This window comes from Halichoeres trimaculatus, unplaced genomic scaffold (assembly GCF_033239565.1).
Source record: "Halichoeres trimaculatus isolate MK-OKI-2021-1 unplaced genomic scaffold, fHalTri1.1 fHalTri1_scaffold_19, whole genome shotgun sequence".
Classification (NCBI taxonomy): Eukaryota; Metazoa; Chordata; class Actinopteri; order Labriformes; family Labridae; genus Halichoeres; species Halichoeres trimaculatus.
Genome location: NW_027437197.1, coordinates 17,355,946 through 17,427,364, shown reverse-complemented (window position 1 = coordinate 17,427,364; position 71,419 = coordinate 17,355,946). Strand labels below are relative to the sequence as shown.

Genomic DNA, 71,419 nt, shown 5'->3' with positions numbered 1-71,419 from the left:
TATAAAATGTCACAACACAGGCACACAAACACTAATACCTAGCAAGCAATTAGACTTCTTGGATGAAAAATAGATTTCTGAAAAGGACTGAGACTCTATGTGAACACTGAATGAGCTGCTTTTTTTTCTTTTTAAGGGGTAAACGGAGAAAAATTGAAGGTCAGGATGATCCGTGCCTGCCCTGAGGCGAAGTCTGCCTCCGCTGTAAGAGTTACCTTGGTGAGAAACTCCTCAAGGTTCCCCACAAAGATCTGAGTCTGCTGCTGGATGAACTGCTCACAGCTGAACTTCAGGTGCCGGTCCACATCCTTTTTTGAGTCGATGTAGTGCTCCTTTATCTCTGGAGTCCCCTGAGGGACACACACACACACACACACACACACACACACACACACACACACACACACACACACACACACACACACACACACACACACACACACACACACACACACACACACACACACACACACACACACACACACACACATAAAGGCTTTGACACTATCAAGTGGCATTTCCCTGAAGGCAGGGTGCTATCAAAGTGCACAAAGTGTTTAGTATGTTTTAAAAAAAACGAACAGTACCTCCAACAGGAACTCAAGTATGGCATTGTGGCTGTTAAGTCGGAAGAATTTGGGAACAGCCTTGGGGTTGAGGATTTTGAAGGCAGCATCTAAACACAAAGACGAGATTTAATCTGGCTTGATGTAGAATTACAGTGCCCCCTAGTGATACAAATTTAATATGACCTTGACTGAGATGAGGGTGATAGGAGGAGCCGAGCCTGCCCTGTGAGCCATCAGTTAATGTACATTATGGTGTTGGATTACACTGTAATTTCCACATTAATTGTTGCCACTGGTGCATGTGATAGGCACAAGTTGCTTAATGAGCATGAGAATGTAATGACTGGCTTTATGGAGCCGAACACCAATGTTCCCTCCACCTTTAATTATCTTACCTCGCGTTTTCTTCAGGTCCAGTGAGATTTCCTTGATGGCAAAGTCGGTGTGAAATGGGGCAATCTGTTCGCGCATTATCAGCAGGTGCTTGATCAGGAAAAGTTGCCCATCTATTTGCGTCTACGGAAAGTGATAGCAAACTGTTAAATCCACACTGCAGGCTGCCAGCACAAAAGGGCATCTGCTGACTATCCAAGCTTCACAGAACATAAAAGCACCAGCTTTAGAGAAGATAAGGGAATATGTCTAATTAATAACTGCTGATTAACCACGGCTGGGAAGGGACGCATTACTGTGACAGGGGGGGAAAAAAAAAAGCAGCAGAAACCATTTATTGCTCAGCTAGCGACTAAAACATTGGAAAAAGACATCATCAACACAGGGAGGGAAGACGTCCTCGGAGATTGATGCTGCTGCTTTAATTTGAAGTGTTGGGTTGAAACGGGCCAGTTAGCACAGATAGACAGCAAATTTGAAGGTGAGAGAAGCCCATAAATAAAGGATGGTCTGCTGAACACTCTGTAGAGCATAATAAAGCGCTCATTAAAATAAACTCGCAATGACATCCCAGCTGCTTTAGTTAAAGATCCAGCAGCCGCAAGGAATTTAAATAACAGATCACATTTTATCTAAGAGGGAACTAATCTTGTTTACTACGTCAAAGGACAGGCGTGTTTCCAGCCCCCCTTTGAAAACAATAAGTCTGAAAAGTTCAGAAACAATGGAGAACAAAACTCTTCTCCACAACATGTGTGCCAACCTTGTTTTTAAGGATGATATCAGAGGCTTTAAGCAGGGACTGGATGCAGGCAGATAAGGCTTCTTGAGATAAACCCTGGAAGACGGCTCTCTGGAAGGAGACCAAAGCACAGCGAGACACATCGAAATATGACATCCAGTATAAAGAGGAATCATACACCATGCATCAGAGCGTGCGTTTTGAAAAGGAGACTGCAAATTAGCAAAATCAAGATAGGGAGCTCACATCTATACATCTGTAGAGTTTAGACAGACAAACCAGCGTTCGTCTCACAGTGGGGTACCACATGCCGTGCAGATCAGCAGGAGAGATAGATGTTTGAAGGCTTGATGCTTCTACGTTCCCTGTATTCATGGTACAAAGAGGAAAAGCTATCAGGCTAATGATGAAAGCATCAAACTTGTCAAAATAGGAGTCTGACACAACAATTTGGAAGCACTCACCTGCATTACTGTTTCTTCTAGCATCAGGATCTTCAAGCTGAACATCGGAGAACATGGACTCCTGTGACATCTGCTTCATCTGCTCCTCCTTCAAGCTCTGAGCTATTCTCTGATGAAGCAAGTGATGGATCGGAAAAGGGTTAATACAAAAAAAGAAGATTGTCCATGAGTCCCAAAGCTTGAGTCTTAAGTGTCAAAGTCAGGTCTGAAGTCATGTTTTTAGTACATTTGAGTATTCGAGAGTTAAGAGACGACAAGCAAGCAAAACAGATCCTGAGCATGAGGAAAATTTCATGTGAGAAAAAGTTGAGATCCAAGAAATCTGATTCACTCCTCTGATAAATATCAAGTTTTTAACCTCATATCCATTTTTTTTCCCGTCATCTTCAACGAGAAGTATCAGGAGCCAAATAAGCCGTCAACAGTCTCGGCTTTACTGCTGCTTTCTAACAGCTATGTACCAACAGCAGCCTTAAAACGCACGTCTGCAGATCGCTGGATGGTATTTACTCTAATATACGTTATGAAGACAGTGTGAAGAGGCCTGACTCCCTCTGCATGAAGGCCAGTGATGCGATCACTAATGAAGCATTCACACCTCTCATTAGGTTTAAATGACAACATACAGATCACAATTACACTCCAGGTGCTAATTGAGTCTGAGAGGTAGGAAGCGCATGCATATTCATTTAACCAGATATTTCACCCATACTGTAAAAGGGCAAAGGTGTGGAGAGATACCCATGCCGTTTAAAGACATTAAGGGATTTATTCATGGAAATTATTCAAATGATGTTGTTTTGATGGACAGCGATGAGTTTCCAGAAATTTAATTAATCCTAGGAGAACTTTGAAGTGGAATAATTTAACTTAAAGCATTAAAATTGTTCATAGATTAGCAAATGGGAACTTGGAAAAGTCAGTTTCTATCTCCTTTCTCACGATTTGAGGAGGGACAGATTTGTGCAACTTCATATATGAAAAGTAAACTCACTAAAAGAACTTGAGAGAAAGAGAGAAAGCAATCTAAGCAATCAGTTTTGGTACAGAGGAAATCCAACATGTGTAAGCACAGGAAGCCACATGTCACATTCCCGGCCTTTACAATTCTTAAATTTACAAACTATTGGAGATAAGACTTCCAGGATATGCAGGCTGATGTGCTAAATCTGTCATAAAAATGTACTAATTTGCGACTCAGGGCTCTGTGAACTTTTGATTGGCACAAAAAAAAATCAGTAATTGCAGAAGTAATTACTGCCAAGTTATTCAAAGTTCTTAAGTAGAAGCAATACGAGCAAGAGTTAGAGGAAAATTGGCTCCTGGAAATACTAAAAAAGCAATAAAGAAGTACACCCAGTACTATCTAATACATCCGCCTCAGCACATAAGACCTACTTCCATCATCTCCAACTTCTCCGGATAGGCCAGATCCCCTGGAGCCGGTTTGTAGCCTGTGATATCCGTCTGGATGTAAATGTGAGTCCTGTAGACCAGCCTCTCCTGGACATCCTCCAGCATCTGCTTCACGACAGCATCAAAGGCCCCCAACTGAGAAGCTGCACAAAAAACCCACAAGAGGTCAGTTTACATTCATAGACACCCTGATGATGATTCAACTTCTTTTCTCAGATTTTGCTCCTCCGAGTTCAACTCCAGTCTCCACTCCCACATGAGTGTTGATTAGTTTAAAGAGAGAGGTTGAAATCAGGAGAGCTCAGTCAGCTTATCATAAATCTAAAAACACATGGAGACGTACATCTGCTCAAGATAACAAAACGGCCAATTAACACATCTGATTCACACGATGAAACTTAGTCAGACCATCTGCACCCCGACTAAGCAGGAGCCCAGGTCATAAGTCAGCTCAGTGCTTTTTGTTTACCCACATTTTCTTCCCATTTATGATTCAGCTACATTCAAAAGGAGAAACAGACTCTGACTTACCGTTGTTGTGAACATGATCTTCCAGCATCTCGTTCTTGAGGATGCTGCAGAGCTCAGACAGCGTTTCCAGATGGATGATGTGGATGATGAGAGGCCGGAGGACGTCGTACAGGGACAAACACAACTTCTCTAGCAGCTCACTGTCAGAGATTAAACACCGTTTAATTGCTTTGTAGTCTAAAATTACACATCTGATGATATGAGAGGTTTGCTTCAGCGTAGGGAACAAAGCAATAACTAAAAATATGAATGCATTAAGTTTTTCAAGTTAAGATCTTTAAGATTACGATTTTTCTTCCTGCCAAGCAAAAAGAAAAAGTTGTTAACGGATTTTGAAGCATGGGTGCTGGCTTCCAGCTGCTACTCACTCTAGTTTGGGCGTAGACTTAGAGAAGAACTCGTTGTACAGTTGGTGCTCATCCTGGCACACATGAACCATAAAGGCGCAGCCGCTGCGAACCTGCACAAAATCACACAATAATCATAGTTGTACTTTACTTTGGCTCTATTTAAAACAAGCAAACATCCTCCTGCATAAATAATACAGGCACTCATTACAGCAATCATTAACGAGATGCATAACCTTTATTAAAAGTAAAACCTCTGATGGGGGGTGCAGCTTTTACGACATGAGTATGAAAGCCTGACCTTTAATTACAGTATCCCCTTCAAGCCAATTAGTGAAGTATTTTTAAATACCACAGAAGCATCAAAAACAAAGTCCATCCAGGGTTCCAAATTTAGACCAGATATTTCTAAAGCATCACATTAGATTAAGAATATTTTACATAAATTACAGCATCAACCTTTAGGTCAGTTACATTTTTATACACAAGAGAAACATGCCAAAATGTTCACACTTTGTACAAAAATTCACCTGAGAATGAGAATCAAAAGTAAGTGTTAGGAGCCTGCAGCACACACGCTCAGGTAAGACTCATTTATCATGTGAATAGCTTTGTGTCTGATCCACACACACTCATACAAAAATATCCCAGAGGACAAAAATGTGAACTCTACCCAAGCTTAAATGTCACCTCAAAATATCTAAAGGGATGTTTCGCTTTCAGAACCTCACCAGAGCGCAGTGGTCTTTGCTGTTTTGGTTGGTGAGGTCAGTGATGGTGGAGGTGATGCTGGGACTGAGGAGCTGCTCTCTCTGATCAAGGTAGCACAGATGGATTTCATCAAGCAGCTGATGATATCTGTGGACAGAAAGAGAAGAGAGGAAGAGTTAAATAAGCTGAAGAAGGATAAAAAGAGTGAAACTCAGGAGAAATTCTTAAACTCACTCTGGAATTTTCTCTGCTCGTTGCTCTATCTGCTCAATCAGTGACTGGAAGAAAAAAAAAAGAGTTCATGTGATGCCATTTTATTACAGTTTGCAGGGTTTTAGAATGAAATAGGGTTTGATTCTTACTCTGACTTTGGGTGCAGCCGCTCTAAACTTGACGTAGTAAAGTGTAAAAGCGTTGTCTGCGTTTGCCAAACCCATAGGATCCTGCAAGAGATGGAACATTATCATCCAGTTAAGCTTTAACACTGGAACAATATCATCACTGGTTATTCAGGGGGAGGTGTTCGGTTTCTTACCCTTTTTGTTAACTGGTTTGTGAGGTTCTGCATAGTGTTCACGATGTAGATCTTCATGAAGTGCATAGCTTTGGACAGACATTGTTTAAACTTGGCTAAATAAACCGGATAGTCTTTGAAATTAGGCTGCAATCAAGAGAGAAGAGCAAATATTAGTCTGTTTGAAATGTTAACAGACACAATAGAAAGTAAACCATAAGCTCTATGTAACTTGATTCATTTTTATTTCTATTTAATCAAACACATCAAATATGTGTCAGTTTTTAGGAATACTTTAGGGGATCTGACTCCTTAACTATTTTCAACCCAGCTTAAAAAATGACTAAAAGGAAAGACTTAAATTAAAAAAAATAAATAAAAATTTTTTTTTGTTTGTTTGTTTTTTTTTTTTACAAAAAAATCACAATTTAAAACCGTCAAACAAAAACCCCTGATACTACAATACAACGATTGCTTGGAAGCAATCCAAGGGAGGCAACAACTAACAAACATGATGTAACGTCTGATTCTCTTTCTGAGATCTGCACAGACAGACTAACAGAATCAGAAGTGTGAACACTTACATGTGAAGAGACATATTCAATGCAGTCATCCAGTTTGGACAGCATCGGTATAAAACCTTCACTATTTACAGACAAGGCTGGTGAGTTCAGTTTCTGCAATGACAAATAAAAAAAAACTTGAAATACTTCCAAGAATTATAATCCTCCAGCTCCCAATCTCTAAAGTCAGGAAGTTATTTAAATTTTAAATTAGCCAAGAGATTTTTTTTTTTCACTCTGAAGCCAGACTAAAGAAAATAAAACTTCACAGCCAGATTTTCAGATTCCACTTTGAAACTTTTTGGAAGTGAGTCAAGATGTTATGAATACTTTCTATCACACTTTTTCAGAGACAACTCCGTCACTAACAGCCAAAAACTTCAGAATAATGTTTTTAATCTAGGAAAGTACTTTAAGTTATCTATGATTTACATGTTAAATCAAGTGAAAAATCTACATGTATAATGCATAGATTTATAATCAAATTTATAAGATGTTAACAACCAACAAAAGCAGCCTACCGTGTTTATGTTTTCTAACTCATTAAAATACGACAGCTTCTGTTGGATACTCTCTGCCAGGTCAACCAGCTCTGACTGCAAAGAGGGAAAAAACAACAACCAACAGTTGACACAAAATGTCATGATAGTTTAACGTTGGACCAGGTCAAATTCAGTTCAGCCGAAGTTCTCTCAAATGGCCCAGTCTACATTCAGTGTGTTTGTGAGCTATCTGCCAAGAGAGGGAATACAAATGCTGCATCAATAAGATATTAAACACTCTACTTGAATTAAATTTGGAGCAGTGGGATTTTTCTGACCTGCAAAATGTTCTGTCAACTTTTTATTCACTTTCAGCTTTTTTATGTTGCAGTGTTCTGAACCAGATATTGTATTTCAAGTTTTCAAGCATGGCTCCTTTTTGGGAGTTAGAGTAGTTGTTGCTGAAGAATAAAAGTGCTTCACAATTATTATTTACACTGCATGACTTAAAATAAATTTTAATACAGGCGGTGACATTTTAAATTTATGATCCTCCATCGATCAAGTCTCAATCTGTATGTGCTGAGGCTAAAGTAAATAAATTGATGCAACAGGAGGCAGCTTACCTGCTCTTTCAGGAGCTTCTCACATGCATTATGCAGGTTACCGGTCTTATTAGACACAAACAGGTACTGTTTCTGAAGCGACTCCAAGTGCTCCAGAGCAACACAACAATCTTTCAGGATGGCATCACATTGTTCCTGGTAGCAGTTTAGATCATCTCTGGTTTTCCTGGAGGGAGAATAAACATATTAGTGTGCTAATAGAGGAAAAGGGTGAAGCAATAAAGCTAGCTGATAGTTTGATGTTATGAAACAACACAACGTAAAACTTGATACACGGCTCTTGGGAAAAAAAACTGATAAAACAACAGCTGTGATATCATACATTGGGTAAATACAAAGGTGCAATGAGGAAGCAGCAGATCCTGCTTTGATCCTATTTGTTCCAACCCTGGGAAAGGTGTAACCTGGTGACATTAGATCCAGCATATTTGTGGCAACCTTTCAACACAGCACTGCTGACTTATGACTAGTGTGTATGCTGTTGTGACAGCATGTTCGCACAACACAAAGTTTTCCCATCTTGGAGGATGTGTGTTCAGGGAGCATTTCAATGAGTGAGCTAGGTCGTGCTGCTAAACTCTAAGCTAAACATACAAACTTTGAAATAATCCAGCATGAAGTAAAGCATTGAAGAATGTATTCACCTGTATTTTTCACTCTCCTCCTGGTCCATGTTTGCTTGTAACTTTGCAAACCAGGCAAAAAACTGCAACATAAATAAGCAGTGTGTTAAAACCATGCAATCTGGCTGAATCTGGCTGGTAGTTTCTAGTGCCAAACACACTGTCTGTCACCTGTTGTGCTGTTTCTATCCTGTCATTTTCCATGCCGAGCGATTGGAAACCTTTCAGCAGGACGTCCTCTGTTGAAGCGGGGACAGTGGCTGTGAAAGGGGACTGTAGGGACCGGGACGAAAGGCTGCACAAGTCCTCAATGGGCAACTGCAAAACAAAGCAGGACTCGAGCTGTCATTTGAAGCTAGCTGGACGCTTTGACGTGGCGGCTAGTTAGCATGCAAGCTAACACTCAGTGATAGAATAACTTTAACATCATGCTAAGAGAACAGAGAGGCAAGAGAGTTCAAGAAAGAGTAAAGACATTATTTAGTTAACCTCAGTGACGTTAAAAAAGTAAGTTAGCTACCCTGTTAGCCTGTTAGCTTAGTCTGGAGTAACACCTCACCTCTGCCGGGATAGAGAGCGTCTCAGCCGCGGCTCGGATCTCCAGGACAGAGTCCATCTGTTTCTCCGTGAGAGGGGCCATGGCATCAGTGCGACGATCCCATAACGACAGTTTCTCCCGGGTTTCTTTATCTGTAAGGTCCAGGAGGGACTGATCTGTGAACGCCATCGTCACTTTGTAACGTCAGCAGCAGCAGGAGCGTACGGACACTTCCTGTTCCGGGAGTGTGGGCGGGGCTTGGTGAGGAGGCTGGTCCTGGTCCAGATCATCAAGTGTAAACAGACGAGCTCCTGTGCTGAGGAAGGGCCTGTCTTACATTTATATTATATTATTTAGCTCGAAACATTTTCAGAGTGATCCTCCCAACAACATAATGTGTGATATACACTATTTATTTATGTACTTTCTCTGGCCTCAATTTGTGTGGCTTATAAAAACTATATCCATGATACAAGCCAAGCATTCATACATGTACTAATTTACTCAATATTCAGATGAGACAACTTTAGTATTTATGCCAGATCTTAACTTGGCATCAGATGGTTTTGTACCAAGGTTCCCCAGAGCTGCAAAAGCAAAGCACAAATTTTGGAAAAAGGCTTACTTTACATTTGTCTCGAAATAAAAAAAAGGAATAAAGGCTGAGATCTCAAGACAAGCCAACATTTACTTGCTATCATGAGGGTGAAAACGTAAAATTATATAAAATGAGTAAGTACATGTCTACTGTAAGCTTATGTACATTTTGATGTTTTGGTTTCATTTTAAACTTTATTTGTTTTCATTATTTTGTGTCCAAGCCTTGTGTTTGGTCTGTTTTTGTGCAGGTTTTTTTGGCTGTATCTTTTTACAAACATGCAAACCTGACCTTTATTTATTAATTTATTTTTTTCTTATTACTCTTGCAAATATACAGTGTTTCCCATAAAGCTGAAATAAAATATGCAACTGTTCCCATAAAATGATCTTCTGCAATTAACTGCAAAGGTTAATTACGGTTTTATTTCATGGTGATGTTAGGAAAAAATAAAGTCTACAATAGATGATGCAAACTCTATAAAGAATAAATCCCATTGGCACAATAATTTAATGAAAAGAGGTAGAAAATATTTAACTCTAATTTATGGGCAGCAGTTAGAATTCAGCAGACCAAATTTCTAATAGATAAAGTGCAGAAGCAAAGTTTTTAATGTTTTTCATGCATCTTATCATAACATCCCACAGTGGATCCTAATCTGGCACTCAACTCATGTAAGTCCTCTTATTGCACTTGTTCCAGCCAAAATGTAATTTATTGCGCATATGCCTGTACTTCAGCTGCCTCATGGAGCACCTGGTTGGCAGCTGTTCCCATAGTATAATAAATACAAAGCCAACACCTCAAGACAAATACATTATCCTGATGGATGAAATTTATGGGTGGGACAGATATGGCCTCAGGCAACTTAATCATTTATCACAGAAATATAAATCCAGCAGGTGGAGCCCAGGGGCGTATTGTTAATAGTTCAAACCAAGATTTTCTTTTCTTTTTCATTACGCCCTCAGTTTTCCTTCATCTTTTCTAAGCACCCACTTGAAGTATAAAAGCATTTGATCAGAATTATTGTGAGTGTTGCATTCACATCTAAAACTGTCTGCCAACTCAATTATAACTGTTCTTGTGTTTTTTTAGACAAAACAGATCTTTTTTTTTTTTTTTTCAAAAGTGTTTTCTACCAAGACAAAGGAAAAAAAAATTGTTTGTTTTCATCATGGATGAAAATAATTGCAAGCAACTCACGGTAAAATGTGTTAAGTCTTCAGAAAAACAATGGTTTTCTAATTTTTTAAGCATGTTTTTCCATCATATTCAGTGTGGAACGGATCAAAAAAACAGCATTAATCTTTGCTAATTTGTGTTTTGTAGACTTTTATCAATCTTTGTTTATAAAAACTGATGCACTCAAAATAATCCTAATATTTACAAAGTGATTACTCGATTATTCAGAAAAAATTGCTTTCAACCTAAGAAAAAAAAAGTAAAAAATACTTCTGAACTGTTCCGTTAAAATGGCACAAGCAGCCTCCATCCTTTCCTCCCCACATCTCAAAATCTTCAAAAGACCTGGTGACAGTGCACAGAAAGGTAAGGTTCACGAATTACAGCTTTTCCTGCAGGGTGTCTCGTGGGGAAGGTCACACAGAGTTCAGATTTTTTTTTGGTTTTGCTCCTGTCTACTTTAGTTGAAAGGAGATGCTGCAGAATTCAAGCCACGTTACTCCCGAACAAAAAGAGATGTCAGAGCAAATCTTGTCAGGAGTTGTATTTTGGCTCTGAGTGGGTCAGAGTCTGTCCTGTAAAGCAGGACTGACACTTCTTTCTATGGAGGTCATGTTTTCTTTTCACTGGTGTGTTGTGAAAGCTTGTTCAAGCTTTAATTAGACATCAAGTATAAATGAGTGTAAACAAGTCCACATTGTACCAAATTATTATTACACCAAAACACATGCCTTCAATGTAGTGTCTTCACAACTGAGAAAAATCACACAAATCATCAAAGGATGTCACTTTTATTTGTCAGACAGAAACTAAGATGTGGAAACTTTTATGAGCTGGATTGATGCTACGATTATGAAGAGCTATAATGAAACATGTACAGAAAATAAATATGTAAAACTGCTGGATCGATTGAATTCACATCACAAGTGAAGCTGCTGTTAACTACTGTTATCTGACCTATTTAGGTGTTTCCCTTTGTACAAAATGACAAAAGATGCATTACTGGACATGGTGCGTGGCTTAGTGCACTTTTTTATAGTGACAACTCTCCAAAGTGCATTCACTTAAAAAAATCTTCCCAAAACCTTACACTGAAACTAACTTAAAACTCAACCATCCAAAAGCAAACAGTCAACGATAATGCTTTCAACTCACAACCTGAAAAACATGGGAATGGAAACAAACTGAGCCTTTTTTCAAAAAATATTTTCCTTTTGTGTAAAATGTAAGCAAACCCTCAAAACCACCCAGCAGTGTTATGTACATAAATGTGCAAAGCAAAGAAAAACATCTTTAGATGCTTGAAAATAATTTCTTAAATAATTCATTTCAAGAAAAGGCTTGATTAGGAATGTAATCCTGGGTTATTAAGTGCATCTCGTTTGGTTACTGTTTCTATTTTATCGAACAGTAAGTAGGCATCACAGTTAAACAGGTGCAGGCAGTCAGGTCTCTTTTTGGGTGCTCAAAGAAAATCCAGTCAGGCAGGCTTGCTCAGTTGTTGAAGTCTGTCCCCTCTAAGTGGTCTGGGATTGGCAGCCCCGTGAGGACTGTTAAACACCTGTTCCACACATTAAACACGGGGCACACGGGCTGAGCAAAGGCGATGTCAAACGTGTACAAGTGCTGGGAGCCGACGGCGTCGTAGAAAGACAGAGATCCAGTGTCGTAGTCCAACAACACCCCAAGCCGCCGCAGGTGGGGTGACGGCTCGATGGGCATCTCCTTACAGTTGTGACGCACAACCCACGAGTTGTTGCACCGAGACAGTACCCAGGAGGCAGAGTTTTTGCCGACCCACTCGTGTTTTGGTGCTGATTTGTATGCAATGCCGACTGCAAACCTGGATACCAAAAGAAAACAAAGATGATTAATACCAGCACGTTTTGAGCGAAGTGAATTAAAAGGTGTCACTAAGAATACAAACAAGCCTGCAACAGCATGCTAGAGTGCACAAAACATGAGGCTGCATCTTAATTTATTCACATGTGAGCAAAACAAAACCACAGAGATGTCTCAGTCAAAGGACTGGTCTGAACAACGGCTTCCCAACAGCTCCTCCTCTATCATGGCTGCAATCAGGTCAATGCTTTTACCATGTGCTTCCTCCAATCAGAGCCTCCCAGTAATGGCGTCCACTGTCGATGTAAACATTTCCTGTGACACCGTAGCTGCTGTGGCTGGTGAAGCGATCCTGGCTATGGCTCTTCTTAGACGACGTCTCGTCCCTCTCCACTGTCAGGTTGTCATGTGACACCCTCAGCTTCCTGTGAGCTGACTTTGGGTCCAGTTTGAAGGGTTGACCTTCGAGAAAAAAAATGTAAAATGCATCAGATTTCTCATGGACGATCAAAATCAATTCAGTACAGTTTCATTAACTTCACTTACTGTTGGTTTTGAGCTTCCCTGGTTCGCTGCTGCGGTTTCCAGCCTGGTTGATGGCCTTGACTATGAATATGTACTTTGTGCCACACTGAAGGCCGTGCACAGTGTAGTGATTTTGCTTGATGTTTGGTACAATCATCCAGCTATCAGCAGAGTTACACAAACCTGCAGCCCAGATGGAGAGAGCATAAATGAAACGTGAAAAATTAGATGTTTAAAAAACTCAAGATTTTAAAGACAGAGCAAAAAGTGAGAACTCCTCAAACATCGCTGCATTTCCACCCATCCCAGTGTGCTTCAGCACTGAGACAGACGAGCATAAACTGCCTGATTGAGCATGTTGTGACCTTGTTAGCACAATCAATTCCAGCAGTCTGCTGCTCATTTCAACCAAAAGACAATATCGAGCTCACAATGATTCTGCAAATCAGACTAGATCTGCATCTGGATGTAAATCTAGTCTGACTGAGCTGTTATTTTTCCCTTATCCCCTCTCCTAGACGCTGCAGAAATTGCGGCATATTTTTGTAACATCTCATTACCCACAAGAGCCAGGACAAAGCCCCCCTCTCTTGCTGCTACAACATAATATTTTGTTTGGATATTGTAACACAGCCCCAAACAATTTTAAGTCCTTCAGTGAAATCCCTCCGAAATCCCCCTGTCATTGTCATGTTTCCCACCACAAACAATTTGCCGCCAGAGAGCTGCATATAGACTTACTGACAACGTTGGAGTGGCTGGTGAAGATGGCGTACTGAAGTTCATATGATACCACGGAGAATTCATCATCTGATGTCCAGTGGACTGTGATTGTGTCATACGAAGCTGTACATAATTCCTCACGGATTACTGGTGGATTCGGTGCTGCAATTGGAAAACAAAAGAGAAATGTTGTTCCAAGCCAGTAATGAAAAGATAAGTGTGCTCTATTCTGCACAAAACAACAAAAAACAGAACCACAACCAAAATGTGCAATATGTTGCAGAGACCACAAAAAAAAAAAAAACAGACAGGATGATGGCAGAAAGCATCATGCTTTTGTGTTTCTATTCTGACTGGTGTAATTAAAGTGGGGAGCAGTTCCTCCAGCTATTAGAGCTACAGCCCACATGCAGGGTTTAATTCACACTGCACAACAGGCGCTGAGAATAAACAATCAAACCTGTTTCACTTAGAGGAAAATAAAGCTCCACTGTAGTGAAACATTTGTGAGATTTGAGTTTTCAGTCACCGGCAAGTTAATACAAAAAATCTTTGCTTTTATTCACACCACAGCCTGTGGATAGACTTTATAATTAAAGGATAAATTGAGGATAACTCTCAAAGTGCTGTGAAGCTTAAGAACCCAATAAATCATTAAAAATCAGCTTTAACAAATAAGGATGTGAGTAAAAAAAAAAAGCCAATTATTGTTGTGTACCTGGACTCATCTGGGAGTTAATACTGAGCAAGGAATGAATCATTTTAATTAACTGGCTTCATGCCTTGAAATAAAACAAGACCTCGCTCACCTGTGAGGTAATCCAAGCTTTCTAGCATTTTCTTCTCCCGTGAGAAGTCCAAAGCAAAAGTATCGAAGGTGTCATTCAGGTTAATTTCTGGTAAGAGGATTTGAGAGGATGCTGTTGCCATTGAAACTCTGAAACAGAGAACATTAGAGGACATTATCAGCCTGCTGAAAGATTTCTAGTCCAGAGCCTTCCTTTCCTTATTATTCAATCACCTCTCGCAGATGCTTTTAGCCGTCTGCAGGAAGCGAGTGTGATCGGTCTCTTTGAGAGTGTGGTCGGCCTGAGTGATGAGTGACGAGGACCTCTCAATGCACTGTTTGCAGCTGCTGATCTGCTGGGCCAGTTTCCTCAGCCGCACAGTCTGGACAGGGAGAAAACAGGGACATGTTGATAGATGAAAAGCTGGTAAATAACCTGCCTACTGAATGGGGCACCGACCGGCCAGATGTTAAATTTCATTCTGCCTCTCTGATTTAATAATCCTGCTGCAGAAAATTTGATTTCCACCTTTGACAATAAGATTTTTCAGTTGTGTAATAAACACAAAGTGTGAGCTTGAGCCTGTTTCATAAACTATGCTGGCTTCAGGAGAGTGTTTATGTGTGCCATAGAAACACAAGCCTCTGATTGGATGTCAGTGACTTATTGGCTGAGATCAGAGCCTGACACAAGGCACAAGGTGAGGAAGGAAATAGTCCTTCTGCTCAGAGGGACATCACAGGAAGCAGATCTGGTCTCATTGCTCAGCATGTCACTGCCTCTCTAACAGGACGGGAAGAGAAGAATGGACTGGAGTAAGAGGGTAACTAAGTTTCAGTGCTTATAGTTGCATAAAGTTTTCTTTAAGCTTTTATTTTCTAAGATACAGGTTTTCATTTCACTTGTTCCTCCTGCATCCCAACAGGACCAGCATGCTCTGGTGCTGAGATGTAAGCCGGCGTGTCAGCGAAGCCAGGAGGCGAGGCTATCAACATGCACAAGGTGATAAACATACAAACAAAGGTTATCGAGACACAGGAGGTGATAAACGATACCTTCCCCTCCTTTATCTTGGTAGCTATGATCTGTCTCCTCTGCTGTATGATATTAATCAGCAGGTCGCACTCCTCCAGCAGCTTGTTTTCTTGTCGCGATGCATTAACCTAGACAGGACAGAGGAAGGAGTGTAGATAAGAGGGAGTCAATCAGGGGGAGTGTTTTGTGATTTATTTACAGCATGATTAATATTATGCAGAGGCCATGTAGCAGGAAAACAACATTGGGAGATAAATCTGCTGCCTCATGTTGGGAAGGATGGAGGAGCAGAGGAAGAGGTGGGCTGAAAATTTATACTGCGTGATATTGTGATACCTTGAATGGAAATATTGTATCAAGTGTCAATCAGTGATGAAATGACCTCGGTAATAAGGCAAATACATTTTTTTAAGGGAACTAGAGTCTCCTAAACAGGGCTTTCACCTGATTAAGCTAGCAGAGGTCAGGGGTCACAGCCAAGCAGCAAAAAACTGAGCCTCATTGTTTTTAAACTGTTTGCATGGCTTATTTTTGTGGATGCACCTCATACAGCCTCACTTCAGTGGAAAATGAATGATCCCACAATATCTACTCCATATAGTATGCTTATTTTCAAGTTAATGCATTTCCTTTAGCGTCCGAAATTTGCTCTGAAATGTGTTTTTAACAGCAAAGTCAATGCACATTACTGCAAAGATTGATCTATGGACTAATGAGCACTTAATCTTGTTGACATGATGAAAAGTCACCCTCAGATACTGTAATATATCACCAGGTTAATAATTCAGTGAGTTGTTGTCCATGAAAAGCAACAGCAGCCGGCAGCCGGCACCTGAAAGCAGACAGATAAACAACCTCACCTCCACATGTTGGCAGGTTTGGATAAGTTTGCCCATCAGACTTTCCAACTCACTGGTCCTCTTGATTAGACTGCTGAGGTTGGAATCCAAGGCTTGCTGTGGAGAGGAGGGAAAAAAACAGAAAATGAGTATACCATTACACACAGAAACCCCCCTGACAACAAAGTGTAAACAGCTGAATGAATCTTGGAGGAGAGTCAGGTGAATACGAACTTGAGGATCATATCGAGCTCCAGTGTAACGGGCACAGGAGAGGACACACCAGGCTGCCTCTGGACATGACTGTCCACATTTTGGGCTCTGATCTGTGCAGAGCCCCCTCCAGTCCTCCCTGTGAGCCAGAGATCCCATCATACAGCCTGCTGAGGCCGCAGAGCTTAGCAGAGCATCTGCCAACGATTTGGACGACTAAACCCCGACTGTGTTAATCACTGAGTCAGATCAAAGGCTTATGTTTCAAACTTAATCTCACGCTGTAATTGGGTAGGAAGATGATTGTGTACGATCATTGCACAAAATATCTTCTGATATAACCTTTTATTCTTCTTAAAGGCTATAAATGAGTAATTACATCTGAGCATGCTATCAGTAATCTAAACTGAAACAAAAGTGCCGTCACACCAAAATTTAAACTCAATTCAAGAGGAAATGGATGTTAATAAATGAACGCCTGAGATGTTCATATTTGGCGTCGCATACAAGACGTTTCTCCCATTAGCTAAAAGCACCAAAGTTACAAAACTTCAACTTCTGTGAAATATATAATTGTTTGCACCTTTAGCATTTCTCTCGATCAAAAAGGAAACTCTGAAAATAATCCAAAGAAGAAAACAGAAAACAGAGGCTCCATAAAGATCCAAGCCAGTATCACAAAGCTGGTGGAGATATTCCAGACATTCTTTTTAAGATGTTTCACATTATGGTTTTATAAGGTGGTTGCGTCATCACCGTGCACTAAAATAACACAGGCTTTATGATACGGCTCTCACAAGGATGAATTATTCACATAAGGAGAGAATGTGGTGAAAGCCTTTTCAGATACCGAGCTGCAGGTAAAGGTGAGGAGCCAAGCTCTGAAGTTTTAAAAATGGACCCATGAAATATAACATATTAATCAAAGTGATGTTGAATAAAGTCAAGATGCATGATCTAAAAGTTTTCCCATCAGTTTGAAGTGTCACACAAAGAGGATGGACGAACTGAGAAGATGGAAAATGTGAGAGACAAACAGATTCATCTGTGAGGATATTTTGGCGTTCTGTATTTCTCATGGTGTCTGAAGTTTGGCTCGTCCTGCAGCAGCAACACTCTGTGTGTTTGGACAGCTCTGTCTAACAGAGGTCTCTTTCCTAGATTCATTTTGAGCTGATGAGAGGAAGAGAAGCAGCTTCCTTTTTGCATGTGAATGCTTCTGGTTCCACACCTTTGCTTTGGCCAGTCTCTCTTCCTTCCTCTCATAGTCCTGACAGGTCACTGTCAGGACTCTGGAGTTTATCCTGTGTCAACATTACAAGTTTTATCCTTTGTCAGAGTTTGTAACTTGAATATCACGGGCTCTAGCATGCATCTTTGCCTGCTGCTGGGCTGACTGAGCTCTCCCTGAATCAGGAACACATCCTGTATGATTGTGTGGTTTCCTGGTGTACAGAGATTCTCAAACATCCACTTTCACTCTCTAATGAGCGACCGTATGTTGACTTGCTGTCAGAAGAGTAAATAGAGCAGAGCCTCTTTAATGCTGATATTAATAACACACGCTCTTCTCCTGTGCTGACAACTCAAAATGTCAGCTGAAGAGGAGACCTTTTCTAAGACTTGCCAGTCAAGGTGGGAGTGGAAACAGGTTTCAAACCTGTTTTTAAACACTGATTTAGAGATGAAAGATAAGCCACACACTAAACCTTACATTAAGATCTTAACTTGTTTTAATATCTTTGAAGATTAAAGACAGTTTATCATGACAATCCTCAGATCACACACACTACAGGACTCAATGAGATCAAATGCTTAATGTTTGAGGCAACAGTTTCCAAAGAAGTGAGATCACACAGCTGCTCACATGGTCAAACATGACTTCAGAAAGCGTAATATCGCAGCAATAAGGAAAAGACTATTAATAAATAGCGCCACAAGCTGCTCCTCTTTAATTCCCCTCTCGGCTCTGGGTACAGGTTTGTCTACATTCTCTACCTCGTTCAGTGAAGCTTCCCAGTCCTCTCCTCAGATTCAATCTGACCAGAAATTGTGAATGCGTGTTTTTGTTTTCTATGCTGCACAGTCCTTGTCTTGCATATGTTTTGTTGTGTTTCTGAAAAATGTCAATTTGCTTTGTCATTTTTCAGACAAAGGGGAAGATTTATAGATCAACTGAGCCCTTAAGTACAATCTTGAAGTTAGCGTGTCCTGCAGTGAAAATGTGCAGGTCAGAAGGTCTCTGCTGCATCTACAGGATATAAGTACAACAAAACAAGTCCACAATAAAGAGTTCAATAAAGGGAAGGCCATCCAGTGGGTTATGAAGCCTGAAAGCATTACATTTATGGAAGTTTACTGATGGACAAGGACAAGTTAGTTACACACAATACTTAGTTTGATTTTCTACAGGGGAATTTTGAGGCCATTGAAGTTGTTTCAGGTTCCGATTACAGATTTCAACTTTAAGCCTTTGAGGCTAGAAAAGAAGGGTTCTCTCTCTGAACTGTATTGTGCGTTTCCTTTGTTAAGGTCTGTGACGATTCTGGCGCCCCCTGAACAAAGAAATGCCTTCTGTCCCTTCATTGGTTTGACCTGTATGTGTCCTCGGTATTTTTACAAGCTGTTTTAAGACAGAGTTTTTCATATAATGCACTGCCTGCTAAAGAATCGGCAGTATGCAGCACTTTCGTTAGAAATAAGATACAATAAATAGTCAGCCTTCACACTGATGATCGTGTTTGCCTCTGTGGGTCACAAAGAGGCGTCAGTATTAACTTAGGTCTGCTTCATAAACATTTCTCTCTATGAGAATTTTCCTCAGAGCTTTCACTGAATTCAGTTGAGTTAACAGACTGAGTCAACAGATTGAGAAACTGGAAACCTCTTGAACACACAGATTTCTCTTTTTTTCAGCTACAACTACTTGCCTCTTCTTTGGCCCTAAATATGAACATATAGAAAACTATGGTGGATTGAAAACGATGGACTCACTATTGGATCTGGATCATGCCACACATCGGTACCGCTGCATTAAACATCCTCACACTCACACACACACTTCCAATTGCACCATGTCACAAGTATTCCTTTGTGTGGGAATGTCTGCGAAAAGCGAGGCGCTGTAAACACGTGTTTGGAGAATACAGCAACCATGAACAAGCTCAGCTGCATGCCACCTGGGTCCTGTCCTGCGTGCCATGAGAAGCAAACAATCCCTCTCTGAGATGGGAACCGCTGTTTCCTATGAGGCTGCTAACAATGTAGCTCAGCGTGTGTAATGCGTGGTCGACAAGATCCGAAAAACAAATAAAAACATGAACGGGTGAAATGTGGCCCATTGTTGAATCACAGGCAGCTGAAGATGTAATACAGCAGAGAAAACAGGTCATTGTTAGTGCAGCTTAAAGGAGATAAAGGATCAAGGACTCTATTCAAACAACCGTCTGTCTATTACCGTTATGATAATGTGTGCATTTAAAGAGGAAGGACGATGAACTACACTGAGTAATGACAATATAATGCAGTATTCTACCAAGGCTAAGATGCTCTGTCTGCATGTTTGCACAAAAAGACTCATTCTGTCTCTCGATGAAGGATAAAAACCGTGAACAGAGACATGTAGATCTATGTTTTTCTATACCATAAGTCTGTCCCTGAATGTGTAGTTTAAAGAAATGTTTCTGATCACCTGGTCGGCCTCCTGGTGTGAACGATCACGCCCCACACAGAGAAAGCGGCCAGGAGATTTCTGCACAATGACAGAATAATCAAACAAAGGGAGACAGGTTAAGACTGGTCCTCTGACCCTTCTTTCCAGAATGATGCATCCCAGCTCCTCTGTGAGCAAGCGTTGTTAAAAGAAAGGCAGCGAGCACAAAAAGGGTTTCTAGTGTTTCTTGTGATGCTTTAACCGTCCCACGACCTCGCTTTTGTGAGTCATGCATGGACACTGTGAGTGGAAACAAAGAGGAGCTTCATTTTTATTTCATGCAGAAGATGGCATGCTATTGTTAGGGTACACTTAGGGATAAACTGAGACTTATGCGTTAAAAAAAAAAGCCTCAAATTGACTCCATGAGGTTGTTGGAGAAACATCTATATCAGCCAAAGTCAAAATCTCAGAGTTATGTAAGAATCTGTGATGGCCAGGATGCAGAGCCACCTCTCTATTCAGGATCTCCTCATGCTTTATTCATGTCAGCCCCATCTGCTGAACATGAGCCGCTCCTTTCCACCTAAAACTGTGAAAGAAGTCACTTTAAAAAACAGCGACTACGGTTGAAACTGGCCAAGACGGAGACAGGCTCCAACTCATTGCATTCATGTTCATCTAGTTCTCATTGGTGATGCATTTGGTTTGAGGGGATGCAGGAAGGTGGAGGATTCACTTTTGTTTACATAACTCAGAGTCAAGCACACAGGAAGAATATTTCAGCATTTTTTTTAAAGAGATACTTTCACTGGTACGTTTTCTTGGTCTAGGAATATTTTCCTCTGCAAGTCTGGTTTGTTAGCCACTAATAGATGGAGGAGGGTAGCTCTCTGATGTGTTTTTAAGCTGAGGTCCAAAGAACAGAAGAATAAGTGACATCAATCAGACTGTGGCGACACAGAATTCCTGCTTTCTGTTCTTTTTTCTCCAGGATTTTCTGTCAGTATAAAAATGTAAACAAGATGAAAACTAGATTTGAACGGAAGTCATTTTGGAGGGAAAGTTGTTTCAGGTTTCTTATTGCAGGAAGAGAACGGTAGACTTTGAGATTCTCTTACAGATTGCACAAGCTTTACATTAGATTCGCAACAAAAGAGACTGATACATAACACATAGCAGGGCTTTTATTTTGGCGGGGAACACTAATGTTATTCTAAAGGAAATTAAAGGGTTAATGTCTGACAGTGTGTTATGGATTCAGTATTAAACAGGAATATGTGTCGCAAATTAGCGCTTATTGTTACGATACCCAGTCTGTGTGTATTGTGTTTGTCCCTCGTGAATTAACCACAAATTAATAAATAGCAGCATGTTAAATACATACAGTAGTCTACGATCTACAATCCTGTTGAGTTTAAAGACAGAAACACAGCAGGTTTTGTTTCTATCCTTCTTTTAACTCTATTTTTTGAATGTTGCTGATTAAGAGTCGCTGGTTTCCAAAACATTTATGATATGACGCATTTCACACTTTCTAGAAGTCACTGTAGAGCGCTGTCTTTTCTTATTGTCTGCACACTCCTCTATAACAGAGATCAAGCTCATGTTTTTCTTCTCTGTTTGGTCTACAAAGGTTAACTTTAAGTCTTGTATTAACAGATCCTCAGTCTGTGTTTTTGTGTAAGACAAAAAGAGGTGAGTACTGCAGAAATCAGCTTTCAGTGAGCTAAAATCAGCAGGCAGAGTTTTGTGCAGTGCATCATAAATCTCAAACATTTCTCTCACTACTACAGATCGTTTCTTACCTTAAGTTTGTCAAACCGGTCACCGAGGGCTGCCACTTGGTGGTCCCGGTGTCGGCCAACCAGCTTACACAAAGCACAGATCAACTGTTCGTCTGTCACACAGTACATGTTGACCTTCTCCTCCTCGTGCTCCAGACACATGAGCCCTCGCAGATGGGAGTCCAGCAGCGGCTCGATTAGTCGGTGGCCCGTGAAAGGCTTCTTGTTGGGGTGGGTGGCCTTGAGACACTCGTCGCAGTATGACACCTCGCAGGTGACGCAGGTTTTCACGGCGTCCTGCGGAGGGTCCTGCTCACAGAACTGACACTGCACCCGGTCAGTGGGGCTTGTCATGGCTCTGCTGTCGGGGGCGGCTCGCTCTCGACGGGTCTCGTTAGGAGAGTTAGGTCCGCTCAGAGAAGCCTTCTGATAGCGGTCAATGATGTTCTGTAATGTCACGTTGCGTTTCAGTCCCTCTAGGCCCCTCTGGTTCAGAGAGATGACATAGCGACAGGTCGGGCACTGGAAGGCGCTGATGGACTGAATTGGCTCGGTGGGGGTGCAGTGTGAGACCAGGATGCGATGGGCACAGTTGAAACAAAGGCTGTGAGCGCAGGGCAAGAGCAGCGGGTCCTCAAAGAGCTCCAGGCAGATTGGGCAGGTCAGTTCCGACTCCAGTGTTTCCATTTTCAGGCGAAACAAAGAGGGGTCGTCTGCGAAATCCAGGGAAGCTGATCAGCTATCTACAGAGACGAGAAAGAGAGGGATTAAGGATGGTGATAACAACAGAAAGATAACTGCAAGAGGCTGAAAACAAAGAGTTTAAGAGTTCAATCACGTATCATCCAGACAAATTTAGAGAGTCTTTTTCTAAATCTGTGACTTTAATCTCCCTTTTTGTCTGTAAACTGCATTTAGCTTTATCTTAAGTGTACAATCCCAAATCTCTTTGCATCTGGACTGCTTCCAGCCGGCAGAAGGCATTTTGATACCTCAGTTTTAATTCATAATAGATGATAATCGAACAAAGCAGCTCTCAAGTCCATGTGGAGACATGAGGTGTAAAATAGTGGTGATTAATACAGATATCATGCATATTCCGTCCCCATTATCAAGAATTTATGGTAATGAAAGCAGAATTATTCATCCTCATCTTGAATTTCATTTGATTCCCACTGCACTTTGAACACAACAACATAAATGTTCATCATGTCAATATTTTTATGTCTGATTATGTAAACAAAGCAAACTGCAAACACGTCATCATACTCATATCAGACTTTAGTAAATCATTTCTGCTGGGTTTACAACTCGGAGAATGCAGCAGCAGCAGCTCATTTTAATTTGGCACAGGACAAGTCTAGCCTGTCCCCATGTGTTCAGCTCTGTAATGTAGTCCGCAGGCCGACGGGCCCGGCGAGGACTGACAGCTCAGCCATGCAGAAGTCTATTGGCCTGCTTGCTGATGGCTGGGGCTCCACACTATCACAGACACTGAGTCTTTGTTCCCGGCCAGTAGGACACCCCAGCTGCGAGTGGACACACTGTGCTTCACAGCGTCTCTCGATGTGAACTCTCTACCTCCACTCATTATGTGTGAAGAAGGCAAAAGCTCATTATCAGGACAGTCGGGGCCACAAGTAGCTCTTTTTGAAGTCGTGAGGATACAGCAATTACCTCTGAGCTACAGACCTGGGTTTGTTCTTTTCTATTCTATTCAAATCTTCACAGACACTTGTTTGTCCCACTGCACTGTTCGAGACAACAGGCGATTGTTGCACTTATCTCCAGTGACCCTGATGCAGTTGTAGACCTTTGCTTCTTTAGGTATTTTGCTATTTAAAGACAAAACAGAGAACGCAGGTGACTAATAATTACTACAGTGGGTTAAAGATGGTCCCCTGGGTATATTCTGAAAGTGGGAATGTCATCATTCAGTCACATGTTGTGTAAATTACATGGAAAAGTCAGATTCTGTTGATTCTACTCGCTCAGTCAATGATTTGTTACTTAGAAACAAACATTTAATGAGTCTAAAGCCACACTAGTCTTAACAAATTAGCCAAACAATGGCACAAAAATAACTAAATTACTCACTGACTGTAGTGACACAACATTACACCATTCCTGCAAGGCTCACAGCTACAACACAGCGCTTACTGAACACACACAAGTCTGGTTGAACAGGTTATGTTCTCAAATGAAAGAATATCTTTGCGCGAGAAAACATTACACAGACGCTAATCTCCTGATGTCATCCTCTTTGGTTTAAGTTACAGAAAGTGTGTAAAACAGCACCAAAGCAAAGAGCTCCTGCAGTCTGCTGCTAAAGTCCCAAGTACAGTACGCACTCCTTTAAGCTCTCCCATTCATGCACAGTTTACTTTACCCACCGATGGATTTCGCCCCACTTTGCTCTGCCGAGACATTTCTGCTGAAGGTTTAAAAAAAAAATCTGACCTAAATCATGGACAAACCATTTTTATGACAACAAAAGCACCAGCCTGCCATTAAACCCAGGCTTTGCCGTAGAGATGGGCATCCAGATGGCACAAGTCTTCACAGCCCCAGTAATCCTGCAGCAGAGCTGTCATTAAGCAAAAGATTGAGCAAGAGGTAGCAAGCACAACAGGAAAAGTTGCCCGACAATTCCAGGAAAGCCAGCTCCACCTACAGCTGGAGCGCTGGCCAGTAACCGGGAGAAGAGAGTGAAAAGAGTGTGTATGTGTGTGAGAGAGGGAGAGAAAGAAAACAAGCGGAGGCAGAGGAATTGTGCAGAGCCCCAGCCCATGCCCTTACAGGCAGGTTAGTGTCCTCTCGGCCCTGCCCATTCACAAATTCAAAGCATCGGGATCAGGTTCAGGTTTCCTTGTGTGGCCATCCCTCCACACAAAGCTTTGAATTGGAACTTTTCGTAGCAGTGCCACCGGGGGATTCGAAGAGAAAAGCTGAAGACAGAGCAGAGAGGCCGCCTGAGAGGCTGCAGGACTCATCTTCAGCCTAGGACGGGGTTGCGGTTACCTCTGTGCCAAAAGAATAACAAAGTGACGTGGAAAAAGTGAGCAACATCACAGGCTCGAGCAGCTTGTGATGCCTAATATCTCTCATGGGTGCCACAACTCAAAAACGACACTAATACTATTTCTACCTTATGAAATCCCCGCTCTTCTTCCTGACAGCAGACACCGAAAGACACTTAAGCTTCCTCTCTGACAGACACGACTACAAATGAAGACAGACACTTCCACAACATCACCTGCTACATTCAAGCTCATCCCGGTTGGACCTCATGAGGGAATCACCGAGGTACCATCTGCTAAGCATGTGGCTCTACCTCCAGACACACCCCTGCTGTGCTCCATTTCAATTCTCCTGTCAGTCACAAGAGTCCCTGGAGTGGCTATCCTCACCGAGAGGAAGACACGCACTGTAAATATTAAAGGCGAGCTAAAGTTTAGACAAAGCAGTGGGTGTGGGCTTCAGTGCTCGGAAGATGCACACAGGAATGTGACAAGAATTCCCCAGGTTTCCTCAATAGAGTCGCTCTCCAGCTGGGATGGAATTTATAGTCATGAGGTTTGCAGGAGGACTTCCAGGAACAGAGATAACAAGGGAAGAAAAAGGAGTGAAAATGCTTGCTCTGTTTCTTTGTGAATGCAGCAGAAGTTTATGCAAACAGAGCTGCAACAATAACTAAGTTATCATCAACTTTAAGATCATTTTCCAGGAAAGTGTCATTTTGAAGAGGGCAGAACTAGTCGATTTCATCTGTTTCAGAGTGAATATTTTCCACTCTATGTCCAAACTGAATCATCACTGGCTTTGGTCACCATATCATGACATTCTGTTAAAGACAAACCATTGTCTGTTTTTAGCGAAACATAACATGTGACAACCAGAAAGATCCTTTCTTCCTTTGCTCAGTTAAGACTCTGACAATAAAACCAGACAAGTTACATCATGAAACCCCCCATCTCCTGCCTAGCCTATTAAAAAAGTTGTTATGTTTTGCTCAGTGATGGCGGCAGATGCTAAGTGTTGAGGATAACGGGGAATAAGAACATGCACCCACTATTTGCAGCCTTGTCAAATGATAAACTAAACCACCAATATAACATTTGGAGCTTTAGTAGTGGAGTAATGGGTCATTAACAGATGAAACAATTACACTGTCTCACATAGGAAGATAATTACCTGCTCTAGCACTGTTCTAATCCTTTTGGTTATGGTCTTTTATCACCTTTAATGGTGCTTCTTTCCCCATGTATTCAGCCACTGAGAGAGTGTGATTGCTCTTGTCTTGTTTCCTGGGGCAGACACCTAACATATTTATCTGTAATCCTGTCTCCACAGCGTGGCTGTGACCAATGCCTGGCCTGTTGCTGCTCCCTAAAGCAGCCTGCTCAGCAGCAGCCCACTCAGGCCCAATGTGATTTACAGCTGGAGGAGCACGAGCCAGCTGATTACACTGACAAATCTACCTGACCTGCAGCTGCACACATTACTGAGATTAGCTGCACGAGGCCTGGCCCTGACCACCAGCCATTATTAGTCTTATTTAACTGATAGTGGAGGGAAAGTTAATTACAAATCTAAACATTTAGGCTACTGAATTGATATCTCATCTGTCCAGTAGGATTAGCGTGAAAAGTTATGCTTTTTTTTGCAGTGCACTCTGATGCTAACAGTAAAATATGACTTTCAATTAAGAGATTCCCGCCTCCTCTCAGAGTGAGCAGGATGTCTCATAATGAGGAAATAGCCCAAAAATCGATAATGCACCTAATGTTTTTGTCTAATGAGTTTCTTACAGACTAAGAAGTGGAAATAGAGATTTTAATGCCAGCTACAGGCCCACTTTTCTTTCCTTCTTTTCACACAGCTTACTGTCTGGACTGTAAAGGTCATCGGGGTCAACATCAGAAGGCGCAACGAACTCTCATTTCCTCCCAGCGCGCGCGGCTTGGCAGGTGGCATCCGCGGGAAAACACCGTATCCTTTCCACAACCACAGGAACTTGTGACTTTCCAGGCATGTAGCCTGCTGCTGCTTAGAGGTCCACATGGAAAAATGAAATCCCACTGAGCACAAAAGTATCGCGAAGAAGCCCTCCTTTCGTTCACATTACCACAAACATCCGGTTCTAAATGTGTTTTCCGTCTCACCTGGAGCGTTCAAACACTTTGTAACCCTCACATCAAAACATGCCATTTACAGGTAGAGCAGTCACTGAGCGACACCGTGTGGTTGGTACAAGAAGTGCAGCCAAATCAAATCATACAATTTATCCCATGCAATCACTCAGTGATATTACACAGCTATTAGTAAAATAAATCAATATGATTTAAAGACTTTAGAAAAGCTACTGATTCAACTCCAGTAATAATAATTTATTCATTTACTAAAATATCTACACATGTGAGCAAACCTGTCCATACAGTGTTCTTAGTATGTACACATAAACTAATAATCGCTCATCATCTTATCTTATTGTTTAACCCTCTATGGTACGCATTATGATGTCAGTTGGGAAAAAAATGTTTGGAGTTTTTTTTTTGTGTGTGTGTGTGTGTGTGTGTGTGTGTGTGTGTGTGTGTGTGTGTGTGTAACAAAACCATCCAAATAAATGTAATTCAAACATAACAGTGCAGCACATTGAAGCAACACTGTTCTATAATGCTCAGTAATGGGGGGAAAAAGAGTAATTAATTTATATTTCAATGCATTTTTTTCAAAAACACATAGATAATACTTGATGACAATCATATCATGTGTAAGTTATTTTATTTATTCTGTATTGCTTTCTAATTAATTTTGTTTTTGTCTTTATTTAATATTTTGGACTCGTATCTAAGTAAAAGTAGCTGAAGGCAACATTTCTACAGTCTAATTACCAATAACTTTTTTTCTAACTCTTTTAACTACCGTACATACACAAAAAAGGCTTAAAACTACTTTTCTCTCTTCGCTTGAACCCGATGTAATGATGTCTTTATAAAGACTTCCATCTGTGTTGCCATAGCGACAGCTTGATATCTATTTGTCACACCGGCGATCAAAGGCAGCCCACTCTGGTGGGGAGATGTCTAACATTCTTCCTCACAGGAACCAGATAAGTTACTAATTAATAAGGGGAAACTGCAGGCCCAACTGCCTTGTCCCAGTTTTACCCTTCATTAGCTTCCTGTGTGTATGCAGGAGTGTCAAAAAATGTGGCCAGATGTATTGCCCAAGCATATATGGATGTGACAAGGGAGGGAAGTGTGTGTGTGCTTTATCTTATCAGAGGGGTAAATGGTATTTTGTAGGTCACAAGGCTACCAGATTATGGATGAAAGGCTGGGTTTATCTCCCTCTGGGCAACAGAGGCTCTCTCTGTTTGAGTCAAGGTAATAAAACACGTTTATGATGTTTGGGAAAAGATGACACTGAGAGAAAGAAAAGAAAGTCAACCTACATAAATCTGGTTGGAATTCAAATATTCATTTAAAAGTGAATAAGACTGCATGTATTCATTGCAGGTATTCAGTGAATAGCTGATGTGACTCAGGAAATCTACTCCGACTGTCTTGACACTTCTTAATCACTAAATTCCCCTTGGCCTTCTAACTTAGTCATCCTAACACTCTGGTATTATCCACGGATCAAAACATGAAGGCATCTGTGAGCGCAACAAGGCCAAACAACCCCAACACTTGCACAGATTCCCGCCTGCAGGCTTGGAAACATAATCATGACTCAATGTTTTGGTACAAAAACGCAGAGGCGCAGTAACAGAAAAATTCAGGCTGAGTTAGGAGTGACCTTCTGACTTACCCGCCACATGATTACATCCATAAACAGGCGAGAGAGGGAAAAAAGCCACCTTTACAGTCAGCCAGCGTTGATTTCTGGGCTGTGCCAAAGCTGATCCTGTGCAGTGATCTGAACTTTGAGAGGAGTGACTCGTCTCTATTGCTCTCTGTGAGTTTCTGACCCTCTAACCCTGTCCTCTAAGCCTATTGAAAACCAGTAGGAGGATCGAAACTTTCCACCCTTTTCTCCCGTCTCACAGAGGACTCTACCTATCCCACATAGACTTAGCTGGCTTGCAATTTGTTGCATTGCCCAATCACATTCAAGGGGAAGGACTTGTGCTGGTTTGCTCTATCACTCAGGGCTATCAGAGCATGGAGTGCTGCCATAACTCCCAACAAAGCTTTTTTTGTCATCCTCAAACAAACATCATCCACATAGCTGGGCTGCACACCACCAAAAAAACCCATCCTGGTGCTTTTATTTCACATTCTTTCTTCTTTTTTTGCATCCATCCAACGATGACATTTACAAGTTACATCAATCACATTCAGAGATCATCTGAACCTGTTATGAATTCCTTCATGTGGTCTGGTTTTTCGCAGCTTGAAATGTGATTCATGCCTGACATTTAATACAGTGCATTCAATACAGCTGGGGGAAATAGTGCATAAGCAAACACAGAAATCAATGATGAGCAAATGCTGCAGAAAGGACAGTGAGCAACTGATTCTTTATGTCCGAGTCAATGGCTCAGCACTAATTCTAACACGGACAAATGAAGATCTATTTAAAGGTTTGTTCTGCTGCCAGTCACTCAGACACACCTCATACAGCCGGGTTGATATACGCTTATTTCCAAAAGTGTGAACACCCTTTTGTTCCTCCATGTGAACACACTGAAATGGAAACACACAGGAATGCTCTGTGGTTGTAAGAGTCGACTTAGATGGTGTTGAAAGTTGTTGGCATCTGCTCGCCACTCTTTGGCTACGCTGAAAATGTCTCCAACACAAACATATGCTGCCTGACTCAACTGGCATCCGATGGAAACCTGATTCTGATCTAATAAAGTTTGATCAGTTTCTCTGCTCTGAATTCAAGCCTGCATTCACTGTTTGAGGTTGGAGGTATTTAGTCAGAGGCCTTCACCTCAGACGGCCTTGTCAGCAACAGCGATTGAGAGTGTGTGAGATACGCATCTCGGAGTTAAACAAATGTTTAGGTTGTGTGGTGAAACCGCAGCACATAAGGCATGGACTGATGGGATTAGAGGGAGCCCAAGAGCCCCTGCCAGGTCTTAGTGTGTTTCAGCAGAGTCCAGAAGAAGTGTGAAAAGGAAATGTGAGACCAATGAAAACAAATAGGATTTAAAGGTGTGTTAAAGCTTGAGGAGACTTTGCTTTGAAATTAGAAATACATGTAAAACCAACATCTTTGTACTTCAAAAACAGCTCAATTTGCTGTGTAAGCTTTTTCTTAGGCATGTCACGGCATGTTCAAACTAACATCTGTCTGTACTCAATGTGCATGTGACAGCAGAATTCAGAAGAAATGTACACATTTCACATTGTCAACTTACAAAACATCCATAAATCTATCTATGTAGTTCCCAGCAGTTAGCATACACGTGCAATGTTAGCAGCAGGTTGTTTTCAAAGCTACATATGCTAGCTGTTAGCTTTTTATTACAGGGCCTGTATATTTAAATGGAAACCATAGGTGTTCATTTGCTGTAAAGACTGCAGCGCAAGTTATAAACCCCACCTCCTCCATTCTTACAGATGGGACAAGTCTCAAACTGTAGAGTTAAAATACTTAACATACACATTTTTATAAAACATGGTTTCTCTCCTTATAGTAACTATTTATCATGCTGATATATGTCAGTGTCCATTTTTTTCCAGAGAAGCTTAGTTTTAATAAGTTATTTGAGTCAAGAAAAGGGGATTTGACATCATGGCCAGTAGTTTTTCACTGACTTTATTGAGATTTTTACATGCATGTGACATGACTCCTGCAAACTGCGAAAGCCAGGTTGCTTCTGTGCACGACTTGGTCGCACCAGCACAATAAGTCAGCGCCCATATGAAGCAATTATTTGGCTTCATATCTCACAATTAGGGTAAAGAAGGCAGGCTATATATAGAGAATGCTGTAAACTCTGTAAAGCAACACTTATTGGTTTGAAAAACAGATGTGAGGTCCAGCTTTGAGCTTTCTCGGCAGAAGTTGGTTCTTAGCATCTACGAATCAGAATCAATACTTAGTTTAAGATTTAAGCTAACAGGACATAAGAAGCTGAACAGCTGATTTGAAACTTAAGAGTGTAGTTTTGTTGCTTTTTTTTTTTTTTAATTTCAAACCTAAACAAAACCACAACTCATTAAATCTGGACAGTTTCAGAAAGTATACAAAGATGAATGATAACTTTTCTTTTAGAAAGTTTTCTGTACATACATCACACATGAGACCAGGCATCTCTTCATTACAAGGAGTATTTCAGGTTATAAGTGGCTCAAAGTAATTAAGGCTAAATATATCCCCATCTTAGTTATTATATGAGGCTGAATGGTGAAGCAAAAGTGGTTACTAACAGTGATGAAACTTGTGCAAATTAAGCCACAGTAATATCTGTGTAATCTATTTGTAAAGGAATTTAATTGGACCAGAAATATTTGCTAAATTCTGTTTTCTTCTCCCTGTGATCTTCATTTTTCTCAGAGTCAGACAATCCTCTGCTTGATATGTCAAACATTTATACCAAGAAGCTCGCAGAAGGCAGCAGAGCATGTTTATTTTAGCACAGCAAAACTTTCTCAAAGCCTAACTTAGAAGTGTAAAAGAGTCACCCATTGGAATAACACTTCATCCCTTACCTCACAGTCTGTTAGTCAGTCAACCAGCGAGTCCATAGTCCTGGTGGCAGATGAATACAGAAATAAAGCCCAGGAAGAGATTTCTCTATAAACACCGGCTTTCCTCAGAAGCCTCCCTTTAGCTCCTACTTTCAGTCGGGGCTCTGCTGCCTCGTCTGTCTCCCCACTATCTCTGAAATTCTCCTCACACAGCCTCTTCTTCTCTAATCCTCTCTAAAGGAAGCCCAAAACTGCTCCAAATGGTTCAACCAGGCGCCGACTTCTCAGGCTTTTTTCCTCTCTTTGTATTATTTTGTTGGCTGGGATCATTAACTTAGTCCCATGAGAATATAAGGAGGTAAATAACCCCCCTCCTTGCTGTGGGAGGCTGTCAATCACAACTGATGATGAGGTGGTGAGAGGGGGGTGCTTTTAGCTGCCGGGGAGGCACTTCTGATTGGCCACCGGGGAACAGAGGTGTCTTGCATGACAAATGGGAGCACTGGGATGGATGGGCCTGCAGAGATGCTCAGCTGAGGTTATGTGCACATTTATAATAGACTCTCCCTCATTTACATGTCATTTAAAAAGGAATAAAGCCATGGAAATGAGTGAGTAATCAAAGTTGACATAGCAAATGTCTACTTAAAACAGCGGAATTCAACTAATTCATGTAATTTATGCTGTACTTGAATAAAAGGGTCAAGAAGAATCACACGATCTCTAAATGACTCTTTGGTACAGTCTGGACGCACAGTGGGGGGGTAACTGGGAGGAAGGCACAAAGCTTGCGTTGCCATGGCGGTGTGGCGAGAGCAGTGATGCATCTTGGCGCATGAAACCAAATGCCACTCTAATCTTTTCACTGGCAAACCTTCAGCTCCCTCTCTTCACAGCTTGTTTGTTTCTCAGTCGAGCTTACCGCTGCCTGTCACTCTCCAGTTCCTCCCAACATCCCATGCCAATGTGAAGTCTGCTGTCGTTTTGTATGGAGGGGAAATGTGTTAAAGACAGTGTTAGTGACCGAAACAATACCTGAGATGGGCCACTCCACTCCCAGTGACCACAACTAAACGCTTACAGGCTGACAAGTGAGGGGGAACAATGGATGGATTAGGCATGACTTCCTCTGTGTGCATCTGTAGGCTCCCTCTGAACACGTTAAACACACACTAATGCATCTGTAAACACCACATCATTTTCTGTGTAAAACATGCAAGAGTATGCTGCATTATCCCCACATCAGTCCACCTTTACAGTAAACAACAGAGGCTAGAAAATCTCTTTCTCCTGCCCAAGGCCACACACGGCTGTATATCCATAACCTGCCTGTGAAAAAAGCACGGCTCTGCTTGCTTCTCTTGCAGTAAGGCGCATTTTAAAGCAATAAAATGCCATAAAACTAATGACATTTACATGCACGGAAGAGTGACACTGATATTTGAGCGTTAAAGGTGAAAACTGTTAATCACTCCAGGGTCAATCGAAAGTCATTCACCCTCTTTGAACTGAACATTAGGCAGTAAAACGACCCTTTCTGTTGTAATCATTACAATAAAAAAGCAAAGAAAACTTGTCTCGGCTGCGGTTTTAGCAGCTGTTCCCACCTCGACCAATGGAAACCCAATCTGATCCATGTTCCAGGCCCCAACACAAAGTTTCTGTGGCTTTAAGTCCGGAAAATGGGCAAAAAATAGTTGTATTTTTGTATTCTTTTACATCCAAGGCAATTAAACTCCCACAAATCAAAACAGATGTGATATTGTTTAAAGCATAAATTTGACATCCACTGTTTTATGATGTATCAACTTTGACACAGGAGAAACTAACTCTTCCATCATACCCATTTACAAAACAGGACTCCAGCCACAATTTAATCCAGTCCAGAGGTTGGGCTGCTCATAATGACAATTGTATTTCTTGTTTACGTGTTTGTATGAGTGGCAATAAAGATGTTGACACTCTCGGTGTAATCCTTTTCAAATTACTTCCTGAAAATACGATGCATTATTGTTTACTCATACTCCCTTATCAATAAGTAACAGCACTGTTGGAATAATTATTCAAAACAAATGAATATTCATCCCCACTAAATAAGGCCGTTTGCTGCCTGAGGCGGTCCTCTGGGTGCCGGTTGGCACATCAGGCTGTATTAATTGGAAAAAAAAAAACTGAAAAGGGCCAGAAAAGCCGTGCTGAAGGAGACGATAAGTTGGGAAATTAAGGCTGTGAAATCTGATGCTAGACAAACTAATAAGAAGAAAAGATATTAATAGATATGAATATGGTTTTAGGGGGAATTGGAGCAGACACTTTAATGCTCCTCCATCATTTTATGAGATTAAACTTAATAGTTGCAAACTTATTTTGCACGAAACAAGAAAATCTGATGAGAAATCCCTTTCATTAGATTCATTGTCCTTTCAATCATCTTAAGAGCTCACAAAAGTAAACAATAACAACTTTTAAATCAGATTCAAAAGAAGTGAAAGTCAGACTCACATGCTTTCATCCAGACTGGTCCTTTAAAATGCAGGTGCAGCTCCCGCTGATGCCTCAGCAGTCTTTTTCAGTAGCACATGGAGGAGAGACTAAACAAAACACACAGTAGCATCCCGGCTAGTCTCGTCCCACACTCCCTCCCTTATTGCCACTGCTCCCCACACCCACACCCAGCCCCAAGCAGCCCCAGCAGTCTGCTCATACGAGCGTAAAACGTGGCCAGGAAGCGTCACTTCCACTGGGTCATTTCATAGATACTATCTCCATTAATGCTCTGGCCCATCAACCCCCTCCTTCCTCTCCTTCCCTCATACCCGGGGTTGAGCTTTTGCCCCTGGCTCCCCACCCTCCTATCAAAAAGACAAAGATGTAGCAAATGGGGAGACAAAGGGGGGGTTCATAAACCTCTGGGACCCCATTTTTGATGAGTTTCCGACTCCGCAACCAGGCCCTGAACAGATGGGATCAGTCTCCAGGGCTCAGCTGCACCACTGCGTTTAATACACAGCACCATACATCCTCACAATAAATGTTGTATGACGCTGCTCACTTAACAGCACTCATCAGCTCATAGACGGCATACAAGCACACAACAACACCAAACAGAATATCTTTATCACGTCGTGTCAGACATTACTCCTCCAGAAAAGCAGTAATTGAAGTCTCTAATCACGTTAGCACACGCTCCTCCATCAAGATTGTCTTTTTTAGTGCAAACACTGATCTAAGCAGCGATGGCTGTTTTCTCTAACAAGGATAGCAACTCCTCATTTTGCCAATAAACAATAAGATGAGAGTGGAGACTGCCCTCATCATGGCAAAGGTTCAACATTTTAATTACCTCCATCCCTAAGGCACACTGCCCATAACCAAGCAACCTGCAATCAATCCAAACATCGACCGGATAAATGAACGCGTTAGCAGCAAGCCAATTAACACTTACAGCGATTTATCACCCACTTCCAATGGAGGTGTTAATTTAAGGTATTATCCCAGAAAAGTCACACCCCAGCTGAGGATGCTGGGAAGAGAATATTGAGTATAAAGTATCTCGTCTGCATGTCTCACACCCGGTGTGTACATACATTCATTGTGGTAAACATATAGGACTGTTGTGAGCATTGACCTGGAATTGATTTTTGCCTTCTGAGCGCGCTTGCAGCTTTATTGGGGCTGTGTTCATTTTGCCAACAACAGAATCAATTTTCTGCCTTGTACATCACTCCGGCATGGTGAAAGCAAACAAACAAACGCAGCAATCTTAGTGCGATATATCTGAAGCAGACAAAGTGTTTGACATTAACAACTTTTAAATGACCTAGAAAACTTCTCAGTCTCAGGAGAAACACCTCAAAGAAAGGAATGTGTGAACCTCAGTCTGATGAACTATTCACAAAAAACATTTTTAATCTGATGAAGCCATCCCTTAAAGTTGCTTTTATTTACTGCTTTTAGTCTTTGCCCTATCTCTTTGGTAGCCTTACTAGCTTTAAATTATTTACAGCTGGAAAAATCTTTTTTTTTTTTTTTCGTTATGCTGGTGATTTAGAAAACTCATATTTCAACCTTTTTCTGGAACACTACATTTCAGGTGCTGTCACTTTAAGGCTTCCCACTCCACAAACCCCCTTCCTTTGATTGGCCAGCCCTCTAGAGGCCTGTTAAGTAGAACTATGGGCAGACCTTAGTCTCTACAACCTGTCATAATCTACTTTGGAAATCCTAACACCTTCAAGATCCAAAATCTGCTAGCTAAGGTTTTGACTGGTGAGTTCTGCTGAGGTCGTGTTTGGTCAAGCTTGAAGCCAGGTTGAGAGGATGAAGTTCTTAATATAGCAGTTACCTGCTCCTGGCGTTTTTCAAGCAGCACAGTAATGGCGTCCAGCATTGAGCTAGCCTTGCCTTTTTTGCTCCATTCAGTGGATTTAGAAGCCATTAAAAAGATTTTAAGGTAAAGTGAAGGGAAAAACACTCCAAAATTTGATTATTCCCAGGTTTGTAGGGGATTAGAGGGCTTGGTGGTGTGGAAAGTCAAGGAATTTCCAGAGCAACTAAGCAGTGCACCTACTCCAACAGCCTGTCACCTGGAAGACCCCAGGAGATCCTAATGTGATTTCAGTAAGTCTTGTGAAGAGTTCATGAAGATCTTGTGCTACTTTTAAAAAGGATGGGCAGATAAAGAGATTTCTACAACAATTCAAGTGCTTTTTTTTCTACACTTTTACACCATCAGGTTCCCCAAATCATCAGACATTAGGAGTGGGTAGCTTTTAGTTACCTTGAAGACTCCAAAGATTACAAATCTTAACTTAAATCTATCCATTTTACATTCAGCCATGTGCTATGGTGATCTACTGTCTCGATTTGCGACCACTGAGTGACATAATTATACATAAATTCAAACTAAAAGACAGCAAAGGCTGTTCAAACATACTTCATTAAGTTAAAATAGCAGAGTGAATTCAGTAATGTCTGCCTTTTCTTATTAGAATAAAGCAGTAAAGATGTTTTGGGAAAGTACTGTCATGTTTTATGTTTAGTCCACACACCACAGAGCTGTTGCCTGAAAGTCTTGGCTTTTATTTTTCCTGAAGAAAAAAAAGTCTCCTTCTGAAAGGGTGCGGTGAACGCCTGCTACATTCTTTGCTGCTTCGAGAGGTCTGTAATTGCTTCCAGCTTCTGAGGGATCTACTGCAGAAAAGTAGTGTCACGTCTTTATCAAGACTCTTCAAAAACACTTATCAGAGATGGGAATGTCCAAGCTCTTAAACGCCCTCCTACATGCTGCTCCTTAAAGCCCCCAAATATGTACACGTTCATGTGAGTGGTTTAACAGTTATGTGGGACACGTTTAGCTTCATTTCAACACCTACACTGTTTTTCATCTTGCAGTTGGAGAAACTGAGTTGCTACACGTTTGGACCTCCTACACCCAGAAATGCTGGAGGAGGTCTGAACATCTGTTGTGGTGTTCTGTGTTCGTGTGTCCAAGGAGACAAAGTCAGAGCCAAAAGGCAGAAGCCCCAGCTGTCGGGATCTGGGTCGGCTGCATCTGGGGCCGAAGGATGTTTTTCAAAACACCTATGACAGTGCTGTCATTTGTACTGCTTCACTGATAACCGAGAGTTTATGAAAACAAAACACAGGTTCAAGAATCCAGCTGTGATGCAGATGCTGTAAAGGTGAGGAGGCAGTCAAACTGATTAGTTTTCTGTTTCTGCTGTGAAGCTTGGCTCAGTGCGGCCTTACAAAATATCCTCACTTCATCTACGTGTCAACAAAGTATTCCTTCAAGACGATGTGGGACACATTCCTCAGTCTTGGCCTCTGACGCACATTCTCTGGAGTTTAAAATGGATTAAACTTTGGCTTTTCCTGCAGAGATATCAGCGATAAAAGGTTCACACACACACTCATGCAAGCTCCAATTTCCATCCACAGTTATTGACTGTGACAGCCAGTCTGATACAGCATCGACTCTTGCCCTGTCACAACAAGCGGGCCCGGAGAACTCGCAGCTGCTGATGGAGCTGGCACCGCTCGCCCAATGGAGACAGTCGTGTTTATGATTTGGAGGAACAGAGTCGTATAAAAAGGACAGCAAGAGTGAGGTTTTAAAAATAGATTGGAAAATATCACCACACTCAGATGCACCCACAGAAACACATTCAGAACAAGCGTCTCGTCTGTCCGCTGTGTAATGAGAAAACAGATGCATGACTGAGAATAAAACAATAGAAAAACTGAAAAGTTTAACACAGAGGAAGAACTTTCCTCCCAGTCTTACAGAGCTGAGCACAGGGGGGCGTTTCAGAGGAATAGCAGAACCAGATGCTGGCATGATGGAAAGAACTAAAAAACCAAAATGAATTCACCAGAGTTCCCAATCCACAATTATTTCCACAATAACACATCCTGCTCTGTCTTGGAACAACACCGCATTGGTTTGACTCTCACCAAAACAAAAGTTAGGTTCTGGAGAAAAAAGAAGAAAATCTTTCTCCTGAAGGTTTCCAAAACAGAAAATCTTGGACAGAGAAAAGTGTTCCCATGCACAGGAAATGCCACATTTCTGCCAGTTCAGTCCTTTTCCAGCTGCTGTTTCATGATATCAGTGCATTCTGCTGTCAGCAGATGTGATGCATGTGCAAACAAGAAGGAACTTGTTGCTAGGACGACACATTCGACACCCCTGTTTTATATCAAGTCTTTTTTATGCAAACCTGTTTTTTTCGCCTCTTTGCATGCATGTGACGAGCAGAAGTCTAACCTGCAGATGTGTTTCAATCTGATTCAAGGCTTTACTGTGAACTTAATGCATCAGGATTTGGGCCTCCAGCATGTTCAGATCTGAACCATCAGAGTGAGTAGCTCCAAATCTGATCAGCACACAAACAGAATCTAACAGCCAAACTTCCTGAACACAGAGACACTAAATGTTTCTTGATCAGATCTTACCTGCTTCCCCATGGCTGCGGCTGTAACGTGCCTCCTCTCTGTGCATAAATACCTGGGTAATACAGAGTGTGACTGTTTAGGCAGCTGGCACTTCCCCTGAGGTAAAACAGACAGGAGACAGAAGGTGGAAGGTGTTTCTGTCTGCACGTACACTCCCCCTCGTTGGGGTGTGTATGCATGAGCACATACCTTTCTGACATAAACGGTGCTCCTCATCTGCCCTGCAGGTTCACACAGGAGCAGGGAAAGCTCCTAAGAAGAGTGCTTAACCCTTGCGCAAGCTGGCATTGAGTGGAATAATAAAGATTTTTTATTATCAACATGTATTATCAGCCAAGAGGTCAGGGAATGAGATTCTCCCTGCATCAGTGTCTCCAGCATTAGTGATAGCACTTACAGCTTGTCCTAGTTCGCCTGAGTAAAGAAGAAAAAGATGTGTGAAAATGTGTCTAAGGCTGAACTGTAATGTTGTAAGTCAGCATCAGATATCCGGGATAAAGGGCTCCACTAGCAGCTGTGTCGAGTTACCAAACAAAGGAAAATAAGGCTCAAGCTAAAGGAGACAAAGCAGCAAGCAGAGAGACATCAGTGGAGGAAAAAAAGAAACTTGCTATTAAGCAAGAGAGAATTGGTTTCCTCCACCCTAATGAGAATTCATCCTGTGAGATAGATGAGTCAGTCTGACAACACGATTCCACGCCTGCAATAATGAGATCATATTTGAGGAATTGGGTGTCTCATATGGACGAGGTTACAGAGATGTGAGATTGAGTCTGAACTTTGTGAATTTTGTTATTTTGACTCCTTAAAAAATAAACTTGCTTAACATTTATACCATTAGTGCATACTCATGTAAGATGTGAAGCTTAAAGTGATGAGGACTGATTTTAATGGGGCGCAGTGAACATAGAATCAAAAAACTGAAACTGGAAAAATCTGGAAATCAAAGCCACTTGGGAGGAAAGCAGAAACCCAAGACTCTAAAGTATTTTGCAGCTTTTCCTGGATTGGAGAAAAGAGCACAGCTCTAATAAGTAAAGTTGAAATAACATATAAAAATAACAGTAGGGAAGGAGACACACATAGTTATCTAAAACTCCCTCAACAGATAATTGCCAATTATACAGATAAACGCCTCCTCTATACAACGTGAAAAGCCCTCCGCCCTTTATTTTAGATTTATATCTCAGACTAAAGCAGAAGACTCAACAGTGGACCTTAAAGACATCCATATCAGTTGAGCCCTCCTCGTGTTATCCTCTCAGCTGGACTAACAATTATCTGCAGTTGAGGATCCGTTGAGTTAAACTGTGGGAATCAAAGTGAAAAACTTTCTCTTTCCTGGAGCACGGCTCAAAGTTAACCATCCTGACAGCAATTTGGTCAATGTCAGGGCAGCTAAATCGTAGACTTACAACAATTCATCTGCAAACCACTCCTCTGACTGTGCAGCATTTAGAGAAACACAACCTCAGTGTTGGAAGCGTTTTGATGCCTGGATGGTTGAGGCCGATCCCACAAAACTGTTACTTCCCCTTTTTAAGTACTAGCTTTTCTTTCTCCCCACTTTGGACGGAGATGAAGAGCAGGGAAGTAAACGAAGAGAAGATGGTTAAGCACATGTGGCAACATAAAAAAAGTAAAGGGTAAGATGAAGGAAGAGAAATTTCTAACTGATGGTGATGATCGTGACGATGATGCTGATGATGACGACAAAAATATTGATGAATATAATTAGGATGATAATGATTAAGAATAATAATGATTAAGATGAGGACAATGCTATGATAATGACGATTAATGCCTGGTAATAAAAAGGTGGATAATTATTATGACAGTAATGATGATAAAGATAAAAATAAACTGATGCAGATGAGAAAATAACAGTTATGATAATGACAACGTGTTGATGATGATAAACCTGATGATACGGATGATGGTGAGAATACTGTTGATGATGAGGATAGGAAAATTAGGATGATGATGATAATGATGATGAAAATAATGATGATCATGATGATCATGAAAGAAGAATAGTAGATATGATACAGATGATAATACTGATAAGAAGAATATCAATATGATGATGATGATGGTGGTAGATTTGATACAGATGATGGTGTAATGCTGTTAAGGGGAGAATATTGTGATGATGATGATGATGATGATGATGATGATGATGATGATGATGATAAGGATAAAGATAATGGCAAATTTGATACAGATGACAATTATAATGCTGTTGAGGAGAATATTGTGATGATGATGATGATGATGATGATGATGATGATGATGATGATGATGATGATGATAGTGGATTTGATACAGATGGCAGGATAATGCTGATGAAGAGAATATTGTGATGATGATGATGATGATGATGATGATGATGATGATGATGATGATACTGGTGATGATGATAATGGTGATCATATTAATGTTTTGCATCAAAATGGAAGAAATTATGGTGACTGTGAGGATGATGATGACTATAACAATACAGATGATGATAATAGTGATGATACTGCTGATGAGGATGAGAAAAATTATAAACATGATAATGACAAATATAATTATATAGATGATGATGATTATGATGATTCAATAACTACGATGACTGTGATGACGATGGTGATGGTAGGGATGATGCATAGTTGTTTTACCTGCCTGAGCCAGAGAGACATCAATTGTCTACAGTTAGTTCAAAACTCTGCTGCCAGGCTTTTAACCAAAACCAGGAGATGTGAGCACATCACTCCGATTTTATCCTCTTTACACTGGCTCTCTCTATGTTTTAGAATTTATTCTAAGATTTTACTGAACACTCTTAAATCTCATCATGGCCTCGTACCTTCCTACATTTTAGACTAAAGACACCTTATGAGTCTTTGGCTCCATTGAGGTCCTTGGGCAGAGGTCTTTTAAATGTGCCAGTGACTCAACTTGAAACCTAAGAAGACAAGGCATCTGCGGCCCATGCTTCGAGGCTCTGGTGAAGTCTGGTTTGCTGAGGCCTCTTTTAATTCACGTTTTAAAACATATTTTATCAGACAGCCTTCCCTGAATTTACTTGAGCTTTTTTTTGCTTGTCTTTTTTTTTTACCTTATTGTCTTGATATTCTATTCATATTTCCTTGTTACCTTGATCTTGTTTGCTGCCTGAATATAAATTGCTTTGTTTCTGCTGCCTGTAAAGCACTTTGTAACTTTGTGAAAAGTGCTGTATAAATAAAGCTTATTATTATACACAGCAGCTACTCGAAATATATTTTCCTTAAGAAAAACTGTGAAACTTTCAAGCTTAAACTAAGAACCTCCAAAGTTTACTTTCATTTTAAATCCTGCCTACTGCGGTTTGCCATCTCCAGAAATGCACTTCTGCTCTTATTTTTTACTCTCACTGTTTCAAAGTGGAAATTATACGAGGTTACTTGGTTGGAATACAGACACCTCAGGTTCAAACTCTTTTCAGCTTGAGACAAATGAGTTTGAGTCTTGCTGAAGATTGAGGTTGAGAAGAAGTAGTCGAAGCTGCATAACAAAATCCTTTAAATTGAGTTCAGTCTTTCAATCAAGTTGACCTGGTCTGGCTTAAAAGAGTGAAGGAAAACTAGATAGACTGCCATTCAAACTGGATATCTGCCCCAGGAATATCAATGAAGCTGTCTTTTAAGACAGAGCTGCATTCATTAAAACACTGAGTTCCATTATTCTAATTTGGAGGTATATTGGCTTGTTGTTTGAGCTGCATATGGTCCACATCATTCAGGGAACATGGTGACCTCTATTCAGAGCCTGCCTGTGAATCTGGCTTTCAAGTTGCTGAGCCCTGCCCTCAGATCAGGAGACCGGGAAGGGGAAAAGGTGGAATTAGAGGGACTTTTTACACACCTGGAAGAGTGGGATGATTACACACTTACTGCATGATTCATTTAAGTATATGCAGTTTGATGACTGGAGCAAATTTCCAGCAAAGCAACCTCAGCAAACGTCTAATCAGCCAGGTCGAGTGAACGGTTTTTGACACATTAACTGAAGATCTAAAGCAGCATATCATCCGCCAATTAGGGTGAATGTCTGTAAGCGTGTGATCAAAGGGATGTTTTGCTATCACTTTTCAAGAAATGATAGTATTGATGGGAGCGATCCAGAATAATACAAACTCATCCTTACTTTGTGCATGACACCTGTTTCTGTCTATACTGACGCTGTCACTGCCTGAATGACAGGACAATGAGCCCTTTTCAGATAATTTGCTTTGAGGATCATAACAAGTGTGCTGCTGAGACGGCGCAAAAGACACTTTGGTGCTTTTGCCTTCAGGGAACAAAAACACGAAATAGAAATCTTGAGGAAGATCCCAGAAGACCGTTGTCAAGTCATTTCTAAATTTGGATCATGAGCTGGTACAAAATGAATCTAACGCTCTTGGTGCTCGATTTGAAAATCAATGTATTAACTCGGTTTAAACTGATAATAAAATCCATAAATGGAAACTTTTATTTGTTTGGTTTCCGCTCTGCAGATTTCTGAGCTGTCATAAAGTTTGGCAGCTTTTGGACGAATGAGCGGTTTTGAAAGAAACTTATCAGAGCTGTAAAGTCACTGCCCAAGGCTTATCAATTAGCTTGACAATTAGCTTGTTAATAACAGGGTTTCTCACAGAACTACTTTTTTATTCATGGTGGGAGTCGACTGGAGTTGTTTATTCATCAGAGGGCTTAAAAGACTTGAAGGGATAAGGTCAACTTTTCACTCTTTCTTGATGCTCCCTCGTCAAGGCCTCAGAGAGGACAGTGAGAGTTTCTTAGAATAACTCTTCTTGTTATTCCAATCAAAGAGCTGCAGTCCTTACTTTGATGCGTAGGCTGCCACTGATAATGACAGAATGAATCACAGTGAACAAATTTAAGACAGGAATGGTGCGAGCCGACTTTGTTAAAGAATACAAAGTCTCTCTGGCATCACCACCTGTTGATCAAACCTCTACTGATGTTAAACTTTGATGGTTGGATGGATGGCTTGGCCAAATCCAACTTCACCCCTGGTACATTCGTCAGGAATAAAAACATCAGCAGCAGAAACCAAAGCTTAACATCTAATGGCGCTGACTCACTCTTCGAGCAAGGGTAGTTGCTATTTATATTTTTAAAGAGACGACATATTTGACCTGAATTACCTGTTTATATCAGAGCTCTCCATCTCTACCTCGCTTTTTTCTGTGCTGAAACTGTGAGTTCATGAGGAGTAAAAAACCCAGGAGAAGGAAGGATGACACACATGAGACCTCCTTTCTCGAATCGTATTCATAAAAAAAAGAAAGTGAGAATAAAGAGGAGACAGCTAGAAGGAGAAACCTGCTAAGAGGATACTGGAGGACACATTGAGGAGAAGCTTCACAGATAACCTCCAACATCTTTAAAGTGCTGAGGGAAAAGCTTCTGTGTGTTTGTGTGTTTGCACCCCATCAGCCTGTTTCATTTTAGAAGTCTCTCTGTGATAATTACCTTGGTTGGGCTCTGCTTAATTATTAACTGCTGGCACTGTTTGATGCAAGAAAAGGCTGATTATATGTTTGAGGCTTCATTTAATGTTATGTCTTTTCGGAGTCTCCGAGCAGCAGCTTCTCTTGCAATCAGAGCACATGGGGGAATAACATGGAATTTAGCCCGCAGCGTGCTGAGAACTGTCAGTTTCTCTCCAAGAACCGGAACAACTTGAACATGTTTTTTTTTTGGTGGTGATAACTTGTTTTTGCATATTGTATCAACATAGCACAAAGAAGAGTTGCACAAGCAGTTTTGTTATCACTCTCTGCCCTTTTGTTCTCACTGTTCAACTATTTTCACATATAACTGCTGTTTATCAGATGAATTATGAACATATTTTTCTGACAGCCTTTTTCCAACACCGCAGAAAGCAAAGAAAGCTCAGATGACGACTACTGCTAATTGACTTGCTTGATAGATTGACAGCGAGCATAATTACATGAAAGAGATAACGATAAAAAGAAGTCAGATTCAGTCTTCAACCCATAAAACTTCCAGCTTCTTTTGAGGGGAAACATCTGGATCCTCTAATCCCTGATGTTTCATGGGAGTCACTGTTTCAGCCACATAATGCTTTGTTTGTTGCGAAACACTAACGTCTGAATAATGCTGTCTGCTCAAAGTGCCTTTCGGTGGCCGTCTTGTATTGTGCTGCTAACACAGTTTAAACAGAAAATCCGTCACGGCCTCGCCCGCCAAACAACTGACATATTAAGACTGACCCAACTTGATCCCCAGGTCCCACCGAGCACACAGTCTGCATCCTAAACGAGCTGCTGGGGTGTATCACGTTGGATCGAGGAGGAGGAGAAACTCACATGTGCGCCCACCAACAACGTGGATTTCATATCCTACGTGTACACTAATCATCTGCACACACAGACATCAAAAAGAACATTACTCGACATGTTTTATTAACCCTTTCCCGGGTACAGTGTGGGCCTTGTTTCAAAACGAGAAATATTTGTTCAATTTATTCCAACTGGAGCAGGAGGCAGAGCAGATGTTGAGAATGAAATGAGATTTGAGGCTTTGGTGTTCTTTGAATAGCGGGGAGGGAAAAGTGTCACACAGAACACTTATAATCTAACCAAACAGGCATAAATTCATCAATTTGGAAAGGCTTGAAATTTAATTAAAAATTAATGAAAGCTGACAACAAAGAGGCTGCTTCTAAAACCTTGCACTATTAAAGGGAGGTGAATTCACATTCAGTGGTAAAAAATTGCACCAAATTGGTTGAAGTTGGTTTATGTGTGAAACAAGAGGTGAAAGTTCACATTTAATTCACGAAGAGATACTTAACATCCTTAAAAGTCTTCTTTAACCAGATTCAACCATGAGACAGATCTCTCTCTGATATGTAGCACTGTGTTGGTTGTTGATCTCGCTTTTTTTAACAGCCTGCTGAATATTGCATCACACATTTTCAAATCAATAAAATGATCGGCCTCGTGTCTCTCATTGCTCCCAGAAGCCTCTTTTTGGGATACAGTAGAGAACAAGCAGAGTCATAAAAGGAACAAAATAGCTTCATGTCTCAATTTTTGCAAATGTAAACCCTGCACATAAACGTTAATGCAAGAACTGTGTTTGACTTAAAGGAACAGTCCCTAAATTCTAATTTATACAGCTAAGTAAACCAGATTAACAGCACACTTGAGGAGGACATCCTTAAGATGACGAGCAGCCTCGACAGCAGCATGTTAAGTAGTCCACAGATGGTGTCTTAAATGGCAGAAAATGGACTGAGGCTTTGTAGCATTGTATTTGGCGCCATAACCGCCACCTTAATGAGCTCCACTGAGCTCTATTTTTTCCTCTGCGGGGATTCTTATATCAATCTCGACCTTGAAACACCAGGACTGGGGCTCTCTGATTTCTGGACACTCGGGCTCATTTTTTGGTTGTGACCTTGCTCCGTCCTCCCCGCAGCTGCTCCTGATGCCAGCGAGCGGACAGACTCAGACAGGATGGACCCCCTGTTGGGAACAGTTGCAGCTCTCTGCCAGAGGATCAACTTACATCCATCAGTGCTGCAGAGATAAGATGTGAAATTAAATATTTGATCTCGATTGCCTGCTGTAGGAGACAGGTCACATAGGAAGAAATGAGAATCTGTTTTTTTCTCCAGTGTTGGCCTGTTAGTGGTGAAGAAGCTGACCGTGGTTTGTTATTAAGGCAGACTATGGCTACTTAAAGGTGGACAAATTGGTGTAAGTCTCCGTAAAACACACCCTGACACCCTGTCCTGTCTCTCTGCTCTGATCAGATTTGGACTGTATGATGTATGATGGCCAAAAGCTGCTTGGCTCACACAGCTGCGGAGGAAGATATGGGTGGAAAGTTTAACCCCAAATCTGTGCTGAGGAGATTTCAAGGGATCTCTTCACAGGGGAGGAGTTTATCACCAGGCTGAGGAGATATATTCATTAGCTAGCATAAATTAAAACACAAATTGCATGTAATTTATTGACTGTTTGGACAGAGTTCATCAGTAACCATAACACCTTATCCTCAAATATGCATCCCTAGATTTGAATTAATCAGGTATAACCTGTGTATGTTTCCAGAAATAGCTCAATTTGTAATAAGTGTACACTAAATGTAACAGCATCTTTCAATTTCAGTACTTTAACTTTATTTAGTGCTCAACTTAATTGTTATTGTCTCAGCTCGAAAATGAAGCAGCTGCTGATCAAAGAGAATTCACTCTTCAGGGGTAGCAATAAATTGGGTGTAAAATCAGACCTTTAAAACATAAAGAAAGAAATGAAGCGTCGCTAAGAGCTGCTCAATGAGGAATGAATTGTTTAATCCAACTCTGTGTCCACGGTGCACGTCTGCCTGAGGAGGGAAGGAAGTCTTCTCTGGTCTTATCCTGCCCCCTTGTGGCCTTTCTATGAATTTAATTTGACTTCTTTGCAGCGTCAGGTAAACACAAGGAAAGGGTCGAGTTTGATTGTTGCCTGGACCCCGAGTGTGCGTAGTGACTTTATATTAGTCTTTAAGCTGCTGTCATTTAAAAAGTACAGATAAAAAAAACGATATGTTGTTACAGAACGTGAGATACCATACCAACACACATTATGTCACTCTACATCCATGGCTTTCATGCTCTTGTGTAATTATAGACGTGCATAAACTGTCTTGTGCTGTAATGTGTATTGACAAACAGTACATATCTTATTTCATACACCTCAGTCAGATGCAGTTTGATCATTTACATCCAGAGCTGTGGTTTGTTTGGTTAGTTTGTACACCCTGGTGAAGTCAGGAGGTAGCGCAATTCAATACCTTATGACCTTCATACCTGTTCACTGAATTATTTTACTTTTGTCTTTATGTCAAAGATCTTGATATGATTTCTAAATATAAAGTCACAATAGTTTACAAAAATAACTGTACAATTAAAAAATGAATAATAACCCTGTTAAAAGTGCTGATAAACCATGTTATTCCTCGTAAAACACAAACATCCTAATAAATTGTGACGATCAAACAGTTCATTTAATCCAAATTAGAGTTAAATATGATAATAAATACTCAAATTATATTATGGGAAAATACACAGATGCTGTATTGTTGTCATAGATGACAGTATTTCCACGAATCAGTGAGTTATAAAGAGAGTGGAGGATTCATAACCCATAATTTATGAGCTTCTATCACAATACTGTCACTAAATGACAAACTGAGCTCATATGTTTACATTTAGCGTGTTTCAATATCTCATTACATGTTCATGTATGTGGTATTTTGAACATATTCAAAGGTGAATATGTTATTTCAAAGAAACAGTCTTTATAAAGAGACAGAACCTCTTCAACTGCAGAAGCAGAAAAGTTCAATAAGTGTCACAGGAAGTCCGCACTTTTTGTTGAAGTTAAGTGAAGTCAAAGTGAAGTCAGACTAAAGTCTCAGGCAGGGTGTCTGCGCCCTCTTTTGAAAGTATCTGCCATATATGCCACCGCTCCGTCGACCCATTTGTTGAACCGTTACCCTTCTCTGTGTCAGTCAGTGGGGTCGGCTGGGACCGCTGTTGGCTTTGAAAGTCTGGCTTACACGTGAAAAGAGACGGTGTGGAGTGAGAAATATGAGTGTCCCTCAGCTGTCCCGTGTAGTGAAAAGGAGTCAAACCATCCGTCCTGACCTTTAAAGACGAGCACGCAGGGTGTCCTGTCCTTTCTTCTAAGTCATCGGAGCTGACGGCTGCTGATTGGCTGCTCAAACCCTGCTGTAATGATGATTGCTGTTGTCTCTGTCCTCTCTGGTCATGAGGACCACTGCTGCTGCGTGTCACCGGTGGGTGTGGTCTGCTCTCCTGCACGCCCAATGAGGTGTGTGTTGGTCCTGCAGGCTTGTTGTTACCCTGGTGACTGCTCAGCCCCTCGGATGATCCATACGACTCAGATTCCGACACGTCTCCTGGGGAGCCTGGGAGAGAGCATTCATTAACATCCGGCATTCATTACATACATAAAGACCATCTGCAGCAGCGTGGACAGAGGAGTCTGTTACCAGTGATGTGATGGTCGCTAAAACCCCTGCTGAACAGCTCGTGCCAGGTGTCCCAGAAACTCTCAGATGAGGCCTCTAGAAGAGAACAAAAAACATCAAGACGGACACTTAAGCTGGTTCTATCGCCTCTATATATTCCCTACGTAAAACATATCCCCTTCAAATTTTGGCAAGTCTCTCTTCCATACCCGTGGCTAAAATAAAAAACATCACATCGCTTTCATCTGTTTCAAAAGACCACGCTTAAAGAGCTGCTGTTTGTGAAAGATAACAGAGCGCTTTTCTTGTCTTTGAGAACATTTAGAATCAAATCCAGGAAAAACATGGCGGGAATTTCACTTAATCTGGCAGGAAGCTAGATGAGAAGATCAAAATGACTCTCATGTCTCATATATGAAGCTATAGCCAGCAGCTGGTTAGCTTAACTTCAGATAGAAAGACAACAAAACAGGAAATGGGTAAAGACTAGCCGGTCTAAAGATGTAAAAGTCAATGTTTTTGTACATGCATTGATATATTTTCAAATAAAAGTGATGCATGTTGTTGTTGTAACCTTTGGATAGAGCCAGGCGAGCTGCAACCTTTTAGTTTTTCATGCTTTTAAGCCAACAGGCTGCTGATCTCCAGATTTACATATCACAACCTATTCCTTTAAAATGCATTTTTGCAAAATTCAACTCTGTGTTCACCTTTGTCTGTGGAAAGTGTAGGAGAGGTGCTTCCTGATCCGTGTTTGGACCAGCTGCCGCGTTTAAACTGTCCTGAGAGTCTGCTGATGCTGTCTGAGAGTGGACCGCTGTCCTCCAGGTGTTTACAAAGCAGCTGCTCTGACAGGACAGGAGAGTTGTTGTCATAGGGAGACACCTCTCCGCTGGATGCTTTGATGGAGTCGTTGGATAAGCACCTGTCAGTCAGAGAGAAGGACTCTGCTCTCAAGAGGCCTGGCTCTCTGCAGATACAGAGAAAGCACAATGATAAAGATGTGAATGTGTTCTACATATGCTGACCCGAGTGTCATCTTGGGAAATAAAGCGTCTTTAATTGGATCATTTAGCGGCTGAAGAACTTACGAGTGCTGAGAGGCTTTCCTCCGCAGTAAGTAATCGACCACATCTGGATCAGTTTCCAGCAAACTCATCAGCACCTCGTTCTGCAGGTCAGCAGGCACCTGTGAGAATTACAACAACAATACAATTATCGTCATCGTAACTGCAGTAAAGATTTGTTAACTTTAATGGTTCACACTTGAACCAAACATTAGTGAAAGGCTCTTTAACACCGATGATTTTTCATGCTCCCAGTATTTATGTAGTCATCTGATGCAGTATGCAAATGAAACAGCATGTTGTTGTCTCATATAGAGCGGGAATAATTAACAGCAGCTCAGAAAACGCAGGAGTAATGATGCAGAGCAAATATCTGACAGGCTTTTTTTTTTTTTCGCCCTTTGGCTTCCTCAACAGATCATTTTCAGATACCGCAATTAAGAACATTGGCACTTGTGTTTCTTTTAAAAGAAGCAGGAAATGAGGATCTTGCCCTTGCCCTCATTGAAATCAAAAGCAGAGATGACACATATTAACATCTACAATGAAGACACTCAGAAAACACTTAATAGAGAGGAATGAAACTTAATTTCACAAGGTTCAGGGGAGAATATAGCGTGAATTACTTTTACTGTGATGCTACTTTGTTTTGTTGGTGACTGTTAAAGCTCAAGACTCTTAAAAACCCATAAAGCTGGTAGTTACATTTTATAAGACCGCTCTCTCCTCTATCAGGCAACCACTGAACGCCAAAGAGACTCTGTAAATGTCTCTTAGTTTGCAGTAAAGACTCCTGCCTTACCATAAACAGTGTATGATATGCACTGATCATTTTCTGCACCACGCTGATGACGGCCGAGCTCTCCTCTGCACGTGCAAAGCTCTGCACCACAAACTCTTTGTCAGAGTTTTTCAGCTTGTGCAGGAGATTGGGTCCAAAGATAGTCGCTAAGTTGAGTGATGTCATCTTGTTTCCTGTGATCTAAAAGGAAAACAGAGAGAGAAGAAAGGAGGAGAGGCCAGTTTATTTATCTTTGAGAGTGAGGCTGAGCAGACCATTTAACTTCATACTTTGATACAGTGAAAACAGTGAAATGAGAACATGAAACAAACATTTAAGAGGTTGTTTTTTTCTCAAAGGAGGTCTGTCAGGAGTCACTCTGGTCCAAAATAAACACATTTTTAGTTTTTATCAATGCTATTTTGTCCTTTTTGGCAAACCAAAGTCATGCCTGCTTCCTGTCATCACACGAGATAACACCACAGCACTTTTGACCAGTGGTTTGATCCTGTGTGATGCTCAGTACTATGAGGTCTGTCAGTGGATGATGAGCACTGATGAAATCCTCCACCTTAGTCTGGAGTCTCTGATTGCAGAGACAAGAAGTGTTACATGAATGATCTCTCTGCAGGTTGAACATGTATTTGAGATCCGTATAAGACATTTCAATTTTCAGCTACAACTGTTGGAAGGGATAAATAGATGATCCAGGTACCAACTTTATACTTCAATTTCTTAAGTTATCGTGTTTTTTTGTGTTTTTTTCTGTATTAACCCATAAAAAAGGATCCAAAGCTCATCAGAAAGAATTGGTTTTTGTTTCCTGTTGTAAATTAAACAGCTCTCTGCTTCTTGTGAGCCTGAAACTGAGCCGTTTAGCTTTTAATCAAATTGACAATTTTGTCCTTGTTTCGTGCAAGTTGCGCTGATCATAAAGTGCTGAACCTTGATTTGGAGTGACATTCAAACACTTGATGTGACTGAGCTTTGGCAGCTAACTAACTGTGACGTTTTAAAGTGTGTTTCATGAGAAATTACAAAACATTGACAAGAATGGCTCCTGCCTACCTGGGGTCCTTCATCCAGGTCTACACTCCTCCTCGCCCACTACGCTCTGCTTGTGAAAGACACCTGGTGCTCCCAGCCCAAAGCGGCTCCAAATTACTAGCCAGACTCTTTTCCTCTGTTGTGCCCAAATGGTGGGGTGAATTACCTAACTCTATACGATCCATAGAGTCCCTTTCTACTTTTAAGAGATGTCTGAAAACTCATCTGTTGAGGGAACACTTGTGCACTTAATCTAACCCTTCTCCTCCTTGTCCTCAGGGGTAGAATGAGTCAGTAGGTCTAAGACTCAGCTCTTGTGATTTTTTTAGCACTACTACTAGATGATGTTGAAGTTTGAAGTATACTGTTGCAGCAACTAATTGTAGTTTGTTGGCTTGTTGATTATTGTACCCCACCCCCAACACCCACCACCACAAAAAAAAGAACTTAAACTTAATGGCATCACCTGCAGCCAAATAACTTGTATCACTGTTGTTGCACCAACTACGTTTTCCTTATGTCTAAATTATTGCATGTGTGTACGTAGCTTTGAACAAAGCGTCTGCTAAATGAAACTGTAAACTGTAAATCCAATCCCCTAATCCTGCTTACAGGACCTGCCTGAAACAACATTGGCAACATTGATCATCACTGACATGGACCTCCAAATTGTTAAGTAGCATTTAAACATCAAATTACAAATGTGATTGACTGGAAATATATCCATAAATTAAGCGATTAGAACCCAATATATTTTGAAAAAAAAAAAAAAAAACATCTTCATGTTTAATATCATTCTAAGGATTTGCTGGGAAAATGTTAACATTGCAGCCAAACTATTTTCTGTGATAACCTGAGTCTAGTCTTTGCTTTAAGAAGAATGTTTTCTAAACTAACATAATCCATATTAAAGATAACTACAGAACCACTTACCCCACATTTTCTTTTCATCTGTCAGTGAGCACGGGGGAAAAAATCTCCTACAATAATAACTGTCAGACTCTTACTGCACACAGACTCTCCTTGGCACCCTGGAAATGTTGGGAATGTTTAGCCTACCTAAAACAGCCCTGACGTCTTTAATAAGGCTGGCTCCTGTCTTTTTTTTCTGTAGGGGAAACCACGCAGACCTCTCTTTCACCCTCACGGTGTGTATACATTGGACTCAGGCCAAGAATAAACTAGTCTTCAGTCTGTGGGAAACAATTAACCTCATTTGAGGATTAGTAGTAAAAAAACGTGTGATTAACAGAAAGATTAACACAACAACAAAAAGGGATTTGGGGCTCATGTTACTCAACAATACAGTAAAGAGTTGGGGAAAGTACAAGGTTACGTTGACGATGAGTTTACAGACAGAGGCTTTGCTTTAAAAAGGCGGTGTGTATGATTCATAAAAAATCTTTTCACATGACAAATTCATCATCTAAAGCAGACATTCCAATCCAAACATGTCCAGACTGCTTCACAGACCACATGTGTATGCATGGCACTGTTTGTCACTTTTCTTACACTTCTTGTCGTCGAAATCAAATCAACAGGGAAATAAACGATGACAGAACATATGATTGATGTAGCAGCACAGTGTTTGTCTGGTTATTGTACAGCTGGGTGGTTGGTGGTGGTTTTGCATCATTTAATCAAGAAACCCACATCGGGTCATCATGCATAATGTTCTGCGCTTCAGCTCAGCGCTTTCCACAAATTAGAGGCTGCAGATGTTACTCACAGCTGTCGTAGTGCCCTCTGATGGCTGTTAGGATTCATCACAATCTCATTAAACTTGCAAACTGTTTGTAATTCAGAATAACTCTTTATATCATTATTGACAGCTTCCTGCTCTGATTAGTTGATAAATCTAAAGTGGAATGAGGGGTTCCTTTACCTCCCCTCCTTCATTGTCCAGGCTGTCCTCAGCATGTGCAGCCACTGTGGATAACAAGCAAAGGAGGCGCTGCAGCGTGTCACTGTTGCAGGGAGGGAGCAGAAATATCAGAAGCTGGATGGCGCTCTCTTGGTCTGAATTATCCAGCACTGCGGGAAAGAGGCAACCACATTTACAACAATCAAAGGCACCAAACAACCGGCTTGTTATTCTGACTTGTTATCCTTGGCGTGTGTGTTTTCCACTCACAGATCGTGTTGATGAAGGCTGTGTAGAGGTCTCTTGTTAGCAGAGGGTCAGGCATGTCTCGGAGGAATTCTTTCAGCAGTGCGGCTACATCGTGTACACTGTGCTCCTCATCCAGATGAACCTCCCAGCCCTGGTCGAACTCCTCACGAAGCTGGATGAAAGCGTGTACTGATTACATGCTCCTCAGAATAAAAATGTTGATACAAATATAGTATAAAGTGAAGGTAGATGTGTTATTGTACCTGTCGTACTCTCTTTTTGGAGCTTCCGATTCGGAAAATTCCCACTGTTTGTAAACCTGAGGAAAGAGGACAGTGCTCTGTAAATTCAAATATAGAGTCAAAAATTCAGCTTTATGACAACTTTAACTGCCTGGCTGACATATTTTTCATAAACAGCATTTTTAATTGAGTGATGCACTTTGTATAAGGATGGCGTACCCTTCAGAGCAGGGTCACATTTGGTTTCATGAAAACAGCCAAAGACCAGCAGCTCTCACGGACATTTTTAATAACCATGATAGTAAAGTATGACTGATCTATGACTATTCCATTCTTAGGTTTTGACATTAAATGTTAGAAACAGACTGGAATCAAATCTCATCTGTCGCTCAAATGTCTCTTGATACCAGATGATAAGTGGTTGGTTTCCTGCAGTGTTACTTGCTGCATAAACATCAGCAAACTCTGCTTCTGACCAAGGGAGGAGTTCTCCATTAGGGGGCGATACAAGAAAAATATGTCCAGATTTTTTTAAGCAGTATCAGGAACTGGAATTCATCTGATTTTTTTCCTTTTTCAGACAATTTTGACATGAAAACAACATCTTAGCCCAAAATATTTCTTATCCAACATTCTCAAATGTTTTAATGCGACAATTTTTGACTTTTCTGCAGTTTCATTACTTTAATCTTGTCTTGTGTCCTCTAATGTATTTTTTGAACTCACATTTTCACATCACGATAGATTCATTTCAGACATGCACCTATCGAACAATGCCGATTTTCTTAATTTTGGGGGATCTGTGATTGGTCCATCCTTACATATGAAACTGATCTTATATTCCTCCAGGAGGGTCTGACAGCCATTCATTGTTGCTCTTTGCTCTGAGACCTAAAACTCAGGACACTTTATTGGTTGATTTAAAACAGAAAGATTTTATTGTTTCACAGGTACTGTTCAATGAATTTTAACAAAATTAGATTGGAACATTGAAGATAAATGCTGTCAGTTATAAAAACTTAAAAATAAAAATAGGTATCAGCAGGTCAGGCTTTTTAAAGATCGTGATCGGTGATTGGCCAGAAAAATTGTGATCAGTGCACCCCTAATTCATTTATTTAAAGACGCCAGCTGTAAGAGTTGATGAGTTTCTGCAGAATTTACAGAGCTTTAGCTTTATATAACATGTTTAAGGAGCCGTTACTAAATATACTTTGATTTTGTTTGAGCACTAGACAGAAAATGTGAATGTGCCCATAATTTATTATATGATTTGTTCATTCACTGTAAGATGAGAGATGGGTTAGGTACCATATTCTTCCAGGTACTGGCAGCACAGATCCACGACCCTGGGCACCTGTCGGTAAATGGGGTTGAGGCCTAGTTTTTTGTCGTGCCACTTCTTCCTGGTGCCTGCTGCCTCTGCTGGCAAAGAGAGCTGGAGGGCCTCTAACAGGCGAGACTGGTTATCATCAAGGTCTGTGATGCAATCCACAGATACTCCACCCTGTCAAGCAGACGACAATGACTGTTGTTAGTGTGAAATGCTGTGCAGTCCTTTAATGGCTGCCTCATCCACCCACTGAGTTAATATCCTAAAAGGTCAAAAACTCCCAGAGAAATCTCTACTGAATGCGTAATCAGACATTTCTGCAGCTTTGCAGTGTGTCAGGTTTATCGACAGCACAGCCTACCCTCCTGTGTGTCCGCGGGGCTGTATCTGGCGTGCTCTGTAGGGGCGATTCATTAGGAGTCTCAGAAGTGGAGCTGAGGGATGAGTTGCTGCTGGAGAGCTCCTTGTTGGCCCTTTTTAAGCTGGAGGTGAGTTGAAGGAAGGATAGCATCAATTCGGTGGGGTCGCTGTGCTCCTCCCGTGGGGGGTCGTGCCTCTGCTTGTGTGTGCGGTCGTTGGATATGACCTGAGACAGCGGTATGCCAAACGCCTGGGGCTGAGTCTCTGTGTGAGGGGGGAGGTAAGAGAGGCAGACTTAAAGTTCATCCTGCTGGCTCCACGTCAAACGATTGATATTGAATATGATTTGTAAGTCTTGTTACGCCATGTGCCCTCTGGAACTTGTGTTCCTTTGCATTCATTCCTTCTATTCAAACTTGAACTTTAAAATAAATGCCAATATTGAGTGCACGCCACACTCTGTGGTCGTCGCTCAATATTCAGTGTCAGGGAGCGCAGAGCTTAGAAGTGGCTCTGTAAACAGACAGAGAAAAGAGGAAAGAGAGGGCCGGTCACGCCGGAGGACAGGCTGTAATGAATGAGCCTCCACTTAAGATTGTTTTTGTTATTTCCCTCGACTGCCTCTCTGACAGAGAACATCACTTTCCTGTCGGATTGTGGCAGCGGGCTGCAGAGGAAGATCCCAGATCCCTCTGAGACTTCTTTACTGCGCTGTAGATTATGATCAGTCAGAGCTCCTCGGGTATAAACAGCCGAGAATGACTGCTTCACTGGGTCTAAAGCTGTAGCCAAAAGTGTCAAACAATATCTCTTTCAGTGTGAAGAAGGGAAAAACTGCAACTAGGGTGTAATAACTGAACGGAGTATTACCTCTGTCTTTACTTTTCTCCTTGGATAACGAATCCAGCTTCCTCCTGAGCGACTTCTTGTGCTTGTGACGGTCTGAAATAAGAGGGCGCATTAGAATAAAGGACGTGACAAGACTTTCAATTAAAAGAACCACCTATTCAGTAACAGTGTAAAGTGATGACTCAGTTGTGGACCATATGTTTAAAGGTGTGTGTGTGAGTGAGTGCTTTAGTACATTTAGGGATGCTGATGTGGCAGCCCAGGTCGCAATCCCGAAGCAGTCGCCTGAAGGCCACATCCTGGAGGCGGACCCTCTCCAGCTCTGAGAGGCTTTGCAGAGGGACGGGCTTCAGGCCAACGCTGCGTCCCGACACGCTGTTCCAGGTGAAGTCACCCTGAGTACACAGACAGACACACACACACAGGTATTCACACACACACATTACACACATCGATCACTCCTGTCACTGCTGACAAGTCCCACCTCGACACAGATTCTCAGTTTGCATGAGCTGACACACACCTTTGCTTCACAAAACAGCGACATCATTAACCTTCTTCTGTTCCTCTTCAGAGCCAACGGAGCAGAACGCAAAGACAAATCTGATCAGATCTCAAACTTGAGAAAGCAGTAAGAATATACCCTGTTTTATATGCAGATGAATTATGCAAACACGCTTTTGAAGTGAAACACCTCATCTTTATTCTTCGCCTTCCCGACGCAATGAATCGCAAGAGGCAACACATAATTTCTGGTGCACACTCCAGCAGTTTCTGAATAAGCTCAATCTTTCATCAGTCAGTACTTCATAACTAATCATCGCCACTGAAGAGCCGTTTTAGAGTTTAAGTACTGTACTAATGATGGAGCAAACAATCTAGTTTGAAATCCTCAACCTCTGAGCATCTTTGTGCCAGAGATTACAGAGCTTTGATCTACCACAGTCAAGCCAATCATATGAGTCATGTCCCAAAGAGGCTTAGTAACTCATTATCAGGATAAGGCTTACTCTATAGTGCCTGTCCTCTCCATTAAGAGAGAATTAGGACTGTGCTACAGTAGCTAAGTAGTGTCTAGTACAAATAGAGTGTGACAAAGTACAGTAAAGTGAATGTGACAGGTCAGGCATGTTCCCTCTGGCTTTGTGTTTCCTGTAAGAGTGGAAGTGGACTTTACATCACAGGAACTGTAATCTAACCAAGTGTTTGTCTCATTTCCAGTTAAAACTCTTACTAAACTCTAAATGAGCCACATTTACCAGAAAAATATCTTGATTACAGACATTGAGACAAAAATGAGGCCTAAATGAAGGGTAATGAGCTTTATTTTCCTAATAATATCAGGAATTACGACACTTTTCTGGACTCATCTGGTGAATGCAGTGCATATTGAGTCTAATAATAGGATTTTTTTTTTAATAGAAATAAGTCATGAACACATAAGCATCAAAATCACATTTTTTGCAGTGTAGCCAACGAGAAATATCACCAATATTTTTTTTTGTTTTGTATAAGCACATACATAATGCACAAGAGCTGCAACAATATTCTATATAAGGCAGCTGTACTCGTTATTTGTGTAGAAAATGGAACAAAAGACAACATAATTGCGCCTTAATTTAGTGGCACACAGCTCCATAGACTTAAAGTCTTACTTAACTCATTTCATTTTAGATAAATCTGGTAATCATTTTCATGCATATCACTTTTTAGAGGCTAAAAAAAACTAGACATTTTCAATTTTTTTTCTTGTAGCACTTGGTTTCTGGAGCATCTTACTGTAGACAGTATACACTGACAGATTTAAGCAGGGGTCTGACAGATGGGATGTAAAGCAGTCAGTTTTTCCTTAATTTTGCCTCTTTTTTGGATTAGAAAATCTTTATTGTCCCCGAGGGGCAATTTGTTTTGCAGCCGTAGAACATACATCAACAGAAACAAGTAAACAAACAAGAAAAAAAACATACATGTATAGGTTAGTCTGACTAACTCATGGATTACATCAAGGACAGTTAAAAAGTAAGAATAAATAGATAAAACCAACACTGTATAGTTAAGAACAATACGCAATGTATGCGAAAGGCAGCATTTGTCTGTATAGTCCATATTATTTAAATCTATTATCTATCTATTGTACTTTTATGTGAACAGCAGATGAGTCGACTGAAGGGGGGAAAATCAGGGGACAGATTTGTGTGTATCTTCCCGTTTTGTTCGAACATTCCTCTTTTGTGACTATATGGGAGTGGGAGCACTTCCCCTATCTGATACAAGGTTACGCTGGGTTCCCACACTTCATCTCAGACAGTGGCGTCATCGAAGCAAAGCTTTTTCTCTTTGCTTATGCAATATGAAGCATTTTGATGTAACATATGTAATGCAATTTTGTTATTCAAGGTTTGAACTAGGTGAAAAAGCAATATTTTTATATTCAAAATACTACATTTTATGAAGCTGGGGCTTATAAAGAAGATACTGCAGAAGAAGTTGTCAAAGTTAAGTTTTGAATAAATTTCATTATTTTAAGGCAATTTTTGGTCTTAAGTTGAAAGATTTAGAGAGGAACTACTTCTCACTGCATTAAAAAATGATCCAGTTTAAAAAGCATTAATCACTAACCAGTTTAACACAGTTTAGGTAATAAATGATTGCAACCCTCTCCTCTTTAAAGCACACTAACATGCTGCTTCCTGGTGGTTCAGGGCTTTAAATAAAATACTTTGTGGACACAAAAACTTTTGGTTTGCACTCTTGAATATAATGACAGGAAACATGCAAGGTGGTTCAAACAATATAGAGAGATTGAGAGCTCAGATTGCACCGATCAAACCCGCTTGAACTGGGTCCAGTGAGGTGATGAATACTTCCCCAGCAGTCAGGAAACTTCAATGGCCCATTGTGGGAAGAGTTTCCCACAGAAGCCTCCACACCGAGACTATATTATTTTATTTAGGCCACGTTTCCAGAAAAGTTGGGGCACTGTGTGAAGTGTAAATAGAGACAGAATGGGATGATTTGTCAAACATTGTGAGAGGGCTATGCTAATCCCCACATTCTGTTTACATTTACGCAGCATCCTGGCTTTTCTGTTGGCTCAAATCTAGTTTCAGTGCAAACATTTGATTTCACACCTTTATTATACACCAGAAACTCAAAAGGCTCAACCGAGAAAACCAACAACAAATCTGTTAAAAAAAATACTCACAAGAGGCAGTATGACGCTGATCTAACAGTGACGAACTGACAAAGAAGGGGGGAAGCAGAGGGTTAACAGACACAGGTATGAGATGAGACACAGGCCAGTGCAGTCAAACAGAGGAGAAACAGAAGAGAAACACAAAGGACAGGATACTTACCACACTTTAAAATCAAAGTGAAAACACACACAAGGAATACACAGAACAAAAAGAGCAACACATGGCAGATCTGATGTGACTTCAGGTTTTAGATAAGATGCAGACCAAGTTTAGGTGACCAGCCCAATGTCAAGATCTTACATCAGCATCATCAGGATTTAACAAACTACTGGATCCAACATCAGACCAAGGTTGTAATAGTTAACTAAAACGAAACTAAAAAGGAAAACTCAATTTTAAAATACATTGCAGTTAACTCAAACTAATAAAAACTAGAAAAGAAAAGAAAAACGATAAGTAAACTAAAACTGTATCTTGTGTTCACAAAACTAACTGAAACTAACTAAAATTATAGACAAAATTCCCTTAGTTATAGTTTTTGACAATATTAATAGCCTTTAGGATTTAAATTAATCCGACACATTTTCCCAATCAATTCTAGACAGTTTTCGGCAGTTGTCAGTGCCGCACAGCACCAACATAGTGGCGTATAGGGACAAACTTGTTTACTGCACTGACTGGCTGTGCTCTGTGCTGCGACAAAACGTAGTGGAGCAATGAATCAGAGCATCTGTAATGGTTTAATTGTTACAGAGTCCAAGTTTTATTTACTGAAGCTCATATTATATTGTTTTTTTTATAATTTATGATATTATTTTCATGTAATTTATGTCAACATTATATTATATAATTAATGCTTATATTTTTTATACTAAGTTTATATTATTTTCATGTGTTAAAGGCAGCAGCCAACATTTTGGTATCAGCATTGACTGAGCAGTGAGCACTATGTTGGACTTGAAAATAAACAGTATGACAAAATATTTACTCAGACCTTTTTGAATCCTGGTTAATAAGGTATGAAAAAACTAAAACTAAACTAAAACTATACTAAAACTACGCCTTGTTGCAAAAATCAAAACTAAATAAAAACTAGAATGCCCGCTCTAAAACTAATTAAAACTAAACTGTAATGGAAAATAAAATGTCAAAACCAACTAAGGCCCCGTTTACACGGAGACTCCAGCAAAGATTCTTCCTTCGCGTTTCCAAAAGCCACCCGCGTTTACATGAGGACGGCGTGAAAACAATCCGCGTTCATACGACTCCAGGAGGACAAGTCTCTTCTTCTGTTCTTTCTTTTTCTGCCGTTTTGTTGTGTGGGCCGGTCGGCAATCCAACCATGACGCGCATTACCGCCACCTACTGGACCGGAATGGCTCAACTGGAAATGTGGCTGAGCGCGGAGCCTTCACCTGAAACTGCGAGTGCGCATGCGGTGACGTCAGCGTTTCACCCTGAAACGCTCTGCTCTGTGTTTACACGAGGCTGGATGGAGGAGCGGATTCAAATCTTTCCACTCTGGGGAGCGTTTTCAAAAGATTGCGTTTTCACTGAAAATGCAACGTGGTCTCATCTAAACGGAAGGCCAAAATGCAACGAAATGTTTGCGAAATTGACCATTTTCCGGCGTTCTGTAAACAGGGCCTCAAACTAAACTATAATGACAAATCCAAAACTATTATACCCTTGCATCAGACTACTGACAAACATCTGCAAAAAATGAGATCTGATGCCCACGATGAGAGGCTGGAAAATATCTGCATAGATCAGGATCTTATCCAGACAGATCCCAACATTGATCTGACGTAAATTAAACTTTGTGATTTGATGCCAGGGAATGATGGTGTGTGAAACTGCCCAGACATGTGAATTTAATAATAAACACACGTAAGGAACAAAGTATGATTTGATTTCTCATCACTCCAAAAACTTGGCAACACTTCAGCGTTCAGTGATGGGACTCTGATACCAGAGTTTGACATCAGCCTTATGTTGGGATCCCAGTCTCAAAATCTGGAGTCACCTCAGCGTTGGAATATGGATTCAATTTGACTTCAGCTCAATTTTATGGCTTTTCCTTTTTTTAACATTGTCTTATCTCATCCAGGCTAATTCCTCTCATGGTGCTCAGACTAATTCAGCACAGAATGCATTTCATCTACTGCAAAGCATTATTACAGTCTTTCCTTTAATTTCTGCATTAGCACACTTCAACTATTATATTCAAGGAGCTAAGCCACTGTGTGTGCTATTTTGTCAAGTGTTTCAAATTAAAATGTAATATTAGAATTGTCTCTCCTCCAGAATGTAGCTCTCCATCTGCCTCAGAATTAAAGGGAATGATTACTGGGCTTGAAAATAAGAGCATCTGTGAAAACACAGTCCTGGACATCTTACAGAAGTTAGGAGACTGCTTCGTACAAGATTAATGCTCAAATCTTCAGTTCAGATGCTACCTACTGCCAGTCCTGCATCTTTGTCCCCGTGATAAATGGTCTCATCTTGGCACTGTATTACCGCAACAGAATGACAAATGGCTAACTTTAAAGGTTGTATAAGTTTCTGCAACTCAGTGGCTTCCTCAGAGAAACCAGAGCACGGGGAGATTTATTCTGTAGCTGAATGTCTGATCTGGCTGTTTTGTGACTTATGAAGGAATTCTCCTAAAGGCTTGTGCATTAAATCAAAATGAATGAAGATTAAATTGCATATTGCAAAGGTTTCTTACAAACTCATCATATTTGACAGATGCTGCCTTGATGAAGACAAAAATTGCAAAAAATTAAAAAATAAAAAGATGAAGTTGAGGACAAGTTGATGGTTTAGTTTTTTACATTAGAGATTTAATCAACAAGAAATATTTTTGCAATAACTCAGAAAGTTCAAAAGCTAGGCCAAGAGCATCCCAGAATGAAATGCAAAATCATTTTAAATGGATCTAACTGGTGCCAAGACTGGAGAGAGGATCCACTACTTTCACAGTGAAGACTTTAAAACCCTTAAAATGAGCTCCACGGTGCTGTGGGCATGTCAGATGAACACACAAATACAGATGAGAGGTAGTGCTGTTTATATGTCACTTTAACTTCAATATGATGATTTCAATGATCATCACATTTTTTAGGACAAATATTTGAAAGTGTGTGCTTTGTTGAATGTTCCCAAAGACATAAATGTTTGAGACTGATATGCGTACAGTCTGTTTAGATCTAATGCACCATTTATTTTCCCTCTCATCAGTCTCTAACTCGATGTCACGGTGCTGCCGTTACAAACATGAAGGTCTAGCTCCGTGCTGAGCTAACTGACCGTCTCATGTGGGAAGAAATATGTGCCTGAGGGACTCAAGCCAAGGATCTGGTCATGCAGCTCAGCTGTGAGGAATAAAAGTGGAGGCTCTTTTCATGTAAACCAGATGTTTCTACTTACCATCTCAGCCCAGATTACAAAACCTGAGTGGGTACAGTTCTTATAGGCCCCAGTGATATGCAACATGTGGCTGTGGCAGTGATCCAAGGTACGGCTCTGAGGACGAGTCACTCCTTTGTGATCTCTTAGATTATATGCAGAGCAGTGAAAACACAGCACAAAGAAACTCAAGCTATGGATTTCCTTCATTAACAAGCCTCAGTAGCTTTTGATCTTCACTTGCTTGACAAGATGAATACACACTGGATACCAAAGACTTTACAAGAGGCCTTGACCGCCTGGAAAACAGACTTACAGTATAGTAGGTCTCATAAAAGGGGAGTTTGAGCAGCTGGGGCTGTTATTGGGTGGGGGTGCAAAGGCAGAAAAGTAGTCCGCCTTGCTTCAGCAATGTTGTTGTGGGGGTATCATAGAAACTGTTGTCCCAAAATGAACTATGAGCTGGATATTTGTACCACAAATGAATGTGACTTTCATTACACACCAAGTCTGGTTTGCCTATGACTCCAACTTACTCTCAGTTTAATCTGACAGGACGATCATAAGCGTCTAACGCCTCAGATGCTGGAGCTCTAAAATCACAATAGCAGAGATGCACACTCCACCAACACCTCAAAGTGTTTCCTCAGTGTTTCTGAGGCTGTTATATGGAATAAAAGTTTCCATCTGACAATGCAAAGTGTTAGCTGTAGTGCCACTCTCAAAGCACTTTGCTGTTGGCAACAAGAAAGCCCTCCCTGACTAATAAATCACATTAAATGTCCTCTCTGACACCAAGCTGTCTCCAATATTAATCATGTTCATCTAGATTTACTGTGATTACATTTCAAAGCACTCTGGCTGTCGATGCTGGCTTCTTGTTGTTGTAACGGAGAGATCCCATTGCTGGTATTCATTACAAGCCCATTATAATGCGGTGCCTGTAACAGGTTTCCATTAAACTAAACAAACAGTGTTACCATGAGGACTAGTTTTCAGCGGTACAGCTTGGCTGGGATGAAGAATGACCAATAGAAGAGATGCAAACAGCCATGCAACAAGTTCTCCTATATTTTCCTGACATATTATGACGCCTCGTTGAGAAGACATGCACGAAGTCAAGACCCTGAGATGAAGTCATAAGTTTGCTGGTTTGTTGCCCTGACTGATGGAGGAAGACAGCTTTAATCATAGGCTTGTTTTATCTGAGGTGGAGGGAACAGCAAAATTAAAGTGCCACTTTGTCCCTTTTTCCCCTAAAAAAGCTGCACATCATTTTCCAATCTGAGACACTTACAAAAGGCTATGTGACACTACACACTCTCCAAATGTGACAAAATTTTCCAGTCACCCTTATTTCCAAATAATCTGCAGGTTGGAACAAGCAGGGCAGTTTCTGCTGAGATCATTTCATCAACAGGAATGGCTTTAATCAATGTGGTGTTCAGTGACGCAGCTCTTAAAATATACAGAGCATGACTGGGTCACACGTGAAGTTTCACTGGGAGCCCTGTTAGTCACGGACTTAGTGATGTTGCAATACGTATATCCAAGAAGAGACATTTTTTGCTCATTTCCCATATCAGTAGAAATGAAACAACACATGTAAAACGACAAATTATATGTCACTTTTAAGCAACAACGATTCAAAGTGTGTGCATAGTCATCTCTCTTAAGATGAGAAACAAGTGCCATCAGTTCTTTAGTGGGCGACATCATCCTTCAGGGACTTCCAGCCACTTCCGGAATTTGGATACTCTTTTTCCTACAGCGTTGTTTTTGTCCCGTTTGCGCAATTAATTATTCATGTGTGCACAAAGGTAATTAAGCTTATGTTTAAAATGTGTCCAAGCGAAAAATACCAACTTACTGAATATCCAACAAAGTCATAACGACATCTTTCACAAGCTCTCTCCGGATAAAAACAAAAAACGTCATCATTGGTTAATGTGGCTAACTCTATGATGCTCAGCAGGTGATGGAAGTGTGAACAGTTTAAACCCACACACGACAGAGCTCGAATGTCACCAACCTTACACGGCGTCTCCACAACTTCTACCCCATCGTGTCGCATCAGCGCCGAGTCCAAGCTCCTCGTCTGCCTCAGCCTCCGCTTGGAAATGATTTTGGGGCTCAGCGAGCACGAGAAAACACTGCTTAACAACCCGTGAGCGGACATGTCTCGTTTAACTTCTCAACTGCAGCTTGAAAGAAACGAAAAAGTGCTTCATATCAACCAGTAGTCCGAGAGCGGGGAAGGGGGCAGCGTCGACGCACAGCAGCAGCAGCAGCAGCAAGTCCCACGCGCGTCACTACCATATTATGAAATACGCGCGTGGAGCTGAAGTCACCGCCCACATATTGTAACTTGGTTCGACCTCTTCTAATGTCGGTGCCAAAGCGAATTGTAAACTTTAATACGAAATTAACACCAACAATAAACCGTCTCCCTGGGGTATAACAGGAACAGGGCTGGTCTGGGGTCTTTTTATCTGAGGGTGTGACACAGTTTAAGTCCTGCTGTGGAAACACCACGTTACTTCAGCTATTAAGCTGTTTGTGGACAACAACAAAAAAAAAAAAAAAAAAAGAAACATATAAAAAAAAAAACGTACAAATGACCCAAATATACAGAAGCCCCAAAGGCCATGATGTTATAGAATTTATTTTCATCGTTTGCTCAAAATAGTGATAAAAAAATAAGTCAAAATCTCAAGAAAACAACTGAGATTAACAAAAAAATAGGCCTTTTGGGGCTCCTCTACATACAAACCAAGCATGTATTCTAAATAATAATAATAATAATAATAATAATAATAATAATAATAATAATAATAATAATAATAATAATAAAGTGCTACAAGAAAATATATTTTAAAAAAAAATTAAAAACACACTATTGTAAATTAAATTACTTTTTAAAGGAATATTTTCTTAGTGTTTTTACAACACAAGCAAGGTTAAAATTTGTATCACTTTAAATGAAACCAAACCCAAACATAAGGTGAATGAATTAATAGTTTCTATTAGCGAGCCTGTCACTGCTGTTAATTATGCAATACACTAACTTAATAGCTAAAAAGAAACCTTAAATAGTGACACAGTGAGAAAAATATATATCCTACTATTTTAACATAATGGTATTTAATATGCAATACTTGGAAAGCTACACTGTGCATAATAGAATTAAAGCTATTTCAGTTTGCAGCCAATAACTTGGCACTAAAACCTATGAAAAAATTCACGATATTCACATTTTTATTGGCTTTGCTTATCTCAGTCTGTGGCTAACCCAGCTAAAAATTCCTCATAGATGCTTTAATCTGTGGTATGTTGTATTAGTTTTAGGCAGTCCTCATGGTGCCATTACCTACCTTCACAGGCCTTCACTGACCACAGAGCATTTTTCCTCCACCACTCGGCAGCTGAGAAACTTGGCATGTGGTACCCTGGGAACAGATTCTTCCTGTGGGAGCCCTGGGGAAGGGACCTGTGAGATAACATGACATGTGAACCAGCACTGTAAGGCTTCGATAAGGATTCATCAGATACCAGGGTCCACCAAACAGACAGGGGAAGTGGTGATAAGAGAGTGGCTTTTGCATTTGATCCACTTACTCGTGGTGCTGAGGTTTGGGGTACGACTCTTAGCAGATTCTCATCAGACTTCCCGTCATGTCGTTCCTCAGAGGGATGAGAGCAGGCCTGGGAGCGTATACGTCCAGAAACCTTGTAAAGGATATCAGTTATACATTTGGCCTACTCATGTCATGCTTCTGGGATGAAAATTAATGTATGGGTTCCTGTGCATAATTAGAAAGGAAGCTTAAAAGATTATCATCATTTTGCTTTGTAAAATGTAATTCATATTTATGCACATGAATGCAGATTTGACTTAATCAGCTGAACAGTTTTCAAGAGGCACTTTGCTCTGCAGTGCCGGATTGTAAAGTAGGAACATAATGAGCAGTTTGTGCAGCCTGCTGGCAGTGAGGGTGTTAAGAAATCTGTCTCTCTGGAACCTTGCAGGTTTCTGGGGATGCATGTGGGAGGAAATTTTTCAGAGTGATTTATTAGGTCAATTCACCAGTGGTGTTATATACTGACAGGGATCTCAGATAAAAGCAAACCAGGTCCTAGTAGTTGGGTTTTCTTATGTAAGCTCAGAGCTGCGAGCAAAATGTAATCTATGTGAAAAATGCCTTCTAGTAATCTTACAAATTCAAAATCATCACTGTTCTTATTGAGTATAACATAAATCAGTGGTGAACTCTGAAGACCAAAACACTGGACATAGGTTTCTGTGTGTTAGACAAGCTGGAGATGATCACATGAGTCAGCATGGCATCAAGTGAGTGTCCTCTTTGAAGAAAAACAAAACAAACACTCCTTAACCTGCCGCTAGATGGCAGTATCACACCTTGGATGCAATTAAAGATTTGGACTCCAGAAGGACAGATATGAAGAATGGATGACTGATTCAGGGAATGTATACTGGATGCAATGATCAGAAGCTAAAAAGATTTTCTAACCCTCAATCTAATCCTCTACCAAATGTTACAAAGTTATTCCTTGCAAGAAAACTATAGCAAAGACTCACTTTGCATGAAAATGATGCAAAGTAGTATGGTGCATATAATCGAATTTCACAAAACGTAAGACTTTATCTAACAGATTCCCCTGAAGGCAAAGCCTCAGTATCTGTTTACAAAGGACTCACCCTAAGGCCATCCTTATATGAGAGGATATCATGTGATAGTCCCATGCACCCAAACAAAATTACAGTTTATCATATTGCTACACAGTGAGCCCACGGCTGTTTGGGCCCTCGAGGAGTCTGCAGAAGATGCTTGTCTTTTTAAACGTGGTTTAGATCCTACGGGAGCAAAACCTGTGCTATGCAATACTAAAGCATCACATTTCATATTCAACACGTCTGGAGTTGTGGTTTGCAGGATTACAGGTGTCATATTTGATCTGTTGTTAAAGTTAGTGTGCCAATCAATTCTGCAGCCCTTATAGCACAAAGTATACTTAAGGCTATTAAAGTTACATTTATCTGAAGCTATACCAAGGTTTACTTATAAAGAGCATTCAACGCTGCATTATTAGCCCATCTCTGCTTTGATCATATGCAGTGCCTCTTCTCTGTCACTTGTCTGTGCTGGTGTGCCGGTGAGCACACAGCAGAGCCAGCCAATGGCATGCTCATGTAATAAACCTTTAATTATACACATTAAAAACAGAATCTGTCCTTGTGGGCCGGCAAAAGAGAATGAGACAGCACCTTTGGAAGTGTTGCATATGCCGTTCTGTTTATGACACCTATTTCTCAGCCATTAGTGTGCGGATATTGAGAAACAACACCAATAAGCTGTAATATAAATGGCCTGTTTCTGTCTGGAATGGCAGCTATATGGGAGGAATTTATAAAGCGCCCTGTGTAGGTGGGAGAAATATTCAGATTGCATCATATTGCTGTATGTCTCTCTTCCTTATTTAACAAAAACAGGAAGGTTTGCTTTAACAGAGCAGAAATGCCAAATTTTAACACTATGAGTCATCACAGGCACCCCATAATTTCCAGGAGGCTACACAGTCTGCAAATCAAACGTGTGTGTGGCTCAACCTATCTCAGAAGTGAAAAACAGCGTCTCTTGAAAGCTGAGATGTTGAGACAAAACACTACTTTCAAATCCCTTCATTAGAACGTAGCTTTATCAGATTGATTACCACTATTATTACTCCGATTACCATCTCTCACATTCGATAGCACATCTTCTCTACAGCGAGGAGGAAAATGGGAGTAATGGTGAGAGGAAAATGCTATCTAGATGCCAGATAAGCTCTTGATTAACCACTTACAGAAGCAGTCTGTGCGTCAGGGCTGGGCCACGCCATCTCACATTTCCACTCAGCCCCATCCTTCAAACATTACTGGCCGCAAGGTATTGATTTTTCATTCTTCTGAATATCTCTCTGCCGTTAATAGAATTTACACCGACTATCCATGTTTCAGGGAGGCCTCCCCTCCCCTCGCTGTGCTGCCTGGATCTTCAGAGCCACAAAGAGGTTCACTTGAAGCCTCCCATCCATTAGCTTCAGTTTGTGTGTGTCCACCTGAGAGAGAGGACATGGAAATGGAGAGTAAAGGCAAAAATGAAATTTCTGTTGGCGCCAGTTTGGATGAAATACGGGAGCTACAGAGGTGAGTCTGAGGCTGTCTCATGTCGAGCTATTTAGATGTGTAGGATTGGAGCATGTGCCCCACCCATATGTGTTAGATCATGGAGAAGTTGGCAAATGTAGTCTATGACTAGACCTTAACAGACTGTGGAGCTTTCAAGTTTACCCAGTAAAGGCTTTGTGTTTCAAATGAAAAACCTTTCAATTAATTGGGAGCTTTGTTAAGCAATTCAAATGAATATGACTGTAAATAAAAAATACAAGCATGTTAGAGAACTAATCGTACCAACTTTGCTCTGCTCCATTGGTCTTTTAGTTAACAGACATTTAAAAGCTTCGATGACCGTCCATTCCACACATGCAGAAAACCAATTATCTCCCACACCATCAGGTCAATAATTATGGTAATCTATGACATTACAAGTGATGCGTGTTCTCACAGAGGCATCCTGATAGGCTCCGAGCTCAGCCCACAGCAGAGCAGAGCTTCTGATTCAAGCAGCAGCGTTGGCTTGGTGACCTTAGCAGCTTTCCATGGGCACATTGATTTTTCTCCCACATTACAGATAATTGCTGGATGCTGCGAATCCTATCCTCCCAGGCCAGCAGGGAGGAGCTTCAGTAGTGTGTCCACACGAGAGTAGCTATCTGATTTGAGGAATGTGATATCCTGAGATCTCATTGACTGCCATCGACTTCTGTGTACTTCCTGTCTATGGTATGAGTGTATTTATGGGTTTATTAGGACGCTTGTTTTTTATGCCTGTTGGGTTTTATTTGGTGTTCTACTTTACTGACAGTTAATTGTGCCCCAGAAAATGTAATGAGGGAAGAAAGAATGAAAAAGCAGTTTCATGAAAGTGCAGCGTGATGCTGTTTGGTTTAAACAGCACAAACACCTCTCGACTCTAACAATTGTTTTTTCTAACTTTGCTAATTAGTTTCTTTTTTGTTGAATTAATCATGATTAACGACCCATTTAGCATTATTCTGTAATGGCAAAAAATATAATTATCCCAGCACAGCTTTGCAGCCAAATAGTGTAAACTATGAATAAATCCAGTCAATAGCATCTGCAAATACTTCCCTAACCTTTAGCGAGGGCCAAGCAGCAGCTCTTATTATATTAATTTGTGTTTTCCTGTTCTGCATGGAGCCACTCTCATCATTTTATGCAAATGAGTGCATCTTCTGTTTGTTCTGCTCCATAAAGTAATGAAAAAGTCGCTTTCTTGTTGTAATGAGAGGCACAAATCTGCTTTGATGGACTGGAAAGGTGAGAGTGTCTTCTGCATGTGGATGTCACACCATGTACTTTGTGTTCTTTTAACCCACTGTTAATTACTTATTGTTGAAAACAGTGGTATGAAATGGTTGTTGATTGCTGCCTTATAATCTCTCAGAGCTATTTGCAAAGAATCGTGCAGCCTCTTATTGTTCCAAAGAAACAAATGAGCAATCCCCCCACGCACAGTGAACAACACATTAAATCAGATGAGTCTCAGAACACACACAGCCTATCATCACAGCATTAAATCGTCTGTGTTGTGACCCCAAGACAACACACTAAACATGATCCTGAGTCGTGTACACTGCGCTGGGTTATTGCACTCTGAACAGCCCCGCTCTAAGTGATGCACCCTGTGTGTCACGGAAAAAAAAAAAAAAACAGGCCACTGATGCAGCACGCTGTGGCCCAGGGGCGGGTGTCAGGCCACATGATTGGATGGATTCATGTGCAGAATTTATCTCATAGAAAGGTCTGCTTTTGTCTGCTTTAACCTCACGCAGCGCACCATTGTGGCCGTATGGCCCTGAACAGCTACTGTACAAGCACAAGAGGAGAAGCAGTGGGCTTCATTGGCACAGTGCACCTATTACTGAAACAGAGTTTTATAAATATAGTAAGAAATGTTGTCACTGGGAGACTTTCTGTTCCACGATACTGCTTTACAGAACACCAAACTTTCACTTGTCACAGCCTGCTGTGTCTACACGGCCTGAGATGTGTTATGCAAGCAGTTATATTTGCTTGCAGAGGCAAAGACACGTGCCTCAGTTCATAACTAATGGAAGACTTTGTATGCCATTCATGCATGAGAGAGCCTGCATGGCATAATCCAGCGTGAACTATCATGATGTTAAAGTGGCACAGCTTCATGGAAGAATGCTCTGAAAATCCCAAAACGTGGATTTTGTGAATATATCAAACATCCTGTCTTTTCAGGTTGAAAATACAGCATGGCGAGCTGCACTCACAACCAATCATACATTAGAGTGGTACCTGGTGCTCTCCGCCAACATTTAGGTTAGGACTTAATTCTCTGGTTTATATAGGATTTAGGTTTGGCTCTGTTAACGGTGACAGTTGGCAAGCAGATAGTGATAGAGTTTGGATTACGGTAGAAGATTAATTTTAAGCTCTCATGGATGATAAAACACATGCCATTTCCAAATGCCTCTCA

The 71,419-nt window shown here is 40.9% G+C and overlaps 3 protein-coding genes across 8 annotated transcripts in view; all 3 read right to left on the bottom strand.

The window, feature by feature from the left end:
- Positions 1 to 8,743, bottom strand: part of cog3 (component of oligomeric golgi complex 3) — an 11,274-nt gene extending 2,531 nt beyond the window's left edge. Inside the window, exons 1-19 of the mRNA XM_074695507.1 lie at positions 8,541 to 8,743; positions 8,153 to 8,299; positions 8,003 to 8,064; positions 7,359 to 7,524; positions 6,772 to 6,846; positions 6,272 to 6,364; positions 5,709 to 5,834; positions 5,536 to 5,616; positions 5,408 to 5,451; positions 5,194 to 5,320; positions 4,484 to 4,575; positions 4,116 to 4,255; positions 3,567 to 3,727; positions 2,169 to 2,277; positions 1,951 to 2,069; positions 1,726 to 1,815; positions 965 to 1,085; positions 588 to 676; positions 216 to 350 (exon numbers count right to left, since the gene is read on the bottom strand). Coding sequence (XP_074551608.1) covers positions 216 to 350; positions 588 to 676; positions 965 to 1,085; positions 1,726 to 1,815; positions 1,951 to 2,069; positions 2,169 to 2,277; positions 3,567 to 3,727; positions 4,116 to 4,255; positions 4,484 to 4,575; positions 5,194 to 5,320; positions 5,408 to 5,451; positions 5,536 to 5,616; positions 5,709 to 5,834; positions 6,272 to 6,364; positions 6,772 to 6,846; positions 7,359 to 7,524; positions 8,003 to 8,064; positions 8,153 to 8,299; positions 8,541 to 8,708 — 2,145 coding nt within the window. The 5' untranslated portion in view covers positions 8,709 to 8,743. The remainder of the gene's footprint in view (positions 1 to 215; positions 351 to 587; positions 677 to 964; positions 1,086 to 1,725; positions 1,816 to 1,950; positions 2,070 to 2,168; positions 2,278 to 3,566; positions 3,728 to 4,115; positions 4,256 to 4,483; positions 4,576 to 5,193; positions 5,321 to 5,407; positions 5,452 to 5,535; positions 5,617 to 5,708; positions 5,835 to 6,271; positions 6,365 to 6,771; positions 6,847 to 7,358; positions 7,525 to 8,002; positions 8,065 to 8,152; positions 8,300 to 8,540) is intronic.
- Positions 8,744 to 11,097: 2,354 nt separating this feature from the next.
- mid1 (midline 1) lies at positions 11,098 to 33,921 on the bottom strand. 6 transcript variants are annotated; one of them, XM_074695488.1, is made up of 11 exons: positions 33,862 to 33,921; positions 21,728 to 22,449; positions 19,959 to 20,018; positions 16,076 to 16,171; positions 15,236 to 15,343; positions 14,414 to 14,562; positions 14,202 to 14,329; positions 13,411 to 13,554; positions 12,691 to 12,852; positions 12,399 to 12,606; positions 11,098 to 12,145 (listed from the first exon to the last, which is right to left on the bottom strand). In XM_074695488.1, exons 2-11 carry the CDS (start codon positions 22,391 to 22,393, stop codon positions 11,797 to 11,799), a joined length of 2,070 nt encoding a protein of 689 aa, XP_074551589.1. In that variant the 5' UTR covers positions 22,394 to 22,449; positions 33,862 to 33,921; the 3' UTR covers positions 11,098 to 11,796. The 6 variants fall into 6 exon arrangements, with proteins under 6 accessions (XP_074551589.1, XP_074551585.1, XP_074551586.1 ...); XM_074695484.1 differs by lacking the exon at positions 33,862 to 33,921 and adding an exon at positions 31,381 to 31,747; XM_074695485.1 differs by lacking the exon at positions 33,862 to 33,921 and adding an exon at positions 28,523 to 28,746.
- Positions 33,922 to 45,257: 11,336 nt separating this feature from the next.
- Positions 45,258 to 65,112, bottom strand: LOC141808751 (rho GTPase-activating protein 6). The gene is made up of 13 exons (XM_074695451.1): positions 64,801 to 65,112; positions 56,396 to 56,555; positions 56,182 to 56,253; positions 55,313 to 55,575; positions 54,930 to 55,125; positions 53,640 to 53,695; positions 53,398 to 53,548; positions 53,149 to 53,297; positions 50,238 to 50,417; positions 49,460 to 49,557; positions 49,079 to 49,338; positions 48,390 to 48,464; positions 45,258 to 48,305 (listed from the first exon to the last, which is right to left on the bottom strand). The coding sequence occupies exons 1-13, from the start codon at positions 64,945 to 64,947 to the stop codon at positions 47,776 to 47,778; spliced, it is 2,337 nt and encodes a 778-aa protein (XP_074551552.1). The 5' UTR covers positions 64,948 to 65,112; the 3' UTR covers positions 45,258 to 47,775.
- Between the last annotated feature and the right edge of the window lie 6,307 nt (positions 65,113 to 71,419).

Bases quoted from the DNA above. Each gene is read 5' to 3' on its own strand.
- mid1 (XM_074695488.1), bottom strand. From the start codon at position 22,393: ATGGAAACACTGGAGTCGGAACTGACCTGCCCAATCTGCCTGGAGCTC. The intron at 14,563-15,235 runs GTATCGTTTATC...CTCCCTGTCCAG, and splicing joins CCAAGATAAAGGAGGGGAAG to ACTGTGCGGCTGAGGAAACT. The intron at 13,555-14,201 runs GTGAGCGAGGTC...TTCCAATTGCAG, and splicing joins AAGCTTGGATTACCTCACAG to CACCGAATCCACCAGTAATC.
- LOC141808751 (XM_074695451.1), bottom strand. From the start codon at position 64,947: ATGTCCGCTCACGGGTTGTTAAGCAGTGTTTTCTCGTGCTCGCTGAGC. The intron at 56,254-56,395 runs GTACTAAAGCAC...CTCTTATTTCAG, and splicing joins CCACATCAGCATCCCTAAAT to ACCGTCACAAGCACAAGAAG. The intron at 48,306-48,389 runs GTAACAGACTCC...GCTCTCTCCCAG, and splicing joins TAGCGACCATCACATCACTG to GCTCCCCAGGAGACGTGTCG.